The sequence below is a fragment of the Homalodisca vitripennis genome, unplaced genomic scaffold, assembly GCF_021130785.1.
Source record: "Homalodisca vitripennis isolate AUS2020 unplaced genomic scaffold, UT_GWSS_2.1 ScUCBcl_3464;HRSCAF=9012, whole genome shotgun sequence".
NCBI classification, from domain to species: domain Eukaryota; kingdom Metazoa; phylum Arthropoda; class Insecta; order Hemiptera; family Cicadellidae; genus Homalodisca; species Homalodisca vitripennis.
This window is the reverse complement of record NW_025779578.1, coordinates 1-58,388: the sequence shown is the minus strand read 5'-3', so window position 1 is coordinate 58,388 and position 58,388 is coordinate 1. Positions and strand designations below refer to the sequence as shown.

Sequence of the window (58,388 nt, the reverse complement as noted above, 5' to 3'; positions counted from 1 at the left end):
CTGCCCCGCGCTGAAGTCAATGAAAGAAAAAATATCCCTCGAGATAGTACCTATCGGTAAAATATCAAATTCTAGAGGGGCTGATCAGAAATATAAATTGAAATGTAATGCAAAAGGCAATTATATAAAGTGAAAAAATCTTAATAAATCATGAAAAACTCTAACATAAATATATAGATGGATATTAACAGAGAACACTTACCATTAGTGTGTTGGCATAGCTGAGCAGCAACAACAAAAAAAGTGGATTTTTTTAAATTGCAACATTTAAAACTTTTTTTTACCAACGTACTTTTTCTAATTTTCCTATCACAACAAAACAAACAAAGTCTCCCGGTTTAAAAACAACACATGACCGCACGACGAACAAATACACTCATTATTAAAAATTCCATGTTCAATTAAAAAGGAAAATAATTTTGTTTTGGTTAAAACGTAAACTCTTTACGTGCCCTACTAAACACTCAGACACACACAATTCACTAGGGTTGGTCGAACTAGTGGATGGTTGATTCATAATTGTAACGCACTCACTCGATCCAACCTCCTGAATACGATATCTTGTGAAGCACTGACTCTTGCCCCGGAGAACTCAGATAACAGATACGTTATCAGGCTGCTATCAGTCCCGGCCGCAGATAATATTCAAGTAAACAGATTATCCAGACACACAACACACAAACTGAACATTAAAACATTAGAAACTTAACTACTTATGAATATACCCCCTAAAATCATGTTATTTGTCATTTGCACCCCCTAATACTATATATATTTTTTGTTCAGGAGGGTGAGCAGAATACGTTGATAACGTCAAATTCGTGATTTGCCGCCTCGGCCTTTAATCTTATAGCTACCCAGAAAACTACACGACGTTGCTTTTTCGTGGCTTTAACATATTGAACTTTGTACCGAAAAACCCATTATGTGAAATTTGTGAGAAAGAAACAACTGTAACTGTGAGAGGAGTAAATATGGTCGTCTTCAGTTTTCCTAATTTTGGTTATAATAATTTGTTTGATCACTGTAAAATATTAAATTCATATTTTAATTTAAAACATATGATTGTTATTGAGGACTATAGGTACTTTTATATCGATTGATAGTCTAGGATTTGAGATGTGAATATTAGGTATCGATGACTATATTCTTCCTACATGGGAAGAAAAATCTTCAAACACCCTACCTCTCAACCTAAAGAATCTTGGAGGGAATGAGTTGAAGAAAAGCATTCAAGACTGGCTCATGGAGAGACCCTTTTACACCATGACAGAATTTTTTGACTCTGTAAAAACAGTACATTGTAAAGCAAGAGACCTGGATTTTATTTCATTGTAAATTTTGACGCCATTACACTTCTTTATGCTGATGTAAATAAAGAACTTTTTGACTACCCCCTAATACTATACAGGGTGTAAATAAAGTCCTGCACAGGTATAATATTTTCTGAATGATAACAGATAAATCAACAAGATTTGGTACATCAATACTACACCTAAAAATCTACTTTTTGAACGAACTATCAGTTTTCTGTAATATCATGGGGACGTCCCGCAAGGAGTCGGAAGGAAATCTTAAATAGGAGCCATAGGTCAATACGGACATCATTTTAAAGGGCTTATCTAGCAGAGTTTAATGCCGCAAACCACACTCAAAAAGATTGATCCAGCACAAAATGGTGGCTGTTCAAAGGTTTTACTTGGTTACATTTTATTAGTAGCCATAACCCCAGTAAAGCAAAACTGCAACCTAACGAATACTGCAGCTAACTACTACATTATGCTTGTCAGTTGTACAGAAGTGAATTATGACGTTAGTTATCCTCAAGGGTTACAAATTTGGTCCTAATATATTAATAACGGGGAAAAACCTGATAACAGTAACAATTAGAAATCTCTTATCTTTGGGTTCACAGTTAGGACTTTTCCTATTAGCCAGTCTATTCATAGTAGGCTATTCTAGTTTTCTTGTTTTAGTAGTGCTGTCCATCTTTTCTATCAGTGTGCTTTAGTACAAAAGAGTTTGTCGTATTGCTTGTAGTTCTTCAACTACACTATGTCGCTTGACGTACGTAAACGTATAACACTTCTTATGATGGTGGTTTGGGGAAATAACAATAACAGACGATCACACGAGGAAGCATGCCATTTATTTAATGACTACTTTCACGACAGGCAGCCAATTTCTAGAACAACTGTAGGGGAGAACTGTTCAACGCTTTATGGAAACATGAAGTGTTTCCGATCGTCATAGGTCAGGAAGGCCCGCTACTTGCGACAACCGAAGACAACTCTTTAGATGTATTGCAGTCATTTATTGAGAAATCCGCAAGAGTCCCTACGCTCAGCAGCACAAACTCATGAAATCTCTGTTACGACTGTTAAAAAACTTCTGAAAGGGTCTAATTTTAAGCCTTATAAAAGTTCATTTGTGTGCACGAACTCACCTCAACGAAGGCGATTTCGAATCGAGGTATAGAATTTTGTGAAACTATGATGGCCAAAATAGATCGCAACGAAATTGATGTAAACAATATTGTGTTTTCGGGACGAGTGTTCATTTATGCTGAATGGAAGCGTAAACAGGCACAATTGCCGTTACTGGAGTAGCGAAAATCCTCACTGGATACGGGAGGCACATACGCAGTATCCACCAAAGGTGAATATCTGGCATGGTGTGATAGGTAACCAGTTGATGGGTCCTTTCTTTATTGAAGGAAATTTAAATGCAATATCATACCAACGTTTGCTGGAAAATGAAATTACACCAGCACTTTGAAACATGTTTGGAGAACATTTCCAGAATATCTGGTTTCATCAGGACGGAGCACCCCGACACTACGGCATCGACGTAAGAGCCTATTTAAATACTGTTTTTTGGCAAAGGTGGATCGGAAGGCGGGGAACTGTAGAATGGCCCAGCACGTTCACCAGATATGTCTCCATTAAACTATTTTGTTTGGGGTTTCCTTAAGGACAACGTTTACAAAACTAAGCCTTAAAATTTAAATGAACTGAGACAAAGAATACTTCAAGAATGTCAGACGATTCCTCAATTTGATCTGCAAAAATTCTGTTAATAATTTTTATGTGCGTCTTTCCAACTGTCAAATAACCGGAGGTGAAACAATTCGAACATTTACACTGAAAACATTTGGTAAGTAAACATCTTTTTAAAATAAAATATTTGAACAGCCGCCATTTCGTACTGGATCAATCTTTTTGAATGCGGTTTGCGGCATTAAACTGCTAGATAAGCCCTTTAAAATGATGTCCATATTGACCTATGCGGGATGGACAGCACTACTAAAACAAGAAAACTAGAATAGCCTACTATGAATAGACTGGCTAATAGGAAAGTCCTAACTGCGACCCTAAGATAAGAGATTTATAATTGTTACTGTTATCAGGTTTTCCCCGTTACCAATATATTAGGACCAAATTTGTAACCCTTGGGGGATATAACTAACGTCATAATTCACTTCTGTACAACTGACAAGCATAATGTAGTAGTTAGCTGCAGTATTCGTTTGGTTGCAGTTTTGCTTTACTAGGGTTATGGCTACTAATAAAATGTAACCAAGTAAAACCTTTGAACAGCAGCCGCCATTTTGTACTGGATCAATCTTTTTGAGTGCGGTTTGCGGCATTAAACTCTGCTAGATAAGCCCTTTAAAATGATGTCCATATTGAACCTATGCTCCTATTTAAAATTTCCTTCCGACTCCTTGCGGGACGTCCCCATGATATTACAGAAAACTGATAGTTCGTTCAAAAAGTAGATTTTTAGGTTTAGAGTTGATGTACCAAATCTTGTTGATTTATCTGTTATCGTTCAGAAAATATTATACCCGTGCAGGACTTTATGTACACCCTGTATATATTTTTTGTTCAGGAGGGTGAGCAGAATACGTTGATAACGTCAAATTCGTGATTTGCCGCCTCGGCCTTTTAATCTTATAGCTACCCAGAAAACTACACGACGTTGCTTTTTCGTGGCTTTAACATATTGAACTTGTACCGAAAAAACCCATTATGTGAAATTTGTGGGAAAGAAACAACTGTAACTGTGAGAGGAGTAAATATGGTCGTCTTCAGTTTTCCTAATTTTGGTTTATAATAATTTGTTTGATCACTGTAAATATTAAAATTCATATTTTAATTTAAAACATATGATTGTTATTGAGGGACTATAGGTACTTTTATATCGATTGATAGTCTAGGATTTGAGATGTGAATATTAGGTATCGATGACTATATTCTTCCTACATGGGAAGAAAAAATCTTCAACACCCTACCTCTCAACCTAAAGAATCTTGGAGGGAATGAGTTGAAGAAAAGCCTTCAAGACTGGCTCATGGAGAGACCCTTTTACACCATGACAGAATTTTTTGACTCTGTAAACAGTACATTGTAAAGCAAGAGACCTTGATTTTAATTCATTGTAAATTTTGACGCCATTACACTTCTTTATGCTGATGTAAATAAAGAACTTTTGACTATTGATATAAAATACCGGGTCCGCTTATCGTACCCTACCCAAGGTTAAATTCATAACAAACATTTATAACAGAAAATACAATAATATGTGTAACTATTTGTTTTCTGGGTAGCAATGATTAACCCCTTTCAAGAAGTTGCTGAAAGCATCCTCTCCAGAAAACCGTACTTCTCGTCTGTATAAATACTCATATAGATTACCTGCACGCAGGTCGGCTGATATGCCACTTTTTAAACTTCTTTTCATGGTCCTCCACGAGCTTTCAACCATGTTAGTGTCTATAAAAGACAATACGTTAATTATATGAAAAAATTTGTAGTTTATACAAAGTTAGTTATTGTCCTAAGATCAGTATCAGTTTATATATCAATATAAACTGATTGATATTTTATATCAATAGTTATAATTAAGTATTATTGTTTGTCAATATCAATATAAAGAATGGGGTCTGCTTATCATACTCTATCCTTTTATAGTAATCAGCTAAAATTAATAGAAAAATATTGGCCTAATCCTATATAATATAATAGCATACTTTTTATGTAGAAGACGCCTGCATTAAAGTAAGTAGTAACCATCACAATCAAATCAGGGAACCAAATTATCAATTATAAATACCTAAAACTATTGAATAAAAAATTTAATTTCAGTTATTTAAATTTATTATTGACAACACTACTGTGTTGTATAACAGAATTGTTCAGATTTAATTCAAAGTAAAATCATTTTTATGGTGTTTTGAATAATGGCGCATGTACAATGATGATGAATGTTCGTTATTTCTGTCACAAGCTGTCGGACACATTTATCCTTCAAAATAGCGAAGAGTAATTAAATAGTATACTGCTTTGTTTATTACATTTAATAAATATGTGTAACTTCAATAGTTTGGCTGCGGTATAATAAAAGTCCAATACTTGAGTGATCGATAATATCGAATTATCAATTAGAACGATTTAAATGCTGTCAGACATGTGTTATCTTGTTACATTGTTGTAAGTTCTGTGCTGTTCAAACTTAGTATAAAACAAAATTGTATTATTTTCTATAATATAAAATTCATATGTTTCTTTAACATAAAAATATAGCTTCACTATTATACAATCTTAAAATTCTATAATGTAATTCAGTTAGAGGGATGTTTTTCTTTTTTTTCATTAGAAGTGCGGCCTTTTTTAGCCCGCACTAATGGTCAGGAGCATTTCTGATCATTATTTTTCCGACTTCTGATCACATTCTTTGTTTAAAGGTTATTTTTGACGATGGAAAGGATTGTGAAGGAAACAGGATTTTTCCCGGACATTTGCCATCGTTCAGTGAAACAAGAAAACAGTAACACTACGTTTCGAGATCTGCAATCTGATCTCTTCTTCAGGTAAAGAACTAACCTAATACATAATTACAAACTAAGTTAAAATAAACAAATCTTACTAAAGCGTTGTGGCACGCCTAAGTCAGGAATCACAACCTACATGTTGTTGTCAACTTCACTAACACTAAAGACATGCACTTAATACAAAACTATACAAAACACTAATCACTAAAAATTAAACTACGGAATACAGGTCACAATGCGTCTTCACTCGTCTACTGACCACCTACGACTGACCAGAGGGACTAGCCAATGGCAATCGTGACGGCTGGCTAAAACAAGATGAACTGTTAGAACTATGCACTCAATGCAATTATTTTGAGTTAGAGGGTAAAATTTACCGTCAAGATGAGGGGATGGCAATGGGTTCTCCACTGTCTCCTATTTTCGCCAATATCTTTATGGAGGAATTCGAGCGAAAAGCTTTGGCTTCAGCTCAGTTCAAACCGAAGATTTGGTGGAGGTATGTGGATGATACCTTTGTTATTTTTTTCTCATGGAGACATTGAATTAAATAATTTTTTGAATCACATTAATAGTATTTCTCCTTCCATCCGCCTCACAATGGAAGTGGAAGTCCAAAACAAGCTTCCCTTTTTGGATGTGTGTGTATTAAGAGATAGGGATGTCCTTAAGACAACTGTTTTTCGAAAGATAACACACACAGGAAAAATATTTAAATTATCAATCCAACCATCAAAAATCTGTCAAAGAAGGAGTAGCCTACTCGTTGTTTGATAGAGCAAAGAGCTTGTGCTCAGATAAAGATGGACTAAAAGAAGAATTTAAGAAAATTGAATCGGATCTCAGAAGCAATGGATACCCTCAATTAGTAATTAATAAGTGCAAACGAACCAGAAGAATCATTCCTGAGTCAGAAAAAACAGATTTTTGAAAAATTTGCGTTTATGTCAATCCCTTATGTGCCGGGATTATCGGAGAGAAAATTAGAAGAGTAGGTAGAAAGTACAACATTAGAACCGCGTTTAAAACACACAACACTCTTAGACAAAGTCTCGTAAAAACAAAACCAAAAAATGGCACACAGGATTCCAAAAACTGTGTTTACAGTATAAAATGTAGCTGCAATAGGGAATACATAGGCGAGACAAAAAGACCACTAAACGTAAGGATAAAAGAACACAAAGAAAACACGAGAAAGGGTTTCACAGAAAAGTCAAAAATTGCACACCATTGTTGGTCCGAAGACCATCATATGAATTGGGATGAAGCCCACATAATACATCGGGAACCACATTTCTTCAAAAGGAAATTAATTGAGGCAACATACATTAAATTGGCAGACCAACCAATCAGTCAACCATCAGTCGAGATTAGGCCGCTTTGGTTGCCAATTCTAAAAAATGAACTAAAGAGAAAACCAAAAGTATCAAACGGATCGGATATTTGTAATAAACCAATGCGGAGTCACAATATGGTTTTAAGAAGTTCATCTCGCATGAACCAATAATAACGAAAGGGCCCATTCCTGTTCCCCTTTCCCTTGTATGTCCGCCATCTTGTTTTAGCCAGCCGTCACGATTGCCATTGGCTAGTCCCTCTGGTCAGTCGTAGGTGGTCAGTAGACGAGTGGAAGACGCATTGTGACCTGTATTCCGTAGTTTAATTTTAGTGATTAGTGTTTTGTATAGTTTTGTATTAAGTGCATGTCTTTAGTGTTAGTGAAGTTGACAACAACATGTAGGTTGTGATTCCTGACTTAGGCGTGCCACAACGCTTTAGTAAGATTTGTTTATTTTAACTTAGTTTGTAATTATGTATTAGGTTAGTTCTTTACCTGAAGAAGAGATCAGATTGCAGATCTCGAAACGTAGTGTTACTGTTTTCTTGTTTCACTGAACGATGGCAAATGTCCGGAAAAATCCTGTTTCCTTCACAATCCTTCCATCGTCAAAAATAACCTTTTAAACAAAGAATTGATTCTCGGTACGGACCCGGAACCAGTAAACAAATCAAAGACCTTGAGAGCTTGCATCTTAAATTAACTAAACACATTAATCATTTAACTTTCTTGCATAAATGTAAGGTTGAAGACCTTATGCCTATAGGGTTAACTCTAAAAACTCCTTTTCATAGTAGGAAAGGCCAGTAAAATTTTGTCTTCTGCTTCTAAATCTTTACTTAAAGAAAGAATTGCATATCATCATCGTGAAAGATACCTCCTCCAAAATAGTATTGAGTGTAAAAAAACTGAATTAAAAACACTGATCGGTACAGAATTCAACAACATTCTCGAAAGCATCCAAAATAGATGTATAAAAGTTTCTGAAACAGATAAGAAAAAGAAAATCTCCAAACTGGAAAAAATTAGGCCTAAAAAATATGATTTGCCTAAGGATGGCAACGTGAATACGGATGCAAATAATAAAAATGTAATCAACCTCTCTTCAAAAATCCTGAATGAAGCGGAAATATCAGTCTTATCCAAGGGTTTAAACTTTTCTGTGGCAAAAAAAAATAAATCGGTAAAGGCACTGGATTTCGTAACTGGAATCGAGTCGGCTGTTTCACAGTTACCTGAGGAACAGGGTGACCGGTTTCGTTGTGAGGCCAGTCTTTTACTCAGAAAAATTCCTCCCACAAAACCCAATTTGACAATAGAGGAGAAAAAGGCCAGGTCGATCCTTGGGAAAGACGACACGGTCAAAATCTTACCTGCCGACAAAGGCAACGCTACTGTGGTACTTGACTCAGTAGCGTATAAAGAAAAGATTGCGGAAACTTTAAATACTGGCAAATATACAGTTTTAAATAAAGACCCGACTGATTCATTTGAACGCAAAGTAGCAAACACCTTAAGAAAACATAAAGAATTTTTTTCAGATAAATTTAGATCTAAATTAACTCCTCACCACTCAAAAATCCCCCATATGTATGGCCTTCCCAAAATTCACAAACCTACCATCCCTCTTCGGGCCCATCATTAGTTCTCGTGATTCACCTTGCAGGGAATTGTCTAAAGTCCTCTTGGACATCTTAACGCCATTGGTAGGAAAAACTGACTCTTTCATCAAAAATTCCAGGGATTTCGTAGAGAAGTCAAAATCCCTAAAGTTGACTGAAACTGACAAACTGGTAAGTTTTTGATGTCGAAAGTCTATTTTACAAATGTACCAGTTCCAGAAACTCTCGGAATTATTAAATCACGTCTCAAAGAAGACCAAACATTAAAGGATAGAACTAAACTTCCCGTGCCAGTAATTATGGAACTGTTAGAACTATGCACTCAATGCAATTATTTTGAGTTAGAGGGTAAAATTTACCGTCAAGATGAGGGGATGGCAATGGGTTCTCCACTGTCTCCTATTTTCGCCAATATCTTTATGGAGGAATTCGAGCGAAAAGCTTTGGCTTCAGCTCAGTTCAAACCGAAGATTTGGTGGAGGTATGTGGATGATACCTTTGTTATTTTTTCTCATGGAGACATTGAATTAAATAATTTTTTGAATCACATTAATAGTATTTCTCCTTCCATCCGCCTCACAATGGAAGTGGAAGTCCAAAACAAGCTTCCCTTTTTGGATGTGTGTGTATTAAGAGATAGGGATGTCCTTAAGACAACTGTTTTTCGAAAGATAACACACACAGGAAAATATTTAAATTATCAATCCAACCATCAAAAATCTGTCAAAGAAGGAGTAGCCTACTCGTTGTTTGATAGAGCAAAGAGCTTGTGCTCAGATAAAGATGGACTAAAAGAAGAATTTAAGAAAATTGAATCGGATCTCAGAAGCAATGGATACCCTCAATTAGTAATTAATAAGTGCAAACGAACCAGAAGAATCATTCCTGAGTCAGAAAAAAAACAGATTTTTGAAAAATTTGCGTTTATGTCAATCCCTTATGTGCCGGGATTATCGGAGAAAATTAGAAGAGTAGGTAGAAAGTACAACATTAGAACCGCGTTTAAAACACACACAACACTCTTAGACAAAGTCTCGTAAAAACAAAACCAAAAATGGCACACAGGATTCCAAAAACTGTGTTTACAGTATAAAATGTAGCTGCAATAGGGAATACATAGGCGAGACAAAAAGACCACTAAACGTAAGGATAAAAGAACACAAAGAAAACACGAGAAAGGGTTTCACAGAAAAGTCAAAAATTGCACACCATTGTTGGTCCGAAGACCATCATATGAATTGGGATGAAGCCCACATAATACATCGGGAACCACATTTCTTCAAAAGGAAATTAATTGAGGCAACATACATTAAATTGGCAGACCAAACCAATCAGTCAACCATCAGTCGAGATTAGGCCGCTTTGGTTGCCAATTCTAAAAAATGAACTAAAGAGAAAACCAAAAGTATCAAACGGATCGGATATTTGTAATAAACCAATGCGGAGTCACAATATGGTTTTAAGAAGTTCATCTCGCATGAACCAATAATAACGAAAGGGCCCATTCCTGTTCCCCTTCCCTTGTATGTCCGCCATCTTGTTTTAGCCAGCCGTCACGATTGCCATTGGCTAGTCCCTCTGGTCAGTCGTAGGTGGTCAGTAGACGAGTGAAGACGCATTGTGACCTGTATTCCGTAGTTTTAATTTTAGTGATTAGTGTTTTGTATAGTTTTGTATTAAGTGCATGTCTTTAGTGTTAGTGAAGTTGACAACAACATGTAGGTTGTGATTCCTGACTTAGGCGTGCCACAACGCTTTAGTAAGATTTGTTTATTTTAACTTAGTTTTGTAATTATGTATTAGGTTAGTTCTTTACCTGAAGAAGAGATCAGATTGCAGATCTCGAAACGTAGTGTTACTGTTTTCTTGTTTCACTGAACGATGGCAAATGTCCGGAAAAATCCTGTTTCCTTCTGATCACATGCCAGATCTTCTTATTCTCCGACATTAGATCACGTAAGATTTAGGACACGATCTAAGATAGTAATGATCAGAAATACTTCTGGCCATCAGTGCGGGGTGGAAGGCGCCAACGAAGCCCGCACTACTGGCAAAAAACGAAAAACATCCCTCAAGATAGTAACCAAATTCAAGCTCAGATCACGTAAGTGCTTGTAAAGGTTGTGTTTATCTTTGGTATTACTAATAATATATTTAAGGTAGCCTAATCTAAACCTACTTATATTGTGTAATAACATTGCATATTGTAATATTTCCATTCCTAGCCTTGTTGCTTGCACGAAATGGCCTCGGCTGTTATTGGTTACATAATAACCCAAAACAAAAAAAATCATTATGAGAACAAATCATTCAGCCCAGCTGTTACTGAAACAGCAGCATCCTGTTAATAGGTTAACACTGAATTACCTTTTACTGACACTAATACTGCGCAGATCTGTAATGGTAGCAAGTGCAGTGTGTGTGACTCACGTGTTTGTTTCAGACACGTATCTACTGGTTTGTTTGTTATATTTTTATAAACAAATATCCTAGTTTGGTTTTTATTCACCATAAAATTATTGCTTTTTGTACTTTAATTTGAAATATAACATAATTTGGTTAAGTAGTTGTAGCGAGAATTCTTTACCCATGAATATCGATGACTCGATATTATTGATCATTCAAGTGTTGGACGATTTTCACAAATCCTAAAAACACATTTTTGTAGCACTAAAAAATGGCATTAAAAATCAGCAAACAACAAGGTAACAAGAAAACCAAAAAATAACTTTGTGCGCACGTGAACAACAAGGTTGCTGTGTAAAAACAGAGGTTGCTATAATTGAACAATACAATTGCTCTTTATTGGTGCATTTGCAGATTTTTTGCTGCTGCGGCGTTGATACATTTTGACTCTATAAGTACCAAATAATAAAAAATCAAAATGTACGATAAGGTACGATACATTTTCTTGCATAAAATATAAATTTAAAATGTAATCCGTATTTTCACAGGTACCATATCCAAGTTTGAAAATGTATTCTGTGTGCAAGACTACTCATCCAGCAACAGGGATAGAACATTCTATCACATGCAACTTCTTCAACCGCTCGGGAGAAGTCACTAGTCGTTGCTGGAGCTAACGTAATCCGAGTGTTACGGCTCATCCCAGATGTCGATCCAAATAAAAAGAAACCTAAAAACATAAGTAAGTATACATTCTTGAAGCTCTTGTCTTATTGGAAATTATATATTACTTTAAACAAACTCTCCAATAATATAAAGTTTATATTATTGGAGAGTTTGTTTAAAAATAATATATAAGTAAGTATGTCTGGTGTTTTGTCATACAGTTAGACTTTTTAAGTGTTAGTTTATATGTGTAGTGGACAAAAGTTAAAAATTATTTTAACTCATTTGTGACTGACCGCTGTTCATATTTTGACATTGTCTTCAATAAGGTAACTAGACCTTCAGTGCCTTACCATGTTGTAAGTATTTAGTCTTATGGGATCAGTACAGCTTTAACCACCAGTAGATACTGGTGGTGCCTTAGAGAATCACACCATTGGTTCTGTGTTAGGTTCAATCTAACATACATTTTTTACCCTTGATTTACTTTATATTGTTTTAACAATTTACATATATATATATATATATCGTATGGGGGACAAAGGCAGCTATCCATAAATAAATAAATTAAAAATTACAATTATTAAAAAGTACGTAAGAACAAAGTTCTTGAGTCATAAATTAAAAATAATATTAAAATCTCCCGTCATAAAGCTAAATCCAAATTACTGAGCCAGTTTAGAGACCCATCCTCTAAACCACTCAGACCAGCCAGACCACCAGAAAACAATCGCAAAGGGCAGTCGTTTACAATGTGCTCAATTATCTGGGAGTTTGCGCCACAATCACACGTCTGGTCGTCAGTAATACCCCACTTAAATTTTCCAGTGATTGCTTCTCCCAACCCCAGTTCGAAAACGATTTCAATAAAACCCATTCCTTTCGAGGAATTTCCAAGCCACCCGCTGCTTTCGTAGGATCGGATATCAAGAACTTGTTTACATATATATAAATTAACTTTAGATGTCCAAGGTAATAAAAATAATATTTAGTAATAAAATTATTTAATTAGTGGATTTGGTAGATCAAATTATTTCAAACACTTGTTACACATAAATTAAACTAAATGTTTTAATTATATCTTTGAATGTTGTTTATATAAAGGCTAGAAATGGCAAAAAACATAGTATATTCTGGTAGTTTGCTCATCTGTGTAATTCTTAGATTTTAATATTCACAATTAACGAACATTCATTATTGATTTTTTTATTCAATATTTTCAATTTCAGTTATTTTAATAACTGTAATTGAAGCAGTACGTTCTTAGATATGGCGCCACCACATTCATTGCATCGGGACTGGTTAAATCTGGTTTTTTTTACTTACAGTGAATCTTTTCATTGGCAGGTGTTGCTTGAGGTTGTTAGTTCAATTCCATTGATCCTTTTATTTTCTGTTTCAAAAGGAATGATAGACTGTCAATAGCTGTTCATTTCAAGGAAAATGTGGAGTTATTAACTGATTCCTGGGAACAATAATGAAAGCTCTTTTGATCAACAACAACTTATTAGTGTTATCTTTCGATCATTTATTACACCTACATTCAACAATCGACAGAATACAGTTAGAGGCCAACAGTTGTTTATTTCGTGACACAGAATATTTTGACTAAGTCTCTCCACAACATCCACACCGCCTTTGATAAAGTTGTAGTCTGTTACAATTTCTGGTTTTTCTGCCTCGCTAATTGCATCATCTCCATTCATGCTCTGCGGAAATACTTGATTGTTGTAAAGGCACCCAAAAAGTGGCTTTTTCTTGATTTTTTTTTTTATTTTAAGTATTAAAGGGACAAGATTGTCAATTAACTTTCTAGCTGCCCTAGAATTTTTTTCATCAAAACAAATAGCTTTAACAAACAAATGAAAGCATTTTTGTAATATTTTGGCAACAGAGATATCCAGGGCAGTTACGTCTATACACCATATGTTGAGCTTTTTTAGTATCCTACAAGTAAAGCAGGCCTAGGAGTGGCAAAAACTAATTCAACATCAGTAGGAGGACAGTATCCCCTTGAGAATATTTCCTTCTCAAAATATCCAGAAGTTGATTTGTGTTAAATACTAATATATACTACAATAATGATAAATTTGGCACAAAAGGATTTTTTTTAGGTTTGTGTTTTAGTCACCAAAACTTGTGTTTTAGGTTTGTTTTTAGTTGATGTCTTACGAATCAACAAAAAAAGTTAAGTCAGTGAATATTTTGGATATTTAGATAAGTAATATCTAATTAGGCTATATATATTTCAATAATATATCTTCTTAGAAAAAAATATATATATGACAATAGGTATTTATGATAAAAATAGTACTTTTTTCTTAATTATTTAAACGTCTGTAAAAAATATGCCTAAAATGTACAGGCAATATAGTGAACACTATTAGGGTTAAGGTCTCTTGGTCGGAGAGTCAACCATTTACCTCTACATATGTTATTGAGAAATAGAAGTGATTGGGCTTAGTTAAAACTTGGCCCATTCATTGTACAGCAGTGATTTTATTAAGCGAATTGTATTAATATTTATGAATGGCTCTTCTAGGTATCTGTTTGTTGATGAATTGGTTATAAACAACATATTGCAATAATTCTGAGAAGGTAGCATATTGGTGAATCTAAAATTTCAGCCACAATTTGTTCTAAAACTGCATAATCAGAACAACATTTTTTTATTTTACAGTAAGTACTTAGTAAAGAGATTATCCACATAGTGTTGGCTGCCCAATATCTTTTTTTTATCGAATTCAAGAACATTTTACAGAGACTTCGAAATTTTTGGTAGCATAATCTGTTTTGAGTATTGACAGCAAAATGTTAATTAATCTATTGTTTTTTGCAGACACACCTCCCAAGATGAAGATGGAGTGTCTAGCTACGTACACTCTGTACGGCAATGTGATGTCTATGCAGTCGGTGAGTTTAGCAGGATCACAACGGGATGCGCTTCTGTTGAGCTTCCGGGATGCAAAACTCAGCGTTGTTCGAGTACGATCTGGACACCCACGACTTGAAAACCCTGTCCCTTCACTATTTCGAGGAGGAAGAGATAAGGGTAAGTCTGACAGAATTGTATTCCTTTTCTTTTACAACTCAATACAATTTGCATTTTTTTAATATTATTTTTATTAGTAACAAGATTATTATGGAAATGAAATACTGCATGTAGACTTCTAAAGATTCAATTGAATTCTGTAAATCAATTCTAAGTATTCTATATCAACTGATCTGTACTTTAAATTGTTCTTGAATAGCCTCAGAAACTTTTCAAGCATTTATTTAAAATTTAATATTTATTTTAAAAATAGTAAATTACAGTTATTGATTGATGAATTTGTTTAAAGAATTTACCAAGACTTGCTTGCAATTGCAATGCTTGATAAACACCCAAATGATATTCCCAAACACCATATTATTGATTATGATAACATCCACGATGTTCATACATAGCGTATTATAGGAAGACAGCGTTCAAGTCTTATTGAAATTTAAATCGTTAAATATCACTAGCTGAGTATAGCACATAATACAAACTCAGTAGTTCCAAATTAAGGAATATCGTTACTTAAAGTTAGTAGTGTAAAGGATCATTTAAAGGCATTTAAGGTGTTAATGTTGATTTTTAATATTACAAACTGTATACTTTTTCAATGAAAATTTTATTACAAATGGCCAAATTGCAATTTTGAGAATACATTGTCAGTTTGTTTTCTGGTCAATAAATTATTTGTTGTTAGGCTTACAATATAAAAACTTGATTTATAATTCTGATTTTCCAAAAATACACCATGTAAATTTTCCTGAACTATATCTTTTTTCTGTTTTAGATTATTGTTTAGACCATTTGTGAATCAATAAATTTGAAAGATAAAACCAGTTTGAATCAGGTTTTTTAAAGTTTTGTATAAAGCAGACCATCTCACAAGTTAATGTTGAAAATTTTTGGAGGACAAAATTGTTTACTCCTTGAATTACTATGTATCTTATAATTTTGAACTTGCCTTACAGTCTACTGTATGGATGTTTTTGTTCCAGTTTTAGGAAATAATTCATATTACACAATAATGCTGATCAAATGAAATCCAAATTTGCAACAATACATGTTACCAATTTTACTTTCAAAGACCTGATATCTATAAATGATTTGTCTTGTATTGATCCTGTTACTTTTAGATATTTAAACGTGTTACATGATTATACAAGTATTAATCAGAAAACAATTTGTAAAGTAGATATGTTTTAAAGGACCAAATGTCCCAAAAATGTAACAATTTTTTTCTGTAAGAGTCCATAAGCATTTTCTTAAATTTGAATAGTTACTCTTTATATTTCTTGGTTATGTTTTATTCAATTACATAAATATTTGCATTAGCTCTCTTAGATTTATAGTTGAACTGTCAGTTCAGTTTGGACTGTCAACCATTAGATTGTTAGAATAAAAAAATAATCGATAGAAATATATTATATTTTTCGATTTTCATGTCTGAGAACTGAACACTGATGTTGTAGGGCGGTTGGACCCAACACACCCATATACCCATAATCCGAGTGGACCCAGAGGGCAGATGTGCAGTTATGTTAGTGTACGGGAGACAGCTGGTGGTTCTTCCGTTCCGCAGAGAGACCATCCTCGAGGATGGAGATATCCTGGCCGAGGATCCCTCCACCTCTGGACCACAGTCCAAGGCTCCTGTCCTTGCATCGTACATGATCATCCTCAAGGAAGTTGAAGAGAAAATGGATAACATCATTGATATCCAATTTCTACACGGTTACTACGAACCTACTTTACTGATTCTCTACGAACCTGTAAAAGACTTTCTCTGGGTAATTTAGCTCTCAATTGTAACCGTTATTAATTGTTTCATTTTTTTTTTAATATGTTGGAAAAATTTTCCCAATTTTATAAATGAAATTCTGTTTATCATTATCTTTCTTCCATGAGCATTTTCAAATGGCACTTTTAAAATATTTCTTTTGCTTAACTATAGAAGTCTAAAAAATGCATTGAACTGAATTGCATTGTACATTATTATAAATCTACATTTGGATTTTTTACAGTATTTCACTAGATTTCCGGAAAAAATTAAAATTTTATTGACTTGACGACTCTTTTGTTTGTCAATCTTTAAAATACAAAAATACTCAAAATTTAGAAAGATTGTGGATTTAAATATACAATTAATATTGAGAAATAAACTGAGAATCTCGTCAACACTAAACGCTAAATACTGGACTACATTACAGGCGTATCGCAGTCAGGCGGGACACTTGTGCTATGGTAGCTATCTCCTTGAACATCCAGCAGAGGGTACATCCGGTCATCTGGTCTGTTTCCAACCTGCCCATGGACTGTACACAGGCACTGGCAGTGAGGAAGCCTCTCGGAGGCACACTTATCTTTGCCATCAACTCACTCATCTACCTTAACCAGAGTGTGCCGCCGTACGGGATATCTCTAAACTCCGTCACAGATGTCAGCACCAGTTTCCCCCTAAGTAAGTCATATTTTTCATGTAAAATTCTTTTTTTTCTGTAAAATGAGAGACTGTACTTTCTGTAACCTTATTCTTGTCATTCTCGAGTTTTTTTAAGGACTTCAGAATCCAATTAAGAGGACAAGTTGAAATAGTAAAGAGTGGCTAATATTAGTGTTATGGTCATAGATGATCTTAGTGCCTATTATATTTTCTGTTCGGGTTTTTAATCTCGTTACCTCTGGTTCTTCAAGTTGGTTTTTGTTTTAGTGAAGTCAAAACAGTTATTTTTTACCATCTTAAGTGGTTTTTAAGTTTAAGTAAATTATTTTACAATAATGTGACCTGTAAATTTAAATGTTAAATATAAAATACTTTACTGTACGACATACTAGATTTCCAACTGAGAATACAGTTGACATGAATTACACAGTTACACTATTAAAAACCTTGATATATTGCTATTTTATAGTAATTTTAAAGTATAATTTTTAGTTGTTTCCATCAGCCTTGTTTTGAAATCAAGAAAAGAAAGATTAGAAAAACAATTATTATTCTGAAATATAAGTAAAGTGCCTTTTCACATCTCCAAGTAGTTCTTTATGCAGGACGCATAAACAAGAGAGAGAAATAATATTTGTGCTTTTAAATTTCTTCTAAATACTTTTTATGTTTAATATATAATGCACATATACACAATTTAAATGGTTAGGTCATAGACTGTTATTTTGCTTAAATAGCACGTTAGTGGCATACATAATGTTTATACTGTTGAAAAGCCCTGGATAGTCTTTATTTGAGAGGTTGTCCAGCCATTCATTTATTGACTTGTACAGATTTGTTTACATTAAAAGTGTAAAATAAATTTAAAACATTTTAGAGGTATTTATAAATAATTAACTAACAGCGAAATGTCATTCAAGTCAGACCATGTATATAGCCCATATATATTAATAATTATTTCCATTGAATTTAGCTAGTTAATAAAAGCCAACAAATTAATTATGCCTAAATAACATTCGCTCATGTCATTGTCATGAGTGACTTGGACTGTTGTTCTGTCATCTATGCCATGTGTATGTTATCTTCTGCATTCACTGCGTCACTAGTTCTCCTAATTACCACCATTTTAAGTTAGTGATGGCAGAAACATCAACTCTGACCTCATACCACTAGAGTAGAATTGTAATTTGTATTTATGGTTTTGATTTCTTTCTAAAAAATGTCAAAGTATTTAGAAATAAAAGACTTACATGTGTGTGTGTGTGTGTATATATATATACTATTTAGTTTGTTTATATTTTTAGTAGCTTGGATTGTAATTAATAATACTGTAATATAATATTGACTTTACAAAAAATTCATACTCTAAGATTATTTAAATAAATTATGCTAAACAAACGCTTCTATTTCAGAACTCCAAGAAAATGTAAAAATGACTCTGGAAGGGGCTCAGGCCAGTTTTATATCCAATGATCGGCTCGTCCTGTCCTTGAAGAACGGAGAACTGTACGTGCTGACTCTCCACGCAGACAGTATGCGCAGTGTACGCAGTTTCCACTTCGAGAAGGCTGCTGCCAGTGTGCTTACCACGTGTGTATGTAAAAATCTGTTATATAACATCATCCTTTACGTCATAAAATACAGAGATTACATAACATCAGATGTGTTATTGTGATTACACCACTCAGATCTTTAAAAGTACAAATATTTTCTCCGCTGTTTACCAGTAATTAAACCACTTTCTACTCATATTCATTTAGTTCATTAATGTCTGAACCCTTTTCACATTTTCTACTTTCTAAACATTTTGAAACTTTCAGCATTTCACAGGTATTTTTAAAATTGTGTCATAATGTCTACATTGAAAATCTGCTTCCATTTCTTTCATTCTCCAGCCCACAAAAACCACAGATAACCAACCTTTGATTTAGCCTCTCTCTTTTTTCTTTCCATGTTGTGGTTACAGATCAGGTAGCCTACACGCATTAGACCATTTTCTCAAAATCCGTATCTTAGTGAAAATATAAAACTCATCTTCTTGTCTGAACCCTTAATGTTTACTTTTATAAAATTATATAATTTAATTTATTATATGAAATGTATGTTGCCAGACTTGTGTGTATGCAGACAACTACTTGTTTCTGGGATCAAGGCTCGGAAATTCTCTACTATTAAAGTTTACAGAGAAGAAGACAATAGAAGGCTATAAGCCACCTACAATCGATCTCACCCAGCCCCCTCTCAAAAAGAGAAGAATGGACACATTGGGTAAGGAAGGTTTAAAATATTCCTAACATAAAATAAAATGAAAAAGATGTATTTCCAAAAATTAAAACTAGTATACACAACACAACTTAACCTAATTAAAAACTAAATGTAGAATTTTAATATTGATTATAAATCAGTATAAATAAGTAAGAATTACAGAAATCAGTGGACATTGGCACATAGCATTTGTGTAGGCTAGAGCGTCAACAGGCTACTTTACAAAAAAATCTTTTGTCTAATTTTAAAAACTGAACTAATTGGTAAATTACTACAAGTTGCATGAAAATTATATTAAAATAAACAATGGTAGCAAACAATTAAAGTGGTAATCACTAGTCCTGATAAATGTGTGGGTGGATTATAGAAAGGGTGGAAGCTGGTAAAAAGGGATCAAAGTTCATGCCCTGTCACATTCGGCCACAGGGTTTTATCCTCAGGAATTAGAAATTTACTAAAATCATCAATGTCAGATGATTTGAATGTTTGAATTTAAGTTTCGTAGTGTTATTGTAATTCATTGTGCAAGGCAGTTAAATCATTGAAGTGGTTCATCCCCATTAAAAATGGAAAATAATTCACACACTATTAATACTGGAACTATACTTTTGTGGCTAAGTGGAACAGATGTACCTGTATAATTAAACAAGAGTTTTGGACACACAGATAGGTGTGAGTGACCGTTTATGAAATCAATGTGCCAATGTTGTAGGAATTCACAGGGTCACATAGACTTTCCAAGGTTTCTCTTCTCAATTGGTCGTAACCCGAGAGGCTCAGTACGCTGTGGGTAAAGCGTTACAATACTGGATGAATAAACTGTAGATAATCCACCTTAATTATTGAGGTATAAGATCCTAAAATAACCGTATATCCCTTCATGTAATTTATATGGAAAGTGATTGTAATGACCTTATATTGTGCAGACGACAGATCAGTGATCTGTGACTTTTTTAATGTTTAGGAGACTGGATGGCATCTGATGTGGCTGATATTCGAGACTTGGATGAGCTCGAGGTGTACGGCAGTGAGGCTCAAACCTCCATTCAACTAACTTCATACTCTTTTGAGGTATGATATATTTTACAATCAAGTTTTAGCAAAGTTGTAAGTATTTTATTTAGAACATGTATTTACAATTATATGGGGTCTTTGAAGAAATGAAATTACCTTTTTTAATATATTCAATTAAATAAAATTACAGTGATACTGATCTAATGTGATGGACTAATTATTCAAATGCTAGTGAATGTTCAACAGTTAGCAATACTGGCTAAACTTCTTCACATTGTTAAGAGCTAGCTGTAGTGAAAGGAATTTTATTTTTACCCCATATAGAGAATAATGTTAAGCCACAAGCAGCAGTGCACTATTTTTGGTCATAGAATCTAGAATTATGGTAGTGTCGCATTTTAAAGATGTAATTAATGTGCACCCAAATGCTTTTTTTTGTTTAAGTGTACTGAATATTTCATTGGAAAAAAGCAAAAAATTTATATATTTTCTGTGTAACCAATAAAAATATAGGGAATTATCACAAACATTTCACAGTAAAAATAAACCCCTAGACAACAACTCAGACTAATAAATCTTAAACAGTTTTAGTTGTTTTATTAATATAAATTGCTAAATTAAAAATTGAAGTAAAAGTCTTTGTTTTTTAAATGATTTAGATACTTTTAAAGTTATACATAGTGTTATTGATTTTAATTCATTAATAAATAATCAAACTGTTTAAAAATCTCTGTAAATTCAAAAAAAAACTCTAACAAACAGTGTGGTGACACTGATTTGTGAGTTTAATATCTAGTTAGTCGGGCTATTTTTTTTTTTAATTATAATTATTATTTTGACCATTGGTACAGGTTCCAGCTTTTTGCTGGATTTTCTTCACCCATTGTTTGGCCCTCCATTATTGGGGTGGACCAAGACAATGGCCTCCAAGTTTCTCATAAGTTCTGTTAATAGAACTTTCGATCTTTTTTTCTTCACATTTTTTTCTTTCAATTTTTTCTATATTTTCAGAGCACTTTACTAAAGTCCCTTACCTTCTTTTCCTTGGCCTAGCACTTAGATTTCTGGTGTGCATACCTCACTTTAGAATTGTTTTCAATATCACGTCTTTTTTACATCTCCAGACCATTTCATCCTTCTATTCCTTTCACCATAATATTGTATGTAATATTTCTTTATTCAATCTAGTTCTTAGTTCCTCATTACCTAATCTGTTTCATCATGAATCCACAGATATCCCATTTCGTGTGTGATCCTACACTTTGTTGTGTCTCTGTATTATGAATGCTATATGTAGTAAAAATTCAGTTTCTCTTAACCCTAAATTAGCATGTACTCTAAATTGATAGCTGTACTTGCTGGAAAACTCATTTATGTAATGCTCTTTACCAGGTTTGTGACAGTCTGCTGAACGTTGGACCCTGCGCGGCAACATTTCGATGGGTGAGCCAGCGTTCCTCTCCGAGGAGTTCTCCAACAACACTGACCCTGATGTAGAGCTGGTCACAACCTCTGGTTATGGCAAGAACGGAGCTCTGTGTGTACTACAGCGCTCTGTGCGGCCACAGGTACACACCATTATCAAGAACTGTGTATATCTGTTTTATTTCAAAAGACACGAGAACCAAGTTGTTTGGAATGAAATGTATTCTGTGTAGTTTGAACATGAATGTCTAAATTACATATAATTATTTATATGTTTTATTTATAGTCTTGTTGAATGATATAATAAGTAAGGATGCTGGGGTTTTTAAATTGGGCTGGTAATTAACTTTTAAACTAATTTTATTGAATAATTGACAATTACAATTGTTAATTTTGTCCCTTCAAGATGTCTGATTAACATACCCTAGTCAAGACTACTAATCTGGACAGGACTCAAAGTTGTCATATCAGAGTTGTAGTATAAAGTAAAGATTAATTTGAATTTCCATTAAAATTCTGATGCTACAGCACTCATAATTGCATATGCATGTAAAAAGTGCTTAGTTTACTTCATGTACTGTATAACACATTTTTTCCAGTATTTAAAAGTTCCAATGTGATGACAGGTAGTGACAACGTTCGAGCTGACAGGTATCACAGACATGTGGATTGTGACAGGCAGAGAAACAGTACAGGACGAGTCCCAGGAGCCGACACATGCTTTCCTCATCTTGAGCCAGCCTGAGTCTTCTATGGTAGGTTTCACATTATCCCGATCTTTGCCTAAATCGTTATGTCATAATTTTTCCACACAAATAGTTTTGGTTACTTTATGTAATGACTTGCTTGGTTGGTATCAGTTTAGCTGGTTTTTTTGCTTAGGACACAAGAAATTGAGGAAACCCTTCAATGACAGTCCTAAAAGGATTTTTGCACGTGCTTCTAATTAATAGGATTTTCAGGATCGGTAAAGTCAATAGTAAAGAGGTGGCTTCTCATGTTGTGATCCAATGAGGGGTAATAACGAGCTCTATATCTCAGCCATGTGACATAGGAAGAAGGGGAAAGCTTTATTAGCCTCTTTCAATCAAAGCGAGTTTGGGAATGTACTCATGTTTAGGCTAGCAACAGCCTTTAACTCTAAGGGATTTTCCATCCACTACAATAGACATACTCCACAGAAAATAGGCATCTCATCAACCCTTTTGCTCAATATCTCAACATTTGTAGTTAGTGATGTGCCTGGATACTGTTTCCCAGATGTAAGTGATGCCTTGTTTTTTTTTTTTACTGTTGCCAGAATAGTTTCAACTGGAAGGTAAAAGCCAGCCAATAGTTGAACCCTCTTGAGATTCAATTTACCAATTACCAATGTATGTCATCAGTATACTTTGCTCTGTAATTTGCATGGTGACTGAATACAGTTTAGTAATAATACAAATTAATAAGTCTTTATTTAAAAACAAAACCAAGTTTATTTATATGATTCTGAATGCTCAGTGTTGCAGTGTTAATACATATCTGATCTCAACTCAGATGTTTGGAAATTTAAATATTTTAATCAAAGAAGGTATCTATTTTAAGTCCAATCCTTTTGTTGTGTAAGTACTGGTTTTGAGGTTAACTAATTGTAAAGTTCTCTAATGTAAACAACAAACCTAATAGGCTTAGATTGGCAACAACTTTTAATACAACTGTTGTAGTTTGCCATTCAAATTAGATATATAGTTTTCTACCAACTCTATGGCACGGTTTTGAGGTGGTCTCATATTGGATTTAAAATCCAACTCACTTACTAAATTAGTAAAATAGTTATTTGGAATTTATTACCGAGTCACTGTAATTTATTCTACTGCCTGTTTCACTCTTAATAACTTTGCATTTATTAGAAGAGATTTTAATATATTCTTTAATTGCTATTTTTTAAAAGTAATTTATCCTATTTCTATAGTTTTTTAAACACTTGCATAATCCTTGTTATAATTACTGTTCATTGCTTGTTCCTTTGCTATTTGCTTTATGTAATTTTCAATACAATATCAAAATGGAGATATTTTATTGCAGATTCTACAAACAGGACAGGAAATCAATGAAATAGACAACTCAGGTTTTAACACGCAAGGACCTACTATTTATGCTGGAAATCTTGGTTCAAACAAATATGTCATTCAGGTAAGTGTCCCATGACTTTTTAGCAGTATTTAGAATTAATCAAATTTATTTTATAACTTATGCCTTGAACTTGTCTAAAATGTCATCAAAAGTTACTTTCTGAGTTTGTCTCCATTCGGGCTAATTAAATTGAAGATACTTACCAATGAAAGATAGTTATGGTCAGAATTATTGATTGGTTACCAAAGCTGTGATTTCATTAACTCTACTCATTGCAAATGTGAATATTAAAAAATACAAAGCTATTTTATTTATAAAGTTTATATTTGACTACTTGATTACAGATTGAATAAAGTCAAAATAGATTAAACAAAACATTGGTAGTATTGCACAGATATTTACTATGGATTGGTGGATGGTACAAAACCTGTCGTATTACCTAGTGGCTAGCCTCTGAAAATTCAAGAAGGACCCAGAGGAGCAGGGCCCAGGATAACATTACATGTAATTTGTGACGTAATATTCATGTAAAATTGCTTTGGCATAGTTCATAAACAACACAGTTATTCTGTTGTTTGTTTTGCCTCAAAAATGTATTGTTGTTAAACACAAAGCTTAATAGACAAAATCAAATTATCCTTCACAATAATATATAAGATAATTGTAATATCAATTTTTAGAAATAATAAAATAACTATCACTAGATAAATACATAATGAGACTAATAAGAGTTAATGATGAAATTCTTGCCTATTATTAAAACAATATAAAATTTCTTTGAGATCAATTAAACAATAGTACACACTTAGACAAGGCAAAGTCATAACTTAAGCTCTTTACATATTGTCTGATAATGGTTCTCTTCCAGGTACGTTTTTAACAAGACTTAAGGCTTTGTTTGCCAAATCGGCAACTCTCTTATTTGATTCTTATTCTGAATGATTGACGAGAAATGGACAGATTTTAAAAGATAAAAGGATTTCGGAAATTTGCCATCATTATAGGTTATGAAAGATTTTATAAACTATAACAATGGCAAATGTCCGAAATCCTGTTATCCTTTCAAATGGACAGACTTGGATTAAGGAGAATGGGGTTGTGGCAGGTATCACAAATGGGGGTAAGACTGCTGCAAGGGCCAGAGCAGATACAGCACATGCCACTAGACCTCGGGCTCACCAGTGGTGCATGCCACTTCGGTCGATCGATCCTTACGTGTTCCTGCTCACCGAAGACTGCCAGGTGGTGGGAATGACTCTACGAGAGACCAAGACCTCTGCTCGACTCATAGCCAAGCAGGACATCATTTCTCCTGTGAGTTATTTATTTGATTCCATGTGGCTGCATGACGTAATCAGTTTGCTTTCAGTCACTGTACTAAATTTCAGGTTTATACATTTATTTTTATAGGTTTAATATTAATCAGTAAATATATTTAATATACTCTCAGTTTTTTCATTTTTTTGTTCCAATCAGAATCAGTTTACAAAGTAGACAGAATAATTCTGTTTAGAACAATTGCAACTAATTTACTATTTTAAATTGAGGAAAATTTAGTGCTATGCAAAATTTAATTTACAAGAAAATGATCCAACAAAAGTTTCAAAAACCATTTTTGTTATTTGTTAGAAAAAATGAATTTTATTAAAATATCTTTGTATTTTATCTATGTAAAATAAATTTATAATTTAACAAAATAGCAGCAAAATAAGGTTACTATTACTTTTTATTTGTGAACGGAACAGGATTTTTCCAGACATTTGCCATTGTTCTAGTGATTGTATTGTATCACTGAATGATGGCAAATGTCCGGAAGAAAAATGCTGTTTCCATCACAATCCTTTTCATTTGTCTTAAATTTAATTAATTTCTTCTTAAAAACTTTTATTTTTAAATCCATGCAGTATTTTTTAATTCATTTTTATTAGTTTACTTTTTGTCATGCTGAACTCTACATCTCCCAATATAACTCTGTAATGTGCACTACCCTATTATTAGTTACAACTTTTTAAATGTATTTTTTGTACAAGGTCAGTGAACAGAGTTGGCTTTGTATCATGAAATAAAATTGTTTTTCTAAAACTGTGATCAATGATATTGTCATTTTTTTATTTAAATTTTCAATAGTAATCACTAATAGTGGGTTTTATTACATTTCAGAAACCAGCAATCACAGCAATGCATGCCTACAGAGATGTGTCGGGAATGTTCTCGTCCCTACTGCCAGAAACTGATCTGCATCTTGATCCTGAACAGCGCTTCTCCCATGAAAAACATCAAAAGGTATCTTAATATATATATATATATATATATATATATATATATATATATATACTCCTGTAACTGTCTGGTTTTATCTCAGTATTAAGGTTTCTATATGTTTTGGAAAGTTAGTATCGAACCAACTTTTTCTTCTGGCAGTTGAGTTTGATTCTATCCATTTTATATTACAAGTTGTCAGAACTTATGGGAAAAAATAGAATTCGAAGCTTGTCTTTTTTAATCTAAATACTTTTCATGATTATTTTTTATCATATCTGACAAGAATTTATAGTTTCTAAGTTGGGTGGTTTGGTGTTCGAATTACTCTTTGGCTAATAAACTGTTTACGAGAAAACACCTACAGATCAATATGTTCTTTTTCATTTTTTGGGTTCTGGGTTGCTTGGTAATGTTGCAAATACAATATTGGTCTGATGGCATATAAACATTGACAATATCAACTCACAATTCTCACATTGGTTGAGGAAGGCAATTCTTCAATCGTCCCACACCTGCCATACTTCTCTGTTAATTTTTGACTCAGAACAGAAAAGACATTTAGCCAAATTGAAACATCACCACATCAAATGTTCTAATACCTTGCATTCTAATTTACTGGCCTACACCACGAGTTTCAGCTGTTTTTAATAGATTAAACAAATAATTAGGAATTACGTTATATATGTGATATTGGACTTTTGGAAATCTTTGATATTGATTTTATCTTTATTATCAGGTCGGTAAACTACCATTTTTGTTGCAGAGAAGTTGATGATGAAGATGAGTTGCTGTATGGAGAGCCAGGAACTACTGAAAAGCCAGGACCTACTAAAATGGCTGGAAAAGCTGCTCCATGGTTAGTAATCATTATAATAAAATAGTGATATAATAAATACAATTCAAACATATTAAAAAAGAACCATTGCCTGCTACCAAATATGTTCATTTTTTAAATATTTTCCACTTCAGAATTATTCACTCAACTTTTTAATCAAAATAATTAAATTTTGAATGGCTTAATAGTTGTATTAATCATTAAGTTATAGTTATTAACTTAACACATTGAGATGTTTTAGACAAATTATTACCAATTTTTAAAAATACCGGGTGTATCAAAAGAATGACCTGATTTTGTACGGTAATAATTACGAAACATAAGGCGTGCGGGCAAGGAAAGCTGTGTATTTGGAATGGGCGTGGCCTAAATTTTCATAAAATCGCGCCGCTAGATGTTGGTCAGTGCATCTTCTTCGTTTCCAGTCAGTCTGAAAGTAAAATGGCGTCCGCTCAACAAAAGGCGTTTTGTGTGTTGCAGTTTGCCAAGGATGAGTCAGTTGTTTCGGTCCAGCGTGCTTTTTGTCGTTGTTTCGGCATTGATCCGCCTTCACCTAAAAACATTCGTCTATGGTATCGCCAATTTGAAGAGAAAGGGTGCTTGTGCCAAAAGGTAAAAGTTCAGGCCGACCTCGCACTTCTGACGAAATGGTGGAAACAGTTCGGCAAACGTATGAGCGCAGTCCACGAACGTCTACTCGCCGTGCAAGCAGACAACTGGGTATGCCTCACATGACTGTCTGGCGAGTGTTAAGGCGTCGTTTGCTGTACAAACCATACAGACTAAATATTAGTACACGCTCTCCGGGTTGGTGATAAAAGGAAACGTGTTCAATTTAGTAATGCTCTACTTGAGGACATGGAAGTGGATACATTTTTATCACGATTAATTTTCAGTGATGAAGCAACATTTCATACTAGTGGTAAAGTAAACCGACAACGTGCGCGCATATGGGGGACTCGAACAACCTCACGACGTTATTCAGCATGAACGAGACTCGCCGAAAGTGAACGTTTTTTGTACAGTCTCTCGTAAAAAAGTGTATGGTCCCTTCTTTTTTGAGGGAGACACTGTGAATGGAATGAGCTATCTTCAAATGCTGCAGAATTGGCTTTTCCCACAACTTCAGACAGACTCTGGTGACTTCCAACAGGATTGAGCTCCGCCTCACTGGCACAACAATGTTCGGCAGCTTCTCAACAAACACTCTGCCCCACCGCTGGATAGGGCGCACGGGACCTCGAGACAATGCCCTTCATTCTTGGCCTCCAAGATCACCAGACTTGACCCCATGCGACTTTTTCTTGTGGGGATATGTGACGGAAAAAGTGTTTGTTCCCCCTCTAACTCATGACATCGAAGAACTAAAGAACAGAATAACTGTCGCAATAAAGTCTGTGAACGCAGATACGTTGTATAAGGTTTATGAGGAATTTAGCTATCGTCTGGATGTTGTTCGTGCTGCTGCTGGTGGACATATAGAACATTAATAACATACCTAAAACTTTAAGATTTTGTGAGTATTTTGCAATAAATATTATTTTTGTAGTACATTTTTAGCAATAGATATTGAGTTTTAAAATCAGGTCATTCATTTTGATACACGCTGTATTTTGTTATTTGATAAATATTTGTTATCGTTACAAAATTGATCACTAAACTTACTAATTTCTCTGTGACTAGGATCAGTAGGAAATTTAAAGCTGTATTTGAACCCTTCCCATGCCGTAGACGGATAAATTAGAATGGTAGGCTTTGACCAAAACGCCAAAAAACAGTTATATTCTATATTATAGATTATGTCTCTTGGAGAATTTTTTAGTTCTCAAAAGACCTTCAAAATGCCCAATGCACTCTCCGTGCTTATCATGGTTGCCAAGGAAGTATTTATAAACGACCTTAACTCTGCGGCAGGGGGGAGGGGAGCGCCATTTGTCTAACTCCGACCTGTTCGTCAGTACTGCGTCTCATACAGAGCCATAACCAAACATATCCGTGGCGTGTATTACTGCTTTCTCTCGGTTGGCACAAGTGCACGTCTACTACGTATCTCGTTATTATTCTTCATCACGTGATAGTGTTGTGATTAGTTTGAAATTTTTATCTTGTTTTATAGTGCAACAAGGTTTAATTTAATTTAATTTCAATTTATTTGAAAGAAACAGTTTTGTAAATAGTTCTTTGTTATTTTTATCAATAAATATGGTAATTTTAAGTAAAATGCCCTGTTTTATATTTTTTTTTGCTTGTACCGTATATAATTTAGCTATAGTAAAAATTAGCTTTGAACTTAAAGGAAAAAAATCATGTTACTTGTCTTGGCGTTATAGGAAAGTTAATGGATTTATTAGTGGCGTGCGAAAGGTTAACTTTAAATTTAAGTTTCTGAACTGTCCATAGACTTTAAAAAATTAAATTAAGTAAAAAATTAGTTTTGTTAAAAGATTTTAATATTTAGTTTCCATTCAGAAATATTCAAGCCTATTGTAACACTTATGTAATCTGGTTGTTAGGTGGGGGAAAGTACTATATGGAGGTGAAGGCGACATACTGGCTACTGGTGACTCGGGAGAGAACGGTCACCTGGAGATGTACTCCGTGCCAGACCTGCTGCTGAGTTACCTGGTGGCTGGGATAGGCCAAGGACACAGGGTCCTAAGCGACAGTCTGGGAGCAATACCTACAGTGGCTCAGGGCCTTGGCCCCGTCCACGACCCAGGTATTAAAACTTGCCTATTAAAATATTTTGTTTAAGCTCATATTAATTGTTTTTCAATTTCTAACGAAAGTGAGTATTGGTTAATTAAAAGCTTTTTCTCTTCTCAGTTGAACATCAAATTTCGAGAGCTAATGGTGGCGCCCCTCCTGGGGAACATGAGCTCTCGTCCATTGCTCATCCTGAGAACAGACGACCAGATCCTGCTGTACGAAGCGTACCGCTATCCTAAGGGTCATTTGAAAATGAGATTCAGAAGAATCCCTCAAAGCATTCTGGTGAAGTTAACTCAAGAAGAGAAGAAAGCAAGGTGATTTGAAAATGTTCAGTTTTTAAATTTGATTTTAAAAAATAGAATACACTGGAAACATCTTTATCATTGTTCTATATTCATAAGTATATAATTAACAAAAAAGGTTTTTCTTGTTATAAAACAAATGCCAACTGTCATAAAAGTTATAGAAATAATATTCTAAAAATTGTAAGAAAATCCGTTAACCTTATTTTTTAGAAAGATTATATTTCTAATTTATTAAGTGTTTTTGTAGCTATTTGTAAAATGAATTTAAATGTGCTACTATAACATACCTAGGTATTATCAGGCGATTGCTGCTGCACTATACAGAGAATACCAAACAGACATAAGTAATTCATTGTATTCTACATGTTGTAGCATCTATTCGTTTACATTTTTGCTCTCAAAAAAAGGAAATTACACATTTTTTTCTGAGTTTTAATAACATTATATTAAATCTACTTATTTTGATAAACTCTAAAAAAATGTATATTAATTGTATGTATTATTTGCAGAGCAAAACAAGAAGGGTCCAAAAGTGAATCAGCTTCGATATTTTGGCAACATTGCCGGATATAATGGGGTAAGTCACTGCGTAGTTATCATTGTGGAATCTGCTATATTTTAAGGCCTACTTGATTCAAACCCATTATAAATACAAATATGTTAATTAAGTAAGTGCATAGAAGTATTTGATTGATATAATGGAACTCGCCTTATGGTTCCTTGCAGGAGTTTGTAATATATTTAATAAAGTGAACACTTTATAAAAAAACTATTGTTAAACTATGATTTGGAGATGTGATGTCTATAAATTTGCTCAAGAAAAATTTAATTAATTATTGTTTTATAAGGTGTTTGTCTGTGGGAATCAACCTCACTGGATATTTCTCACGTTCCGAGGAGAGTTGCGCATCCACCCCATGACCATAGATGGCAGTGTTACTTGCTTTGCACCCTTTTAACAACATCAATTGTCCTCAAGGCTTCTTGTACTTCAACCAAAAGGTATTATTTATGGATTATATATTTTGTACTATTGTTAATATGATTTTAAATTCAAATTGTTACAAAGTACTTAACGATTGCAAAAATATGTAATATATTGTCCTTTTCCATTACAAGAAAATACAAACGTGTTTATTAAAATACAAAAAAATTCGATTTTTACAACTGGTAAAAATATCCTCATCATTTTTCAGGGAGAGTTGCGTATCTGCGTGCTGCCAACACATTTGTCGTACGATGCGTCATGGCCTGTCCGCAAGGTACCGCTGAGATGTACACCGCACTTCATCACCTACCATCTGGAGAGTAAGACGTACTGCCTGGTCACTAGCACAGCTGAGCCCACCAACGAGTACTATAAGTTTAACGGAGAGGATAAGGTAAGTTGTTATTATTGTATTGTGAATGAGATAATATAATTCAGCGGTGTTTTCTGATAAATTTGATTACATCTTTCATTTTATGTTTTATATTTAAAGCTTTATTTATATTGAAGTCAAAATCACCAATATTATAACTAACTGCATAGCTATTAGTTAAATATTTTATTCCTACAAGGTTTTTTTTTCCAGGAACTATCTGTTGAAGAGAGGGATGAAAGGTTTCCACTTCCTGTCCAAGAGAGGTTCAGTGTGCTTTGTTTCTCACCAGTCTCCTGGGAGGTAATTTAAGTGTTGGCATTTATAATTTTACATTTTTGAATTATGCGATTGAAAGTTATTATAAGATCTGTAATATTCTAAATACAGTTTTATTTGTGATATTTAAACATTTTTTATTGTTAAGATTACTTAAGCTATTACCTAACATGCAATAATAAATTAAATACAAAAAATATACAAACGCAGTACTGAAAAGACATAGAGATCTCCAGAAAGTGAAGTTTTTTGTATATAAAGGCAACACATAAAAATTGTTATAGTTTTTAGATTACAAAATAGCTTCTGTAGGTTACTCTTGATGTGTGCCCCCATATAAGACCATAAGATAAAATCAAATATAACCCATTATAGATTAATTTAGATAGGCTAACGATTCTAAATTTATTAATTATATAAGGAATGATTCACCTTTGTCGTACAGATCATCCCCAAACACCAAGATGGAACTGGAGGACTGGGAACATGTGACGTGCCTGAAGAATGTGAGTCTGGCGTACGAAGGCACCCGCAGTGGACTCAAGGGTTACATAGCCCTAGGGACCAACTACAACTACAGTGAGGATATCACTAGCAGAGGCAGGGTATGTGGTATACTCAGCGTTCTCCTCTAGTGGATTAATAACGTCTAGATACACAGTGGGGTAACACCACGTCACGTAAATAGTTGGAGAGGGTGTACAGTAGATAACTGTGTCTCAAACCATGTACGTTTCACTTGTGATTACTGTGCTAAATTAGTTCCTCTCAAACTGTATTCTATTGCACTTGATCATTTCTTCATTATCAGTTCTGTGCATGATGTTCAAAAAATACATTTTAATAACTGAATAGATGCAAAAGAATATAAACATACATTTATGTATTGCATGACAGAGTAGGAAGATCAAACCTTTTTTTACATATTTTTGAAATTTATTGGTGAATAATGTAAAAAATAGAATAATCTTGTAACTGAAACAAAAATGCACTTTTTGTTTATTGTCTGAAAGTACACTAGTTATCAATACAAATTAGCCATTCTTAACCCTTCTCACTTGAACGGACCATTGGTTGAACCATAGGTTATCTGCTGCTCAGCTCGTATTTACTAGCAACTGCACGGACCTACACATTCAATGGACTTCTCTAGTTAATAGTAAAATAAATTGTCAAAATAAGTTCATAGGATCAAAATAAAAATGTTTTGGAATTAGCCTTAATAAGTAATAGTTATAAAAATGTCACAATCAGTAGCCAAATAACTGTTCTCTTGATGTTGTTTTAACACCCAGACCTGTGTGCTTGTTTACAGATTCTGAATTTTGATATCATAGAAGTAGTGCCCGAGCCTGGACAGCCTCTCACCAAGAACAGGTTCAAGATGTTGTACTCCAAGGAGCAGAAGGGTCCTGTCACAGCTATGACTCATGCTCTGGGCTTTCCTCGTGTCAGCGGTCGGACAAAAAGGTAACTCAATTTGTCTTCATCTAGATGTTTGTAGAATGTATTAATTTGTCGAGTTCATAGAGTTGGGTGTTTAGATATGTTTAGGTCACTTATAATAATAAAAACTCTGCTCATAGAACTAACTTATAAAATCTTATATGTTTTAATATAGAATGTTGCTATGTTCACACAAGTTATTTGTTCAATTTTGTCATGAGGATAACTTAACAATCTGTAAAAAATAATAATGCTACAAGAAAATGTAAACTTATGTTGTAAATATATGTTAGATAGGTTTAGCATAAATTCTGGGATAGCTTAAATAATATTTGAACAGATTATATCGGTACACAGACATATAATTGAGAATAATTCATCAATAATATTAATTAATTATTTCTTAATTTCAGTTCATATTGTCATTCAGTTTTATGGTATTTGCTGGCAAATTAACACTGACTAAATTCATTTAAAAACCCTTTCATCATAGATAACATTATTCAGTAAACCTCCCTGGTACAAAAAAATAGGAAATATATGTTTTCCTACTCGTAGTAAAAGATTCATTTACAAAAAACGTATGTGTTAAAAACTTTTTTAATTTTAAAATTAATTTATAGCTTATTATAAATAATTCAAGTTGAATAAAAAAAATGTATCATAATTTGAAAATCATCCTAATATTAACCAAGTTTTATATCTAGATTCATTATTTTTACTATTAAATATATTGTAATATTACCACTGTAAATAATTCGAGTGTTAGAAGTAGAGCACTAATAATATCGACTGTACTTCTAGATCAATATATTGTTTTATCATAAAAGAGTTAAAGATTAATTTCAAGTCAATATTGTGCCTTACTTCCAACATTGATTATTTTTTTCACTTACGTGTATATTTTAATTGTAGAACAGGTTGCAGTGCTTGAGAGTTGCTCTCAGTTTTGACTCTTTATAATATTTTATATTCACAATTTATTATTGTAATTGTGACACAGGTTACAATGTTTAAGACTTGGCCTCAGTTTATAGTAATTAAAAGTTCAGTTCAGTAGTTAATTCAGTTACTAACAGCACTGCATTTGTCAACAGATCTACATTTGGCAGCTCAAGGACAATGATCTAGTGGGAGTGGCATTCATCGACACACAGATCTACATCCACCAGATCCTGAGTATCAAGAGTCTGATACTTGTAGCAGACGTGTACAAGTCCATCACACTGCTGCGATTCCAGGAGGAGTAACAGGACGTTGTCTCTGGTTCAGCAGAGACTTCAGAGCTTTGTGAGGTCTTCAACGTGGAGTTCCTCATTGACAACGCCCATCTGGGCTTCCTTGTATCAGATAGGGAGAAGAACATTGTTCTCTACATGTATCAACCGCAGGCCCGAGAGAGTTACGGAGGTCAGTTAGTGTTTTCTTGTCAATTATGGCATGAAATTAGATTAAAAAAACTAATTTAGTAGAGGGATCTTTCACAAAACTACAGTTTTATTAATCTCTAAATAAAGATGGCTTTGATAGGTTATACAAAATAATTGTTATGTTATATGAAAGTTATACAAGGTGTATTTCGGAGAGTAAGTACCGTTTTGAAAAAAACTAATAAAACAATTTTATTTTTTCTACGTAGTTTCTACCATGTTTAAATACGAGTACATGTCATAGTGGGTGGCCAGTTTTCAATTCCTTCTCCATAGAAACTTCCGCCAGTGACGATTTGACTATTTTCTTATATCATACTACATTGATTGATTCAGTATTCTTTATTTGTTTAGCACTACAAGGCTTTCTGTGTTATGCTGCTATATTTTAATGAACTATTCACAGTTTGCTGTACTTCGCATTTGACTTACGAAATATTTTCATAGTTCTAACACTATCTTCCTTGTTCCCTGAAACCGAGTCTTATGGAAAATATAATGATTTTATTTGCATAAATCTTATAAGCCTATCAATTTTTTAACCATTATCCCATCATAGAGCTCTAAATAAATTTTACAACAATATGTGAAGTACAGCAGTTTTCATTGAATGACAGAATTAACTTATGCATTAGGAATATTATTCTCCTATAGCAGGATGGCCAGGAGATTAATAATTATAGGAGAAATTATAATTCAGCTCAATAACACATTTTAGTAACTAAACCAGTAAACCATAATATACCCCTTATATTGTAGTATAAATAATGTTGATATGATTTGACCACTGTAACACATATACTATCACTTTATATGTATAGATTTATTTTTCATTTAATATAAGGAATTTCCAATTTTGTTTCTTATGGTGTTAATAAAATTGTTATCAGGTCAGAGGCTTATACGTAAAGCTGACTTTCATGTGGGACAGCACATCAACACATTCTTCAGGATTCGGTGTAAAGTTGGCGATGGAACGGTGGGAGAGGAGACATCAAGTGTTAGCTGAGAAACGACATATCACCATGTTTGGTTCGTAGCAGGCTTACATGTTATGAGAGCTATTCGTTTCTATTTATTTTACTATTTTAATAAAGCACAAATACCATAATCTGAAAAAACACATTTCAAAAAATATTGTGCATTGTGATTCAAAATGGATTCATGAGCAAAAATTATATCTATAAGTCTGCCTCATACCACACATCCTTGCATCCACTGGACGGATGGGTTTGGTGCTCGGTAAAGATTGCTCACCTGCTTATTAAATGCAATACAGCACACCTCAGATGGATGAGTAGTCCTGTAGTCACCTTTCCCCAGGACAGAGTCTGATTTTCTCTTTAGGAAGATCATTGTCTTCTCAGGTTGTAGGTTTAATTATGGGACATGGTACCTGAGGAAGCATATAGACAGAGTCGGCATTCTTCAGGAGGATCCACTCTGTAGATTGTGTGGACAAGTAGGAGGAAACTGCTGAATACACCTCCTGCTCTTTGATTGTCCTGCAATAGCAAGGGAGTGCTAAACCATCTTTGGGGATAATTGTTGATGAATTTCCCAAGGACCTGAATCAGTTGTTTTCGGCAGTTTGTAGAAACTGTTGAAACGTAAACTGCCTGGCCTCATGGGTGTGCGAAAGGCTTTTGAGGCTTAAGTGCGTGGCAAAAAATAAATTTACAAACATTTAGCACAATATTACCTTTTTTACTCTTTGCACACTGTAGACGGATATATCCTAATGGTAGGCTTTGACCTGAATGCCAAATACGATTATATCAAAAAATAATACTTTGTCTCTCTTGGAAAGTTTTGCATTTCGTAAAAAGCCTTATTACATGGCAGGGGCACACACTGTGTTTCATGGTTGGTATAGAAATATGTTGCTATACACTCAATGGCAGGGGGATGAGGTGGCTACACACACCTACTTACCTTCCTTGCGTTTTCTACAGATCCATAAACCAAACATCCATATATCTGTCGGTGGCATGTGTTTCTACTCAATTTGTTTGTTACAAGTGCATTTTCTGTGTATCTCATTGTGACAAGATAAGAAAAAATAATAATTATAATGAATTGTTTTATTATATTGTATACTTTATTTTTTTAAATATTATCTTGGTTACTTGGTGTTAAAGTAAAACTATAAAAATAATTAGCTGAGTGCAGAGGGTTAATATGTTATGATCTGTTTTATTGAACACTTTAAATTTTGTTACAGCAACACTTGATGGAGCACTGGGTTATTTGTTTACCAGTCCCAGAGAAGTCTTACCGAAGGCTTACTCATGTTGCAAAATGTACTTGTCAACCAAGTACAACACACAAGCTGGCCTAAATCCAAAAGCCTACAGGTAATAACGACCCTTTTTGTTGGTTTTTCTTTTAAAATTTCCTTTTCTTGTGCTTACGGAAACCTGTGACAAAAAAGTATAATATTGGAAGTAAAATGCATATTTGTACATTTGGAGATTTGCAGAATAAAGCTTAGTAATGTTCAATATACTGTAATGTTGTTATTTAAATATCATTAAATACTCATAATCAGACAATACTGTAAAATAAGTTGTAAAACTATAACTGTTCAAATAACGTAATGCAAAACTAAAACGAATAGCTCTTGAAGTACGGAAAGTAATTGCTGTCCTCGCTTATATAATTTAAAAAACTGTATTATTTATTTTGCAAAATAAATTTTCTAAATTTTCTTTTTTACGATTATTTGTGAAATGTTGAGGATGACACCATTTTATTGTTATAAAACCCAACAAAATTCACATACTTTAGATATGTTACACTGGATAAGTCACAATTTAAACAGTCGATACATAAATTCACTACTATATAAAGTTCAACATTCAATGTAGATTGTGCTCTTGAGTTGTCTGTATTCAATTTCTTACTTACTCTGAGAAAGGTGTTATTAATGGCAAAATATGAGTGTTTATTATGACTTTTAAGTCTACCTCCTCCATTTAAGTGAGTTGTGCTGTTTTATATGATTTTTTACCTAGAAATTTCAACCCAGTTGTCTTTCTCAAACTTATTTGGTTCTATTCAAAAGGTTTTACATCGTATGATAAGTCTATGAGTTGGTGTTTGCACAATAGAGTTTCACAAACTTCTTAAAATTCCATGCTGCTGCCTGGCTAAGAGCAAAACTCCATTGTCCTTGAGTCTATGTTTACATGTAGTATAAAAAAGCATTTATTATAAATTTCTCGTCGATTTTTTCAGGATAGTTCCTTTATTATTTGTTTAAATGATCCTTTCAATTTTGAACGCTCAACACTACAATTTATCTATATTAATATAGTATAACTTTACCTACCATTTCTCAAATTAAGTCAGATTAAGAGTTTAATTTTTTGTAGGCAATACAAGAGTTGGGAGCAGCAAACTGCAAGGTAAGCCCAGCGAGAGGGTGATAGATGGCGAGTTAGTGTGGGACTTACCTCAGTCTGCCAGTCCTGGAACGTGCAGAGATAGCCAAGAAGATCGGAACCAAAGTGGACGAGATCATTGATGATGACCTCGGTGAAATTGAGAAAGTGACTGCGCACTTCTAAGCATGTTAGGTTTCTTGACAAGAACCTAAATACCAATCGGATGGTATATTACTGCCTTGTAAAATTACTTGATCTCATTATGTATAATTGATATTTTACATAAAAAGTGAGTTTATGTTTCACCAACAAAACTACTTCCATGTACAGCTTCGAATTGTTTACTTCTGAGAAGTGTATATATAGATAGCAGTAACACATCTTTCCTTGTAATTTTGTTGTAGAGTGTTGTTGAAAAACTGAAATATAGCTTGTAAGTTTTTTATTGTAACATTGTGTATGAAGTATCATTGCTTTGAGATCCCTTTCCTGTTTCCTGCAGTTTATATTCTTACTTCTTTCACTTGTTTATTTTAAGGAATGAATAAAGAGATAATGATTTTATGGTCTTAAAATTTAACTACTTGCTTTTGTGTTTGACGCTATTGTGATAAACAAACTAATTACACGTTTACAAAAATAAAATTATTTTGAGTAATAATACATCAATCCACAATTTACATAAATGGTAGACATCCGTTTTATCCTGAGGTAAAAAATGTTGATCAGGTGTACATAAAACATGGACACCTACTGTACTTTGAATTTTATTTGTGTTCTATTTCAACACTTCCTAAGCAGTGAAGAAAAAACTCAGAATGTGTAATTTATTTTCATTTAGAGTAAAATGTTATAGCAACTTTTTTTAATTGAATATTATTTTAATTAATGGCACTCATAATTTTAAGTTTTATAACAAGTTAAAAGTATACAATTAAATGTGTTACATAAAAGGCTTTGCTGAGGTTTGTATGTATAATTTCAGGGTCTATAGCTCAATTTGTTAAGCTACATGTGTTAATAACGAGGGCCATCCGGAAAGGAAAGTAGTACCCGTTTCCGCCGTGTGAGGCGCTGACGACGCAAGTAGCCGCTGGTCAAGGTCAGATCGCTTCAGTGGCTTGTCTGCCTTCTCTGTTACAAGTTCCATGACACTAGCATTGCCTGTGTTGTTTTCTGTGGCAGTTCATAATGTTTAAAAAAAATTGAAAACGCCGCCAGTTGTGAAGTGAGGGCTGTAATAAAATTTCTCAACGCAAGAAACGTTCGACCTTGTGATATTCATAAAGGAAGTTTATGGAGGACAATGTGATGAAGAGTCATCTGTTCGGCGCTGGTGTCGTAATTTCAACTTGGGGGAGGGGGAACACACACGACGATGAGCGTTCAGGGAGACCATCTGTCATTACAGATCAATGCTGACAGGTCAGTAGACGAATTCGTGAGGAACGATCGGCGCGCGTCACAATTGATGACATCTGTGAACATTTCCCTAATGTTTCTTGAACAATTGTTCATGAAATTGTCAAAGACCATCTGCATTATTCAAAAATTTGTGCAAGGTGGGTCCCTCGCATGCTTACAGATGAGCACAAAACCAAGCGTATGGCTGCTGCATTCACATTTTTTGGAACGTTATTCTGATGAAGCAGGACACATTCTTGAATCGCATAGTTACTGGTGATGAAACGTGGGTTTGTTATGCTTCACCTGAGAGTAAACGACAGTCAATGGAGTGGCATCATACTCATTCACCTAAGAAACCAAAAAAATTCAAGACTGTTCTGTCCACCAGGAAACTTATGGCAAACCATTTTCTGGGATCGACGTGGTGTACTGCTTATTGATTTTTATGGCCCGTGGAGACACTGTTAACGCTAATGCGTATTGTGAAACATTAAAGAAATTACGGCGGGCAATACAAAATCGACGGAGAGGTTCTATTGTCTGATGGCGTCATTCTCCTCCATGACAATGCCAGGCCTCATGCAGCGGGGATAACACAACAAACTTCTGCAGCAATTCAATTGGGAAATTTTTTGACCATCCGCCGTATAGCCCGGACTTGGGCCCCTTCAGATTTTCATCTCTTTACAGAACTTAAAGAGTTTTTTGGCGGGAAAAAGATTTGACAGTGATGAAGAACTTAAAGAAGGCTGACTAAAGTATATTTCAATCGGCTGGCGGCGGAGGAACATGACGCTGGAATACAAAAACTCGTCTCACACGTTATGACAAATGCTTAAATTTGCTTGGAGATTATGTGGAGAAGTAGTTTAAGGTATGCTCTTTTCAATAAAAATGTTTATATTTGTTAATGTTTACTTCTTGTGTCTTTATTTCACAAACGGGTACTACTTTCCGGATGGCCCTCGTATGTCATATGTTAAAATTTCATATTATTGTACTGTTAGTTTACAAATTTATTTTTCTGTGCTATATTTATGTTTGTGCCTCACTGCGTGTATGATGTATCTATATGCGAACAGCTTATAGGCATTATACAAATTTCTGGTCACTAAATCATATTTTTTGTGCTTTATCTAACCACCCAACGATTTTGTAATTAAAATTACCTAAACATGGTATAAACAACATTAAGTTTAAGAGTTTGTAGCACGCTCAGTAAATATTGTGGATATTTCAGTCCAACGCTCAGGGAAGGGTAATGTCTATAAATAAACCACTTTACATTGTTCATTATAATGTTCTTTTATATTTGTTCACAACTGCTAAAAACTTGTGGTTTGTATTATGGCCATATAAAAATGCAATTTTTATGATGAAAGCTTTTATTTTAATTCGAGTTTTTTAAAAAATAGCCATTCCAAACAAGTCAAAATTTTATATTACTTTAAAATTGGCACAAAATTATAATATACATCACAATAAATTTGATCAAAATTGTAAATCTTGTACTTTAAAAGTTACGACTAATATGCTTTGTTAAGTAAAGTGTCCAGGAATTGGAAATGACTACTAGCAAATAACATACAATATATGTTAAAGTTTATTACCAGATCATAGTGAGAATTATTGCTAAGGTCATAATTTCAGAACAACCACTTTTATACAAATTTGAGGTCAAAATAGACAACACAACACTAAAGACATGTTAGTTTATTTTAGTTAAGAATTATTTACATTATTATTCACATATTTACAAAATTTCCATGTAAACATTACTATGGTTCATCTGTGGGAGAGAAGATGAAGAGTTTGGGCATATAGTTGTCCCATCTTACCGATGTTACGTTGCAGGATAACCCGGGAAAGTCTCTCTGTGTACTGTTTAGCGTGGGCGAGAGAGGGCAGGATCCCGCCCACATTAGTCCACTAGGGTCCCGTGAAAACAGGGGCAGGAGACGGGACATGATCTCGCATGTAGTTCCACAACGCATTCACGCAGCAACAACACAACCTACACATACACAGAATAATAGTATTTAACTGAAAGTATTGGGTTTCCCATTACCAACTGCAGGAAATTGAGGTAGTTATATAATCTATCAATCAATGTATGGCTTATCTCAAAGCATTTTTTACACTTTGCACTTCTTTTTTAAGTATAAACTTAAAATTATTCATACATCAAATCAAAGAGTAACTTAAATTTTAACTCAAAGATTTGTTTATTGCCACCTGTGTGCATATGGACGCAATGTTTCCTCTGCCATCCGTTAGAAAGTGCTAGTAGCAAAAATTGGGTGACTCGGTGAACAGAAGGTTTTTTTGTTCTGCAGTTTGCAAGACGGAAAATCTGTAGTAACTGTGCAACGTATCATATAAAATTCGGATGTGATCCTTTACGTGATAATAACATCGTAGATGGTATCACCAGTATGAAGATTCTGGCAGCCAATTGCAAGGGAAGAGTACGGGAGGACCAATGGTTAGTGAAGAGAGTGTTAAGCGCGAGCGAGGAGAAAACTTTTCCGCTTAGCCCACAGTTCGAAAGACTAGCTCCATGAACTAACCCAGTTGAGACTGTTTGAAAAATTTTTACGGGAAAATGCTTAAAAACTGCACCCTTATTGCCTGCAGACTTTTGGGTTTATGTAAAAATTTTTGCAAATGAAATGTTGCATGACAATGAAGATTTTTTTGGATCATGCTGTTTTTAGTGATAAATCATGTGAACACACTCACAATGTGCATATCTAGAGCTCAGAAAAAACCCTACAAAAAAATTATAAAATTGCAGTGGTGAGACTCCCTGAATTGAATGTATTGTGTGCCATATCTAGACTGAAAGTTTATGGGCTTTTCTTCTTTAGAACTGAAACTGGTAATTTCTTGTCTTGATGCTCTAGAACTATGGCTATTTCCTCAATTGGAAGAAGATGAATCACAGAACTTCATTTGGCAGCAAGATGGTGCACTGCCTCACAGGCATAACTCAGTAAGCGATTTGGTTGACGGACGATTGGTACCCGACCGCTGGATTGGCCACAAAGTGGCCTAATGACAGAGCTTGTTTCCAATGTTTTCGCATGGCTTCCAAGTCCACGTTCACTTGATCTAACATTGATTTCTACCTTGGGGGGGATTCATAAAGGATTCTGTGTATGTACCTCTGCTGACCTACCCGACTTGAGGAACAGGGATTTGAGAGCAGCTGTTGTAACAATCACTCCAGATACATTGATCAAAGTTTTAGGAAGGAACTATGAGTAGGCTATCGACCTTGATGTGTGCCGTGTAATGAATGGAGCTCACATTGAACACTTGTAAGCTTGTAGATATACTGAGTTGTTCTTTAATATTTTATCACCATATAATAAATATTGCAAAATTCCAATTATTCATTTATAAAAAACGTGGTACTGTAATAAAATTATGAACAACTTTTTATTCAGTTACTAGATTAATAGGTTCTGAAAGGGGTAAGGTTACACCGGATAGGGAACCAGCATTGTCTTAACCAATTTACTAGGACAAAATCTATTTCTAACACTTTACATTTACACTATTGTAAACATCAAACATATATGTTGAGTAAAATCCACTGCTCGGGAAAGGGGAGTAAAGTAAGATGCATCTTTCAGTTGAACTTTCCCTCAAGACTGCACTGTCACTGGTGGATTACCATGCCTTTATGTTTATCTGAAGATAGATCTGGAGGTTGATAAACCAACCTTTGCAATCTTAGCAGAGACCTGGTTTCTCAAGTTGGCGTGGTGGAAATTGGGGTCAAGTGAGGTTGATTTCTCTCGCAAGAGTAATCTATATAGAGAACTCCTCCAAAACAACAGATTTTTCTTGTCAGTGATTTGTAAGCTATACACAGATGTTAATGGTTTTCTTTGGAGGTAATCGATATTCAGGAAACCCATATGGTCACACTGGGATTTGTTGTAAACATATTGTCACTCATGTTGGGAGATTGAGCCTAAACAATTAAAAAGATCAAGGTTAAAGACCTGGATGCAGCTCACTTAATTGAGGGATGACTGTTGGGATACAGATAACTTTTACTTATCGTACAGTTAGTAAGCTAGTACATATAAGAACTAAGATTCTCCTAAATGAGTAAATGGGTTGAGTAAATATAGGTCTTTTAAGGAGGGTGTAGGTCAAATTGAGTGTCACACAATGCTGATTTGTAAAAAAATAGAGCTAAAAGGCCTTCTTGGAATCTTAAGAGAGAATGCAGACCAAGAAGTCTTCATCGCTCAGAGGACTTATTGGGCCAGCAGAGAACAATTATTTTTGTTCTTTAAGAGGTGATGCAACTTTCACATCGCAAGGTGAGGGCATGAGAAAGGCAAGACAATTCCGGTGGGGGATTTTAACATCCAGCAAGTTAGGCAATAGATATGAGTCCACTGAAGAACTTGAGAGATGTTTTCAACATAAAAACTTCATTAAAACAGCATAATAAGAATTCTAACATTGTTTGAAGGTTATTTTTGACGATGGAAGGATTGTGAAGGAAACAGGATTTTTCCGGACATTTGCCATCGTTCAGTGAAAACAATTGTCGATGGCAAATGTCCGGAAAAATCCTGTTTTCCTTCAAGAATTCTAACATTAATGGAAAGTGAAGCATTTTAATAAAACCATTATTGTTGTCTAATTTTAATGGTTTTACTATGGAAACATAATAATGGTAGTAACATATTCTAAAAAAGTTGACTACATATAATCTAGTTTTGTGTGTTCTATTTTGGAACCTGGGTTATATCATACCAAAATCTACACAGTTCAAACTTTAAATGTTTTAGTTTAAGATCACAGCTTACTCGGCCAGTGTAAGACCGTCATATGTTTTCCTATTCGAAGTGTATCAAAATATCACTAAAAATTAAAATTTTGAGTAGGTACTTAAAAGTCACTTTAGTCAACAGATGTAAAAACTAAAATTGACAAGATTTTTAATTGTGCTAGCCATATTTTTACATGATGGAAAAACCAAGAAACTTAGATTATAATAGTGTAAAATCACATGAGGCACCAATTTTTTAACCCTCTACAGCGTCTACATTGTACACGCAGTGTATTTATTATATATATATATATATTATATTAGTTCAGTTTATGCAATTTACTGGCTGTAAACGATGACAGTTCATCAAAAGCCATACAGTAACTATATTTGATTGCCGGACGACAGCTGTTCATACGTCTTTGACGTGAAATAAAAAGAAGGTCAGTTCAGATGTTTACGTTGCAAGCGAACTACGCTGTGCTTTATTTACTCTGTTTTTATCTTATTTTATCCATTAAATTGTGTTAGAATTGTGAATATACTACTTCATTAGTATTCCAAATCATTGAATTACTTCATTTTTCATTTGTGTTTTCCGTGTTGTGGTATTATATTTTACTAAGTTACAAACTAAGGTCTGATAAGAACATCAAATTACTTAACCTTGTTTATAGTTTCTCTACTGAATAAAACAAATTTAGGTAAAAAAAGAGTTAACTGTGCTTGAATTTCTTTTTTATAAATAATAATAAAGTTAGTAAAGTATTTATGCTAATAATAGTAAGTGTATTACTTTTTTCTCTTGAACGTTTTAAATATTTACATGTAGGACAAAACTTTGGCGCGAAACAACATATTTTATTTTTCATCCACACTTCTTATTTGCTTGTCTAAAAATAAAATAAACAAATGGAATTTGTTTTTAGTTTTAGTTGCTCTTTCTGATGGTAGCATTAGAAAAATAATATAAAATTGTTTACATACTAAATTGTATACTAAAGTAAAAAACAAAAAACTTATATAAAAAACATTTACAATTTAAATTTTTTTTATAACAATCCCAATATGTACAAATGTATTTTTTTGTATTTATTTCTGTTTATTGGTTATTTATCTTCAAAGCATAAAAAAAAAGGTACCAAGATATGACCTCAAATAAGGAAATAGTAAGGAATGGACTAAAACTCTGCATTTATGCACTAAAAGCTTAGCACTCTTGGGTATGGCAATGACGCGCGGACCCCTCAGCACTAAAAGGGTTAAAATGAAAATTATAGCACATTTTTCTTTGGGAGATGTGCTAATAATGATGTCTAACTTTGAAATATTCACCCAATTCTACATAAATCCTTAGAATATTTGCAAATTGATCTACAACAGGAACAATTAAATGCTCTTTAGCCGGAGACACAGAATAAAAATAAATCACAGCATTAACACTGCAGAAATTAACTGGAGTTAAAGTTCCAAAAGTCAGTGACCACCATACCTGTTGTGGTGGGCAGGTGAGGCACAGCCAGTGCTATGTGGACAGTGGAGGTGGTGGTAGTAGTTTGACCCAGAGACATTATCTCCAGCAATGTGGACAGTCCGGTTGACGAGTGCCGTGTCCTCTCCAGGGCCTTGCCTTGTTGTGCCGCATGGGGCCAGCCATCCGGCCCACTGCCACAGCCGCTGCTGGCGCAGCAACACCGAGCAGTAACACAGTGCCGGCCGGTGTGATGCCACTACGCGCAGCAGTGACCACACCACTGGTGCACTGCGCAACCTCTGAGCGATGTACAGGTCCCTTTTCCACAGTTACCTGCACAACACAGTCATTGAAACTATTTACTTAATCATAAGACTAAAACATTGAATTTTATTCAAAGTTTTTTACTTTCAATTGTGGAATCATTCCATTCTATAGAATAAACATTTTTTAAATCAAGGAATTCTTTAACTTTTTCACTTGATTGCGATAGTGCTTCTTTATTACAGAATTAATCGACCCCCAAACAAAACACAATAGCAATTATCAAACTAGAACACTGGATGATTTCCAATTCACCTTGTAAACTACAATCATTATGTATTGCTTCAGTTCTGTTATGAGAATCTATGCAGTGACATTCACTTAATGAGAACCTCATAAAATTTCTACCCACCATAGCTTGTTTGTCAGATTAAAAAACCTTTCTCTTCCTAGTGCTGGCACACTAAGTCTAGATTTTGTTTGATAGCACGTCAGGTAAAAATTTTAAATATTTATTATGTCCAGGGGCCTGCAAAATAATTATAGAGAGAAGATTGCAAGTATTAAGTGTTTAAAAGAGTTTTTTTTTTAAATTTATTAGCTGCATTAGCTAAATATAACCATTAAATATATACTTAATATCAGGGTACAATAACCACAAACTTTAAAAGACATCTATAGACTAATTAACACAAACTACGTATTGCATAGTTTAAAAATTTCGGCCAGAGTAAAAAACGCCTTGCCTTATGCAGGTGGTGATCTGAGGAAAGGAAAGCTTCTACAAAAAATTTCACACTGTCTTCGCACTTTGGATGGATTGGCAAAAGGACATTAAAAAAAGTATTCGTGACGGTAGTAATAGCTGATTCCTCATAACCGTTTTAAGTCTGTTGTTATTGGATTACTGATAAATCACTATGTCAAAAATTCAATCAACAACAACATTTATTGGGGAAAGGTGCTGTACATTATGTTTTTGAAAAAACTAAACATTAAAAAGTGTAAAATTTGTATGAGTGTTAATTTCATTACGAAATTTGTTTTACAGGAATCTCTCGGTTTCAGGTTGAAACATTGTCCCTTACCAATTACTTTTCTGACAAAAAAAAAATTGAGTTTTTTACAACAGAATTTTCCCCAAAAACATTACTCACATATTCTACAAGTGTGAACATGCGTAAGCGCGTAATTAGACTGTTACGACATTATCATAGCAATAACTTTGACATCAACAATTCATCTTCATTTCAGCCAGGTTAAAAAATTTACAATTGTATTAGATTGTATCTCACCTTGCAGAAGTCCTCCTCAGGCCTAAGGGCAGACCGTATGTTACATGACATCGGGAGAGAGAACTAACTCCACAAGCAGCAAGGCTAGGTTGGGTAACTGCGTCTAGCGCCGGGCCAACCTGATTCGAAGTCCTGGCAACACGCAGTGATTGCTGAGACAATGCAACCGAGTGGAATCGAGTGTTATACTGGCGGTAGTAGTTTGCCTCAGGCAGCCTGCACTGCGTCTGCGGGTTTGTGCGCACAACCAATAGCCGTTCACCCAGCGTTGGAAACACAGAGAGGTGCTTCTGAAAAAGGGGGGGGGGCCCCATTCCGCCGTTCGTGAAGGTCTAAACAAAAATAAAATTGCTCTGACATTAGGTCACAGAAAATAACATATTTAATTTTAAAATATTTTACAAGAAAAAATACTATTCTTACATATAAATTACATTACAATAATGTGTATTTATTTTCTTTAACGTTAAGTATAGATTCTTTAAACTACACAATAACAATAAAACTAATAAACTATAATTTAAATGATTATACTGATAGAGGATTTCTTACTAATCTGATTCCAATTTCTTGTTTGATAAATGCAACACATAATAATATATTAAAACGTTACATAATAATATATAACATGCTTTAAGCGTGCTATGATTAATCCAATCTAAATAAGTTGGATGCAATAGAATTAATCTTTTCTGGGTCTTATACATTAAAAGAGATATCCAGATAGCAGATTTACATTTTCAACTCTGTTAGGACGCTATGGGTCGGGCAGGATCTATCGAGTATGGCCATTTTGATGTCAGGGCATTACTTTCGTTCAGTGAGGTATTCCATGCCGTGCTAGTGACTAGGTTATTGTCGCTCCATTGTTGTCTGCAATAGCACTTTAAAAATGTGTGACCACAATTTAAAATTCCTGCTGAGTTGTGGAAGTGCAGTTAGGTTAATACGGGTTTTGTGTTGGCTTAAGCACAATAAATCCACTCTGAAATGTGTAATCCTACACCCAACGCTGTGAATATTTATGGAAAAAATGAAAATTTGGTCGTAATAATGTGCATGATGACGTAATTATTAAAGAAGACTGCCAATTCACAATTAATCAGAACTCTCACTTAGATTTCCTCAAATTTCAAGAAGTTTGTTTACAAAGAAATTGTTATACAGATGTTATGTTACCATATATTTGTTTTGTCCAAGATGGGTAAGCAAAAAATCAATAAATCTTACACGAAAACCATAAAAATTCATCAGCATAAAATGGCCTGCGTTCCATTGACATTTTTGGACACAATGAAAAAGATGGTAACTCAGTTCGCTCAATCGAATCATTACAGGAGAGAAGACTTGGGTCAAACATATGATTTCCGCAACAAAAATTACAGGACTATGGAGTGGCGGGGCTCACACATTCTGCTCCCAAAAACAACTGAAATGCATGCAAAACATTGTCAGTCACAGAAGATGTTATGGCAACTGTTTTTGGGACAGGAAACGAGAGTTCTTTTTGTTGATTTCTGGTAGAACGTGGCACAACCATAAAATTCCATGAGGTATTGTGAAACCTTGAAAAAGTTGAAGAAGAACAACAAAAACCCAACCTTAGAGGAAAAGTTTAAGTTGGGAAAAATTTTTATTTTTGCACAAAAACTTCCAACAATACACAGCAAATCGCGGACTCAAGAATCATGGCATGCTTTTAAGTGGGAAAATTGTTTCCACACCCATCTTGCAGTCTTGTACCACGCATTCAGCGAACTGACAAACCTTGTTTCCTGTCTTTCTGTGGACGCAGTGACTTTGTATGACGATATAGGAAGTACAGGAGGCTGTGACTTACCTGGTTAATAGTCCTCAGGAGGGCAGAATTTTTCAATGCTGGAATTTTCAAAACTAATTCACCGCCTGTGGTAAGTGCCTAAATTTGTTATTGGTGACTATGTTGAAAAATAGGTATTTTAGTATCACTTTAAAAATGTTTAAAATTAAAACATTTTTTGTTTTTTTACTTAATTTTTGTTTATATCCAAAACGTTAATCTTCTTCCTGGATAAGCCCTCGGTGTATTACACACATTTTTTGTGTTTTCACATCTCAAAGAAATGTTCGGATGCAAAAGATATGATTTAGTTGTATCATCATCAACTGAGTCCAGTACAGAAAACTATTGTAATACTAAGCACAATTCAACTCTTTTGAACTTGTTTCCATATACAACAGTTAAATATATTCTAAATTTCACCTGTTTGAGATTCTCCTGTAGGTAAAGTAGACAGGAGGAGGGTTGCCACTGATGTTCGCCAGGTGCCACACACTGCCAAAGAGAGTGCTGTGCGGGGACTCAAAGTACAGCCTTTCCACCAGAGTTCTGAGTGCCGCGGGTCGTGCAGCTGCAGCTAGATTGTGTAGTACAGAGCCAGGGGACAGCAGCTTGCAGGCCTGTGCGACAGCAGCCCGCAACTTGCTCATACCATCTGTACATCATTATGTTGGCCTCACAATCAATTTTTCAAGATTCTTTCTATTTCACAAAGGTTCAAACTGTGTAATCCTTCAAAGTTAATTCTTTACTCTTTCATTTTTCTTCTGCCCATAAATCAATAAAAATACTAAAATTATCAAATTTAATTAAATCTGTAATTTTCTCAAATTGTTCTGTTGGTCAAATGTACTCCTGAAATGAACTTTTATTCAAATCAACCCATACTGTAACATACGATTTGAAATCCATCATGCCAACGTTGTCACATCTATATCACAATTTTCAAATCAATGGTTCGCTTGGAAATTCAGTGTAGTTGTCTCGAGGTTCAGCATTGTACCACATTAATGCAGCTGTTTTACCATCTCCCACTACTGAAATCAATGTTAAAAAAACTTCACTTGCTGCCAAAACCAGTAACACATGTGAATACTGATTGGAAAAACAATTCTTTTTTTTCAAGGAGTTGACATGAAAACCGGGGGGGGGAGTTGAAAAAGAAAACCATGTGCCTTATGAAAAATACGGAGCTGAGTGTCCACCCATTACTAATTATCCTGCATATGGGTTCTATTTCCAGTAGAATTCAATATTGCAGAATAAATGGAGTCATTGTCAAAACATATTATATTTTTGGAAAAATATAAATCACAAGCCTTTCGAACTAATTTATTTATAAAAAAACATGTATAACATTTGTTTCAATTATAAAAATTACCAGCAGCTACAATTTAAAAAGTCGTTCAAGTTGTTCAACTTTATTTTTATAAAATTAATGTATAATATTTGTTTGGAATAACTATATTCATTTGTATAACAGTTGGAAAATACTATACATTATGTATAATAGTATTTTGTACAAGGCTTGTAATTTAACATTTGTTCATAATATTTCAATGTCCCAACTTTGATACTTCACCAACAAACAGAGAAGGCAAATGACTAAACTCATTCAATCATTGAAAGTAAAATGCCTCTACCGTGTTACGGAACAATGTCCTCTACCAAGAACTCCTTGAAAATCTGCAAAGAGGAGCTTGTCGATCCCTTAACAGAAATATCAATAGTTCATTTATGCCAAGGAATATATTCCCATCTGCATTAAAAATGAGGCTAAAGTCGTACCCCAAATACAAACAAGGACCCACCGACACAACCTTCATAACTATCGCCCTATATCATTGATACCATACCTTCTTCCTAAAGTAAATTGAAAAAGCTTGGTTCTTAATAGGATTTTAGAAACAATTTATCAATGAATCAAACTTTTGACTCCACATTCAACCACGGTTTCTTACCAGAGTAGATCAACTACAAACCTGCTTTGATAAGTCTTGGTAGAGTTATTTTAGACTTGATCAACTCGAAGATGGAAACACTTCCACAGGGCCATATTCCTTGACTACAGCCAAAGTCTTTCGACTGCTGCTTAGCCACGAACCGACCTGCTATCAAAAACTAGCTACGCTTGTGAATACAAGGGACAATCCCTGGAATGGTTTCCGAAAGCTATCTCACCAGGGAGACGATAGGCCAGATGACATGAAGTGAAAATACACAGCCAAAGGAGGTTACACGCCAAATATTGCTCAGGACTACAAAGCCACACAAAGGGACACTGTAGGAGGACTGCCTGAACTGAGAGGAACTCAGCACTATTCAAAGTATCTTGGAGGTGGGGGGTGTGGGGGGGAGGAAAAACAATAGATGACTCTCTGAAGTGGACACTACCACCATTCTGACAAACCTCTGCCCAAAAAGGCTTAGCGCAGGGACTGTAACGTGATCACTCAGGGATGAAACATGATTCAGCGACCTACGAATCAGGCTAAAACTGCATTACTAATGCTCTCTACGAATCACATCTTCGATACGGTATTGCGAGTTCTGGGGAGGTACCACACTAGGCAACCTGCAACGGGTCCTAATACACAAATGAAGAGCGCAATTCGGATCCTTGCAAGCCTTTACCGCACGAAGAGAATCATGCAGGCAAAGCCTTTCAAGGAACTGAAGAAAAATTCTCACCTGTGGTCAACCTATACATTCCCTAGAAAGCTAGTGACCTACGTACACCTGAAATCACCCGATGAATGTGATGACTGGAGCACAGCAACATGACTACAAACACTCGGCATGCCTGCAACTACCATCTTCCCTAAACTCACGCCCTAGCGCCCCGGCACACGAAGAAGCGCCAAACATATGTCGGAGCAGAAGCTGTGGAACGCCTCTCCCACTAGAAACTGAAGAAGGTGAGAGACGACCGGCCTGCAGTTTTGGACAACAAACTTAAAAACTCTGGCTTCAAGACCATCCATTTTTACACGATTAAACAACTGAATTTTTAAAATGTGTAACTGTTCTCTAAGAATATGTTCAATAAAGAATTTACAATATTTGCTACAGTAAAAAATGTACAGCAGTTTTCATTACATAAGAAATTTAATTAAATGGTGAGCATCCTGTTATGTGTACTCCGTGTCTATGAGTACAATATTGTTCTGCTCCAAAACAATATTTTATACTGATTTCAGAATACGTCATTCAGATAAGTAGTCTATACACGTTTGATGAATTATTTTTATAAATTTTTGAAATATCTTTTAAAATGTACCTTAAAAAACATGGACGTTGATATCTTACAATAGAAACCCCAAAATGGCAGGTGCCGACAGCGAATGGCAGCAAATACAATAATGCTTATTAAATCCGGAACTACAGATTTTAATAGTTATCTTTTGTTTTTAGATGTAATTACTGCATTATACCAGTAATGCTTTTTGGTAACAAAACACTGAAGAATAAAAACGATAATCATTTCAAATCAGAAAAAAAATTCATTATATTGCTGCCGTTTAAACTACGCATTGGTGTCAACACCATTTTCTTTCTATTGGAGATAAATGTAAAAAAAGTTAAGGTAGAACTATTAAAATTGTTTCATTAAAATAACTCAGCTGGTGGCTAATCAAAAACGTGGATGGTTGTTGACCTTTTTTAAAGAAATTCATTTTTTATATTAAAAGTTTGTTTTAAGTTTTCCTAACATGTGTTTATTCGTTTACACAATTTGCATCAACTTTATGTTATAAATAAATGTTTCCTTACTAGCCTTGAAGGGAATAATGATAACCTCAAAATAATGAATTTTCTTATGTTCAATTTGAAATTTTAGACTAAAATTTAAATCGGAATCAGCCTGTACTAACAATAAACACTAGACCACTATACGTCATGTTCAAGTGTGTAGAAGAAGTAGTGTTATGAATGGCATGAGTACACCACAGGCCTAGTCTGTAATCTGTAGAGGGGACGAGGCTGACAGCGCTGGATCCATGGGAGTATTATAATCCGCTCTAATGTGTAGTTTGAATCGTCAAAAGACCTGAGCTCACTCGCTGATACGACGAAGATGTGCTGCTACGTGTCAACTCTGATATAGCTATCGTAATTTTTGAGGAGATAGGTGAGGGCTCCTCGCACCACAGTAACACATGCTAGTATTCCCTCAACCGCAGTCACCGGGCAAAACCACGTATTGTAACAGTTTGACTGAGAGCGTCAAATCGCGGGCATCGCTGAGCGATACTAACTATGTCCACACATTCCCACTTGTTAACTCATCTCCCACCTGCACGCAAAATCACAACTGGCCTATCCACCTCTTACATTGAAAAGCATCGGAAATACGTTTAAGTCGCTCCTAAATTTCACTACTGTTGATAAGCTAAGATATGATATAATTACATTACTTTGCTAAACTTTAATGTGCACATAAGCGCATCATTAATTTGAACGAATGCATCAGTCTCTTTTCTAATATAAAAGATTTGTTACTTATTCATTATGTGGCCTCGTAAATTTTCAAACCTGTTACATGAGTGGTGCAGCATCGTACCATACCCAGCTCTGAAGCACACTTTTTTTAGAGAAATCATATTTTCACTACATACACATTGGAGAGGATCATTTTTAATACCTTTATTTGCAACGAGGTGATAAACTGGAATGATACCCAATTTCTTGCATAATAACCAATCAACATTATTTGGGGAAGCAGAGTGAAAAATATATAAATTTTTGGCGAGTAAAACCCCATTTTTACATTATTTTTTATTTTTTACTGTACGGAATTAGCTAGTTTATACATGATTAGGTGGGGGGGAGTATTTGGTTGCACTAGCCACTTTACTTAAGCAGATTTCTCCATGTTTTGAACCCACAAATGGTGCCTGGCCTGTTGCCGAAAGGAGGATGGTCGCAGCAGGAAGTAAGTGAGAGAGAGACGGCCGTTGTTAAGGCGCCCTCCGAGGTTTCCATTGTGAGACTCCACTAGCTGAATCAGTGCATGCCAAACTGGTGTGTCACTCGGTGGCGTGTAGCAAGCAGGTATGTCAAAACTGCTCGCTACCAGGTTCCAGTCTTGCCAACGCTGTTGCTGTTTTTAAACTTACTCTTCATTTTAATAAATCCATTAAGCAGCATAATAACAAATTATTTATAAATATTCAGTATATTTACCTTTAACAAAAATAAGTGGATATAACATCACAAAATGGAGTGGGGCCTTGATTGCCCGAGCGGTCTAAAATGCTGGACTTTGAGTCTGAGTTAGAGATAACGTAAAGGGTTCAATCTTGTCTGTGAAAACCCTTGCATCTTTTATATCAGTACCATCGGACCTTGTAACTGTATCGATCTCTCCCCCTTATTCTGTTTGATTAAAGATCCTCACACAGGCCAGGTGGCCCCACGACGAGGAATGGGAAAAACAAGACTTTAAAAAGGAGATTCCGGACTTCTCCTTTACAAAAAATAAAAAACTGTTTTAGATTTCCTAACAAGTTTTCAATCTTTTAAACAATTCGAAACTGGTGTCACTTGTTTTTCTCTACTCACCTAGCTGAGTGTCGCAGGGGCCACGATGGTGGTGTGAGTGCGCAATTGGGCTGGTCACTTAACAATAGAGGCTGTGTGGAGAGAGGAGATGTGTTTTTGGTGGACACAGCTGTGGCAAAAGCGACAGTGGCCGGGACCTCATCCGCAGCTTCTGGCTCATCTCTCGCAACACCAGCTTCTTGCACCACAAACTCATTCACATCAGATTGGTGTTAAGTGAGCCAAACAAATGCTAGAGACTAAATAATGTTGATATACTGTTTAAAAAACTCTTACCTGCCAACCATATTTTGCAATGTAACTAACTACTGATTTACAAACTAATTTTTAACTTCTTGTTTGTTTTATAATTAATTCCAATTAAGCTACAAGTTTATAATTGATTTAAACTGACCTTAAGATTTCATTCAATTCAATTATTTACAATGCAGTATAAATGACCATTGTAGTTGGATTGAGTAATGTTGAAACATGTATACTTTTGTCAATATAAAAACAACTTTTAAGTTATATCATACACATTTTTAAACGTTAATAAATCTATTAAGTATAATTTTTAAAAAAATAAGAGAACAATGACTAAACAAAAAGAAATATTGTCAAAATAATAAATAAAGTAATCATCTCCTGTGACATTCTCAATAAAATAACTAATTAGTTATTAAAGTTTTCGTATCTATATAAAAATTCTATTTTAAATCCTTAAAGTGGCAATCACCTGAAACTTCAAGGGGACTATTGCACGTTTCCATAGTGACAAACAAGCCTTGAAAATTTCAGGTCGATGTGGCAATCGATCAATTTTGTCACTTGTTTAAAGTGCTAATTTTTTAATCCCATATACCACTGGTTTTGGGACAAAGCTTTGATGATTTCATAAACACGTATTTCTTTTTTCCTACAGCTGAGTATAACATTATTATTTTATATTTTATTATTTTTTTTTATTTATATTTATATATATATATATATATATATCTATTTATATATTTCTGAAACTAGATCTTATTTGGAATATTTTAACCTACTTTAGAAGTTTTATTTTTATTAAAGATAAACTAGCTGTTACCCCGCGGCTTCGCACCGCTTTGTTTTGTAAGTTTTTGCTCGTGTATGAGCACCTTTCTCGGTTTCAAGTGAATTATATTGTCAACCGCCGATGTAGAGTTTACCAACCTTGTTGACAACTATCAAGAAACTCTGCCAAACGTGTGTGTTTATAGCCATTGTACACGTACATGTACTTAATAATAAAGTGGTCTAACATTCAAGCTATAAGGCCAAACAGAAATTCATGTTGAAAGAACAAAATATCCATAAAAATTTGAGCGCCTTCACATAGTGTTGTGGGTTATTCATACACAACTAATCATCGCAAATTGTAACATTACACTGTGCAGGCGCTTTGATAACTTATATATTTTTGGAGACGCCTCCTGGTGGTGAGTTACATTTCAATGAGGCATAACATATACTATACAAATTTTCATATAATGATCGGTGAAATAGTTTCCAGGAGTCTATAAAGGACAAACACACCAAACATTCATTTATATACTATATATATAGCTGCTACCGGCAGTGTCTTCGCATAGCAATCTTTAGAACCGAGGGTCCCTAATTAGTTACGTAGTAAAAAGCAAAGCTACCGGGTAAACAGAGTTATCATGTAAAATTGTTTTGAATGGGGGTTTCTATGAAAATTTTTTAAAACTGTAAGTAAGGCATACATCAAGTACGATATTAATTTAAGGGTATCATGATAAAATACGTATTATCAGAGTTTAATTAATTAATGTATCATGTTTTGCCATGTGCGAATAAGACCATTTCTTCCTGGTCAAAATAATTAATTATATTTGTAATGTCACAGCTTGAGCCTGCATTATTATTCTGATCAATTAAAATACAAATACACAATGTAGTTTGGAAAACCTACTTCGGTTTCAAAAAAAGCATCTATTTCTAGCCTTTAATCACATATTTCAGGTCTAAGATTACTTCCAACTTCCGAGTAACCATATTAGAGTTGTTTTGCCTTGTTGTCCTGACGAAAGAAAAAATAAAATACTTACGTTTGGAATAACCGGGGGAAGCCTACTTCGGATTAAAAAGAGTTTGCCTACTTTCAGATCGTTTTTGAATTCCACGTTACTATGTCACATTTCAGCTTTGCAAATTATGATTTTCACTCGATCAGAATTTCTAGATACGTTTGCAATTATGCGGTTTTTCGGAAAATTACTTTGGTCTAAAGTTCTGGGTTACTATCGAGGCTTCTGTAATCTATTTTCAGTTTTAAAATATTTCCAACGGACATAGTTGTTTGTTTTGTTGCCCCCTGAAGAAGAAAATATTACACATACGTAGGACCTATTACGGCCAAGGGGAAGTAATACTTTCCTAACTTCCTACGAAACTTTCAGGTATATAGGTTTTTTTCAGTATAAGTACTTTTCGGTAAGTTTTTTGTTATTTTGCAAGATTCCTTATTAAGGTTTCTTTATGCCAACATTCCAAAATAATTGTTATTAAACTTTTTGCGTTACACTTGTTTTTTTTAGACTGTTAATATCCAGGGAAAGAATGAGTCCTTTAATAGGCATTTTAGTGTTCATTTCTCTGTTTCTTCCCCCAAAAGCCACTGTTAAGGATGCCATTAACACAATGAATCCCCACCAGTATAAAGTAACTTATAGTGAAGAACATTCATAACTTTTGTTTCATTAAGGTTGGTTACATAGCAGTGTTTATATAATTTTCATTAATGCATTAGACGATTTAAATTCGTCACTGGCGCAATCTGGGAGTACAATTTTGGATATTAACTTTTTTTATTTACTTATCTGCATTGGAACCATCTGATCAAGCACTGTTTACTTATTATTTTATCAAATTTAAATATAAAACAGATGTTTCAGCCAATTTTGTCGACATAAAACATGAAGTGTGGGAAAACAGCTCTGTTTAGTGGCCAGTTTAATAATTTTAATTATGCAAACGTACAAACTACAATTTTTACCTGAATTCAAAATATTCCAGATTATATTTTCTTTAAAACTTTTTCTTCATGAAAACCTTTCCACGGATTTCATGAACATTTTTTTACAAAAAGAATTAACGAATCGCGTTCCACCCGTTATCGAGTTTGCGCTTACACCAACAACATTTCGACATTCTTTTTTATTTATAAGATAAAGATTATACCTTGGCAGGTTCAACCATTCCTCTCCTGTAGAAAAACCACTCTATTTCAAAAATGTGTTTTAAAAAAATGTAAATTTTGGATTGTAATTATTTTTATACACTGTTAAATTCTACGTTTTTATGTGAAAAAAATACAAACAAAACACCCTGGTTTATGATAATTGTTAAAAAAGGGTATTTTAAAGCAAAAGTTGCAATGTTATCCACCAAAAAAATGGCCTTGCCACCAACAGAATTATAGTACTGCAGTTGCTTAGTTTGAGGGGTTTAAACCTATTTTTAGTTTCATTCATAGTACACACTTGCTTCCAGCTTATGACTGGGGAAAAATACTATTTTTGGCCCCCAAAAAGCAGGGGAAAAAGGGGGTTTTTT

General features: G+C 34.3%; 1 pseudogene; it reads left to right on the top strand.

Annotated features, from left to right (window-relative positions):
- The first annotated feature begins 11,772 nt into the window (after positions 1–11,772).
- Positions 11,773–35,891, top strand: LOC124372554 (annotated as a pseudogene).
- The last annotated feature ends 22,497 nt before the right edge of the window (positions 35,892–58,388 follow it).